Source organism: Triticum urartu, chromosome 2A (assembly GCF_056163025.1).
Source record: "Triticum urartu cultivar PI428250 chromosome 2A, HENAU_Tu73, whole genome shotgun sequence".
Lineage (NCBI taxonomy): Eukaryota > Viridiplantae > Streptophyta > Magnoliopsida > Poales > Poaceae > Triticum > Triticum urartu.
In genome coordinates this window covers 500,920,128-500,991,276 of record NC_141874.1, presented here as the reverse complement: position 1 = coordinate 500,991,276, position 71,149 = coordinate 500,920,128, and the positions used below count along the sequence as shown (strand labels likewise).

The following is a 71,149-nucleotide window of genomic DNA, read 5'->3' as shown; positions in this document are numbered from 1 at the left end:
TGAAAGATCCAAGAACCAAGATTTATCCCTCAACTACGAGGGGAGGTAAGGAACTGCCATCTAGCTCTGCACTTGATTCACCTTCTGTTTTGAGTAAGCTTGCGACACCTACACCCGCTTCTGCTATTTGTTCTGATATGTCGCATGTTATTGATGATGTCGCTTCTGCTATGCATGATACTTATGATGAAACTACTTCTATGCTTGATACTACTGTGCCACTTGGTAAATTTCTTGATGAACAACTTGCTAGAGCTAGAGAAATTGAAAATATTGAATCTAATGATACTGATGAAAGTGATGATGAAGAATCACTTGTTATTCCCAAGGGTTATGTTTTTGATCAAGAAGCTTCTTTAGCTATTTAGCTTGCAAAAATAGGAATGAACTCAAAAGGTTATTAGCTAAATGGAGTAAGCAATCTCTAAATGCTAGAATGAAACCTGACCCTGCTTTTGCTACTTCACCTATCTTTGTTACTGATAAGGATTATGAATTCTCTGTTGATCCTGATATAATTACTTTGGTTGAATCTGATCCTTTTCATGGTTATGAATCTGAAACTGTTGTGGCACATCTTACTAAATTGAATGATATAGCCACCCTGTTCACTAAAGATGAGAGAACTCGTTACTTTTACATCCTTAAAATATTTCCGTTCTCATTAAAAGGTGATGCTAAGATATGGTTTAATTCTCTTGATCCTGGTTGTGTGTGTAGTCCCCAGGATATGATTTATTACTTCTCTTCTAAATATTTCCCTGCTCATAAGAAACAAGCTGCTTTAAGGGATATATATATAATTTTGTGCAAATTGAAGAAGAGAGTCTCCCACAAGGTTGGGGGAGGCTTCTCCAATTACTTAATTCTTTGCCTGATCATCCTCTTAAGAAAAATGAAATACTTGATATCTTTTATAATGGACTAACCGATGCCTCCAGAGATTACCTGGATAGTTGTGCTGGTTCTGTTTTCAGGGAAAGAACACCGGATGAAGCTGAAATTCTATTGAATATTATGTTGACAAATGAAAATAATTGGACACCTCCGGAGCCAATTCCTGAGCCTATTCCTAAACCAACTCCGAAGAAGAGGGGTATTCTATTTCTCAGTCCTGAAGATATGCAAGAGGCAAAGAAATCTATGAAAGAAAAAGGTATTAAAGCTGAAGATGTTAAGAATTTACCTCCTATTGAAGAAATACATGGTCTTAATTTACCGCCTCTTGAAGAAACATATAATCTTAATCCATTACATATTGAAGAAACTCATGGTCTTGATAACCCGACACATGTAGTCAAGGTAAATTCTCTCTACATATATGATAAAGCTGAAATCCCATTTACTAAATTTGCTAGCCCATGCTTAGATGAGTTTGATAAATTTATGGCTAAGTAAGAAGATTTTAATGCTTATTTTGGTAGACAATTGAAATACAATTCAAATATGCTTGAACACTTGGGTGATTATATGGCTAATGTTAAAGGTGAACTTAAACTTATTAGTAAACATGCTTCTATGGTTACCACTCAAGTAGAATAAGTACTTAAAGCTCAAAATGATTTGCTCAATGAATTGAATAGTTAGGATAGTGATAATGTTGTAAGAGTTATGACTAGAGGTGCTAGAATGACTCAGGAACCTTTGTATCCTGAAGGCCATCCTAAGAGAATTGAGCAAGATTCTCAGAGAAATAATATAGATGCACCTAGTCCTTCTAAAAGGAAGAAAAAGAAAAATGATAGGACTTTGCATGCTTCTAGTGATCCTATTACTGAAACACCTGAGAATCCAAATGATATTTCTATTTCTGATGCTGAAACTCAATCTGGTAATGAACCTGAAACTAGTGATAATGTTAATGATAATGTTCATAATGATGCTCAACCTAGTAATGATAATGACATAGAAATTGAACCTGCTGTTGATCTTGATAACCCACAATCAAAGAATCAACGTTATGATAAAAAAGACTTTGTTGCTAGGAAACATGGTAAAGAAAGAGAGCCTTGGGTTCAGAAACCCATGCCTTTTCCTCCTAAACCATCCAAGAAAAAGGATGATGAGGATTTTGAGCGCTTTGCTAAAATGATTAGACCTATCTTTTTGCGTATGCGATTAACTGATATGCTCAAAACCAATCCTTATGCTAAGTACATGAAAGACATAATTACAAATAAAAGAAAGATACCGGAAGCTGAAATTTACACCATGCTTGCTAATTATACTTTTAAGGATGGAATACCAAAGAAACTTGGAGATCCCGATGTACCAACTATACCATGCTCCATTAAAAGAAATTATGTTAAAACTGCTTTATGTGATCTTGGAGCCGGTGTTAGTGTTATGACTCTCTCTTTATATCGTAGACTTGATTTGAATAAGTTGATACCTACTGAAATATCTTTGCAAATGGCTGATGAATCAACTGCTATACCTGTCGGTATTTGTGAGGATGTGCCTGTTGTAGTTGCAAATGTTTCTATTTTAACTGACTTTGTTATTCTTGATATTCCCGAGGACGATAGTATGTCTATTATTTTTGGAAGACCCTTTTTGAATACTGCAGGGGCTGTTATTGATTGCACTAAAGGCAATATCACTTTTCATGTTAATGGTAATGAGCATACGGTACACTTTCCGAGGAAACAACCTCAAGTTCATAGTATCAACTCTATTGGAAAAATTCCATCGATTATATTTGGAGGTTTTGAATTTCCTCTTCCTACTATCAAGAAGAAATACGATATTCTTATTATTGGGGATGTGCATATCCCCGTTGAGGTAACATAGTGTTATTCAAAATTTCTCCGGTTCCATGTTATTCGGAATGAGTTCGTTAACAAGACTTGATCAACCTTGTTAGTGGATTCCTTTTGATAATCATGAGATGGATGAAACTAGAAGGCACAACCTTCTGTACCCCACTTTTACTTTCTGATATTTATATTAAATTAAATAAAAATAAATATTTTTCTGTCTGTTATCTGATTATCCGTGCAATATAAAAATACCTCAAAAATAAAAGTTCTCCAAATGCCCTGAAATTTAAATATGATTTTTTTCTAGAATATTTGAGAATATTTGGCACTAAGAACACAACAGGGTGGCCAACCACCTGCCCACGAGGGTGGAGGGCGTGCCCTACCCCTTGGGTGCGCTCCCCTGCCTCGTGGGCCCACGGTGGCCCTCCTCCACTTATCCTTTCACCCACACACTCCTTCTTCCTCCCACAAACATGAATAACCAGCTCAAATATGAGTTCTAGCTCACTTTGCTGCCATTTTTGATCTCCTAGCTCAAAGCACCTCTCACAAAACTGCTTGGGGAGATTGTTCCTTGGTATGTGACTCCTCCATTGGTCCAATTAGTTTTTGTTCTAGTGCTTTATTCATTGCAAATTTTTTCTGCTTAGGTGACCCTGTTCTTGAGCTTGCATGTCAAATTTATATGGTCAAAAGTAGTTTTGATGCATGATATAGGCTCTAGGCACTTGTAGGAGTAGTTGCTATCAATATTATTGAGTTTGGTTTACTTTTATTTTGAAGTTACTAAAAATTTCAGAATTTTTCAGAAAATGATGAGGAGACTTTTGAGGGGCTCATCGAGCCAAAGCTCTAAGGAAAAGGCACCGAAGCCTAAGTATAATTTGCCGCGCACCGCGAAGGTTCGGGCGTGTGAATGGCCTTCCGAGGATTTCTTGAGAGCAGCCGGGATTTATGAAGATTTACATGAATTGGCTAAGAATGCAGGCCTCACCGCTTTCCTCCACGACCAATGTGATCAGTATCCCTTACTCAAAAATATCTTTGTGCAAAACTTTCATTTCCATTCTAGGAGCTCACCACCTACGATGGAGTTTTATTTATATGATGAGCATAAGGAGATGTCACTTTATGATTTTTGTCGGGTTTGTTTAGTCCCTTTTGAGGGCAAGACAGAAGAACCACATCGCGATGATGTGGAGGGGTTTATTGATACTATCACTGTAGGGGAAACAAGGAAGGTTTTCGATGCACGAATCACTAGCATACATTTTCCTGTTTTACGTTATTTTGCATTATTTGCTTGTCGTTGCTTAATTGGTCACGAAAACTGTGGAAACCTTAGTATCCTTGATATTATTGTTTTGTTCCACGGTTTATATGGTGATATCTCTGTTAGTATGAGCGGCATTATTGCCAAACGGTTAAGTCTGAACCGTACAAAGGGCCCCATCTTTGGAGGCATCTATGCTTCACGCCTAGCTGCACATTTTAACATACCTATTAGGCATTATGAGAAGGAAGAAAAAGTGTTGCATCGTGTTTATCTAGATTATAAAAGTATGGTGGCACATGATTTTATTGTTAAGAATAGGGAAGGAGAGCTTAAATATCAATTGTTCTTTAATAAACATCATCCTGAGACTATTACCCTGCCTGCTCCTTCTTTGTTTGATTTATCTGTAGGCCAGTACCTTGTCCCGTTGAAGGCTATTCACACCTACCGGAACCCTGCACCAGCCATGGAGCCAGATCCGGAACCACATGTTGATCCTTCACGACAGTCTAATTACCAGTGGGATCCGGAGATGATTGTCAGCCAGTGGCAATCGGAGTCTTCCTCTTCTTCTTCTCAGTACGACCCCAACTATTATTATGGATATCTGCCAGGCCAGCCGTGGCCATAGACCAACTTAGGCCAAAAGCCTAAGCTTGGGGGAGTACGTATTTCCCACCGACATTACATTTATGCTCACACACTCATTGCTAGATGTCAGTGCTCATACTTTTTCATTGTATCATACATGCTAGTTTATTTCCTTTTTATGCTTTCTTCTTGTGTGTTTAATAAACCTTAAGAAAAACCAAAAAAATTAGTTGTAGCTTTTAATTAGTTTACTTTCCATGCTTGTAGTAGTAATTAAAAAGAAAACCCAAAAAGATTTCTTGTTCTTCTTTTGCTTGTTGGGAGCTTTCCCGTGTAAATAGTTTTATCTCTTTTCTTTTCTTTGGGGGTCGATAGGAGAAGACCATGATTAAATTGTTGAAGTGGCTCTTATATGCATAAATGTTGATCTGACGAAAGAGCCCATATTGCCTTGTCTTCTCCTGTTTATTGAATGCTTGCAGATTCCAACTTAGTCCAATGCACGTGCACTATTATTATTATTCACATCGTTCGGTCGTGCAAGTGAAAGGCAATTATGATGATATATGACGGACTAGCTGAGATGAGAAAAGCTGGTATGAACTCGACCTCTTTTGTTTTCGTAAATATGATTAGTTCATTGTTCCTAATTCAGCCTATTATGAATAAACATGTTTGCAATGACAATTAGAGATCATAGTTTCTTGTGCCATGCTTGATTAGCTATGAGTTATAATGGTTTACCTTGCGTGCCAACATGCTATTGAGATAGTTATGATGTGGTATGATAGGGTGGTATCCTCCTATGAATGATTTACGTGACTTGACTTGGCACATGTTCACGCATGTAGTTGAAACAAATGTTGGGGAACGTAGCAGAAATTCAAAATTTTCCTACGTGTCACCAAGATCTATCTATGGAGAGACCAGCAATGAGGGGAAGGAGAGTGCATCTACATACCCTTGTAGATCGCTAAGCGGAAGCGTTCAAGAGAATGGGGTTGAAGGATTCGTACTCGTCGTGATCCAAATCACCGGAGATCCTAGTGCCGAACGGACGGCACCTCCGCGTTCAACACACGTACAACCCGGTGACGTCTCCCATGCCTTAATCCAGCAAGGAGAGAGGGAGAGGTTGAGGAAGACTCCATCCAACAGCAGCACAACGGCGTGGTGGTGGTGGAGGAGCCTGGTGATCCAGCAGGGCTTCGCCAAGCACCGCGAGATATGAGGAGAAAGAGAGGTAGGGCTGCGCCAGGGAGAGGTCAAAAACTCATCTGTTGGCAGCCCCAAGTCCTCAAGTATATATAGGGGAGAGGGAGGGGTGCGCCACACCTAGGGTTCCACCCTAGGGGCGGCGGCCAGCCCCAATCCCATCTAGGGTGGCGGCCAAGTGGAGGGGGAGAGGGAGGCGCACCAGGCATGGGCCCTAAGGCCCATCTGCCCCTAGGGTTTGCCCCCCTCCTCCCCTTAGGCGCCTTGGGCCCTTGTGGGGGGGGGGGGCGCACCAGCCCACCTGGGGCTGGTCCCCTCCCACACTTGGCCCATGCAGCCCTCCGGGGCTTGTGAGCCCACTTGGTGGACCCCCGGGACCCTCCCGGTGGTCTCGGTACGTTACCGATAAAACCCGAAACTTTTCCGGTGACCAAAACAGGACTTCCCATATATAAATCTTTACCTCCGGACCATTCCGGAACTCCTCGTGACGTCCGGGATCTCATCCGGGACTCCGAACAACATTTGGTAACCACGTATATCTATTCCCTATAACCCTAGCGTCATCGAACCTTAAGTGTGTAGACCCTACGGGTTCGGGAACCATGCAGACATGACCGAGATAACTCTCCGGTCAATAACCAACAGCGGGATCTGGATACCCATGTTGGCTCCCACATGTTCCACAATGATCTCATCGGATGAACCATGATGTCAAGGACTTAATCAATCCCGTATACAATTCCCTTTGTCTAGCGGTACGATACTTGCCTGAGATTCGATCGTCGGTATCCCGATACCTTGTTCAATCTCGTTATCGGCAAGTCTCTTTACTCGTTCCGTAACACATCATCCCGTGATCAACTCCTTGATCACATTGTGCACATTATGATGATGTCCTACCGAGTGGGCCCAGAGATACCTCTCCGTCACACAGAGTGACAAATCCCAGTCTCGATTCGTGCCAACCCAACAGACACTTTCAGAGATACCCGTAGTGCACCTTTATAGCCACCCAGTTATGTTGTGACGTTTGGCACACCCAAAGTATTCCTACGGTATCTGGGAGTTGCACAATCTCATGGTCTAAGGAAATGATACTTCACATTAGAAAAGCTTTAGCATGCGAACTACACGATCTTGTGCTATGCTTAGGATTGGGTCTTGTCCATCACATCATTCTTCTAATGATGTGATCCCGTTATCAATGACATCCAATGTCCATGGTCAGGAAACCGTAACCATCTATTGATCAACGAGCTAGTCAACTAGAGGCTTACTAGGGACATGGTGTTGTCTATGTATCCACACATGTATCTGAGTTTCCTATCAATACAATTCTAGCATGGATAATGAACGATTATCATGAACAAGGAAATATAATAATAACTAATTTATTATTGCCTCTAGGGCATATTTCCAACAGTCTCCCACTTGCACTAGAGTCAATAATCCAGTTCACATCGCTATGTGATTAACACTCAAGGTCACATCCCCATGTGACTAACACCCAAAGAGTTTACTAGAGTCAATAATCTAGTTCACATTACCATGTGATTAACACTCGATGAGTTCTGGATTTGATCATGTTATGCTTGTGAGAGATGTTATAGTCAACGGGTCTGAATCTTTCAGATCCGTGTGTGCTTTAGAAATCTCTATGTCATCTCCCACATGCAGCTACCACGTTCTATTTGGAGCTATTCCAAATAACTGTTCCACTATACGAATCCAGTTTACTACTCAGAATAATCTAGATTAGTGTCAAAGTTTGCATCGGTGTAACCCTTTACGACGAACTCTTTTACCACCTCCATAATCGAGAAAATTCCTTAGTCCACTAGTTACTAAGGATAACTTTGACCGCTGTCCTGTGATCCATTCTTGGATCACTCTTGTACCCCTTGACTGACTCATGGCAAGGCACACTTCAGGTGCGGTACACAGCATAGCATACTGTAGAGCCTACGTCTAAAGCATAGGGGACGACCTTCGTCCTTTCTCTCTATTCTGCCGCGGTCAGGTTTCGAGTCTTACTCAATGTTCACACCTTATAACACAGCCAAGAGCTCCTTCTTTGCCGATCCATTTTGAACTCCTTCAAAATCTTGTCACGGTATGTATTCATTTGAAAGTACTATTAAGCGTTTTGATCTATCCTTATAGATCTTAATGCTCAATACTCAAGTAGCCTAATCCAGGTTTTCCATTGAAAAACACTTTTCAAATAACTCTGCATGCTTTCCAGAAATTCTACATCATTTCCGATCAATAATATGTTAACAACATATACTCATCAGAAATTCTATAGTGCTCCCACTCACTTCTTTGGAAATACAAGTTTCTCATAAACTTTGTATAAACCCAAAATCTTTGATCATCATCAAAGCGTATATTCCAACTCCGAAATGCTTACTCCGGTCCTTAGAAGGATTGCTAGAGCTTTGCATACTTGTTAGCATCTTTCAGGATTGTTAAAACCTTCTGGTTGTATCACATACAACCTTTCCTTAAGAAAATCGTGAGGAAACAATGGTTTTTGACATCCTATCTACAAGATTTCATAAATAATGCAGTGACTGCTAATATAATTCCAACAGACTCTTAGCATCGCTACGAGTGAGAAAGTCTCACCGTAGTCAACTCCTTGAACTTGTCAGAAAACATCTTAACGACAAGTCGAGCTTTCTTAATGGTGATACATACCATCATTGTCCGTCTTCCTTTTAAAGATCCATATGTACATAACAGCCTTATGACCATCAAGTAGTTCTTCCAAAGTCTACACTTTGTTTTCATATATGGATCCTCTCTCGGATTATATGGCCTCGAGCCATTTTGGAATCCAGGCCCACCATCGCTTCTCCATAGCTCGTAGGTTCATTGTTGTCTAGCAACATGACTGCCAAGACAGGATTACGTACCACTCTGAAGTAGTACGCATCCTTGTCATCCTACGAGGTTTGGGAGTGACTTGATCTGAAGTCTCATGATCAATATCATAAGCTTCCACTTCAATTGGTGTAGGTGCCACATGAACAACTCTTTGTGCCCTGCTATACACTAGTTGAAGTGACGGTTCAATAACCTCATCAAGTCTCCACCATCCTCCCACTCAATTCTTTCGAGAGAAACTTTTCCTCGAGAAAGGACCCGATTCTAGAAACAATCCCTATTGCTTTCGGATCTGAATTAGGAGGTATACCCAACTGTTTTGGGTGTCCTATGAAGATGCATTTATTCGCTTTGGGTTCGAGCTTATCAGCCTGAAACTTTTCACATAAGCGTCGCAGCCCCAAACTTTTAAGAAACAACAGCTTAGGTTTCTCTAAACCATAGTTCATACGGTGTCGTCTCATCAGAATTATGTGGTGCCCTATTAAAGTGAGTGCGGTTGTCTCTAATGCCTAACCCATGAACGATAGTGGTAATTCGATAAGAGACATCATGGTACGCACCATATCCAATACGGTGCAACTATGATGTTCGGACACATCATCACACTATGGTGTTCCAGGCGGTATTAGTTGTGAAACAATTTCCACAATGTCTAAATTCTGTGCCAAACTCGTAATTCAGATATGAATCTCTATGATCATATCATAGACATTTTATCCTCTTGTCACGACGATCTTCAACTTCACTCTGAAATTACTTGAACCTTTCAATAATTTCAGACTCATGATCCATCAAGTAAATATACTTTAGCATCTACTCAAATCATCTGTGAAGTAAGAACATAACGATATCCACTACATGCCTCAGCACTCATTGGACTGCACACATCAAAATGTATTACTTCCAACGAGTTGCTTTCTTGCTCCATCTTACTGAAAACGAGGCTTTTCAGTCATCTTGCCCATGTGGTATGATTTGCATGTCTCAAGTGATTCAAAATCAAGTGAGTCCAAACGATCCATCTGTATAGAGTTTCTTCATGCATATCTACCAACAAACATGGTTCGCATGTCTCAATCCTTTCAAAAATGAGTGAGTCCAAAGATCCATCAACATGGAGCTTCTTCATGCGTTTTATACCAATATGACTCAAATTGCAGTGCCACATTTGTGTGGTACTATCATTACTATCTTATACCTTTGGCATGAAAATGTGTATCACTACGATCGGGATGGTATTATTCAAATAAACAGAGTAACCATTATTATCCTTAAATGAATAACCGTATCGCGATAGACATAATCCAATCATGTCTATGCTCAACGCAAACACCAAATAACAATTATTTAGGTTTTAATACCAATCTCGATGGTAGAGGGAGCGTACGATATTTGATCATCCTTGGAAATACTTCCAACACATATCGTCATCTCACCTTTTAGCTACTCTCCGTTTATTCTGTAGCCTTTTGTTTCGAGTTACTAACACTTAGAAACCGAACCGGTATCTAATACTCTGGTGCTACTAGGAGTACTAGTAAAGTACACATTATAATGCATATCCAATATACTTCTGTCGACCTGGCCAGCCTTCTCATCTACCAAGTATCTAGGGTGGTTCTGCTTCAGTGACTATTCCCCTTATTACAGAAGCACTTAGTCTCGGGCTTGGGTTCAACTTTGGGTTTCTTCACTAGAACAGCAATTGATTTGTTGTTCCATGAAGTATCCATTTCTTGCCCTTACCCTTCTTGAAACTAGTGGTTTTACTAACCATCAACGATTGATGCTCCCTTTTGATTTCTACTTTCGCGGTGTCGCGAATAGCTCAAGGATCATATCTATCCCTGATATGTTATATTTCATCACGAAGCTCTAGTAGCTTGGTGGCAGTGACTTTGGAGAACCATCACTATCTCATATGGAAGATCAACTCCCACTCGATTCAAGCGATTGTTGTACTCAGACAATCTGAGCACAAGCTCAAGATTGAGCTTTTCTCCCTTATTATGCAGGCTAAGAAAATCGTCGGAGGTCTTATACCTCTTGACGTGGGCACGAGCCTGAAATCCCAATTTCAGTCCTTGGAACATCTCATATGTTCTGCGATGTTTCGAAAACGTCTTTGGTGCCTCAATTCTAAACCATTTAGCATTACGCACTGAACTATCATGTAGTCATCAAAACGTGTATGTCAGATGTTCGCAACATCCACAGACGACGTTCGAGGTTCAGCACACTGAGCGGTGCATTAAGGACATAAGCCATCTACCGTCTGCATAATTGCTACTATCAACTTTCAACTAATTTTACTCTAGGAACATATCTAAACAGTAGAACTGAAGCGCGAGCTACGACATAATTTGCGAAGACCTTTTGACTATGTTCAGGATAATTAAGTTCATCTTATGAACTCCCACTCAGATAGACATCCCTCTAGTCATCTAAGTGATACATGATCCGAATCAACTAGGCCGTGTCTGATCATCACGTGAGACGGACTAGTCATCATCGGTGAACATCTCATGTTGATCGCATCTTCTATACGACTCATGTTCGACCTTTCGGTCCTCCGTGTTCCGAGGCCATGTCTGTACATGCTAGGCTCGTCAAGTTAACCTAAGTGTTTCGCATGTGTTCCGAGGCCATGTCTGTACATGCTAGGCTCGTCAACACCCGTTCCATTCGAACGTAAGAATCTATCACACCCGATCATCACGTGGTGCTTCGAAACGACGAACTTTCGCAACGGTGCACAGTTAGGGGGAACACTTTCTTGAAATTTTAATGAGGGATCATCTTATTTACTACCGTCATTCTAAGAAAATAAGATGTATAAACATGATAAACATCACATGCAATCAAATAGTGACATGATATGGCCAATATCATATTGCTCCTTTTGATCTCCATCTTCGGGGCTCCATGATCATCATCGTCACCGGCATGACACCATGATCTCCGTCATCATGATCTCCATCATTGTGTCTCCAGGAAGTTGTCTCGCCAACTTATTACTTCTACTACTATGGCTATCGGTTAGCAATAAAGTAAAGTAATTACATGGCGTTGTTCAATGACACGCAGGTCATACAATAAATAAAGACAACTCCTATGGCTCCTACCGGTTGTCATACTCATCGACATGCAAGTCGTGATTCCTATTACAAGAACATGATCAATCTCATACATCACATATCATTCATCACATTCTTATTGGCCATATCACATCACATAGCATACCCTGCAAAAACAAGTTAGACGTCCTCTAATTGTTGTTTGCATGTTTTACGTGGCTGCTATGGGTTTCTAGCAAGAACGTTTCTTACCTACGCAAAACCACAACGTGATATGCCAATTGCTATTTACCCTTCATAAGGACCCTTTTCATCGAATCCGATCCGACTAAAGTGGGAGAGACAGACACCCGCTAGCCACCTTATGCAACTAGTGCATGTCAGTCGGTGGAACCAGTCTCACGTAAGAGTACGTGTAAGGTCGGTCTGGGCCGCTTCATCCCACGATGCCGCCGAATCAAGATAAGACTAGTAACGGCAAGTAAATTGACAAAATCAATGCCCACAACTGCTTTGTGTTCTACTCGTGCATAGAATCTACGCAATAGACCTAGCTCATGATGCCACTGTTGGGGAACGTAGCAGAAATTCAAAATTTTCCTACGTGTCACCAAGATCTATCTATGGAGAGACCAACAACGAGGGGAAGGAGAGTGCATCTACATACCCTTGTAGATCGCTAAGCGGAAGCGTTCAAGAGAACGGGGTTGAAGGATTCGTACTCGTCGTGATCCAAATCACCGGAGATCCTAGTGCCAAACGGACGGCACCTCCGCGTTCAACACACGTACAACCCGGTGACGTCTCCCATGCCTTAATCCAGCAAGGAGAGAGGGAGAGGTTGAGGAAGACTCCATCCAACAGCAGCACAACGGCGTGGTGGTGGTGGAGGAGCCTGGTGATCCAGCAGGGCTTCGCCAAGCACCGCGAGATATGAGGAGAAAGAGAGGTAGGGCTGCGCCAGGGAAAGGTCAAAAACTCATCTGTTGGCAGCCCCAAGTCCTCAAGTATATATAGGGGAGAGGGAGGGGTGCGCCCCACCTAGGGTTCCACCCTAGGGGCGGCGGCCAACCCCAATCCCATCTAGGGTGGCGGCCAAGTGGAGGGGGAGAGGGAGGCGCACCAGGCATGGGCCCTAAGGCCCATCTGCCCTTAGGGTTTGCCCCCTCCTCCCCTTAGGCGCCTTGGGCCCTTGTGGGGGGGGGCGCACCAGCCCACCTGGGGCTGGTCCCCTCCCACACTTGGCCCATGCAGCCCTCCGGGGCTTGTGGCCCCACTTGGTGGACCCCCGGGACCCTCCCGGTGGTCTCGGTACGTTACCGATAAAACCCGAAACTTTTCCGGTGACCAAAACAGGACTTCCCATATATAAATCTTTACCTCCGGACCATTCTGAAACTCCTCGTGACGTCCGGGATCTCATCCGGGACTCCGAACAACATTCGGTAACCACGTATATCTATTCCCTATAACCCTAGCGTCATCGAACCTTAAGTGTGTAGACCCTACGGGTTCGGGAACCATGCAGACATGACCGAGATAACTCTCCGGTCAATAACCAACAGCGGGATCTGGATACCCATGTTGGCTCCCACATGTTCCACAATGATCTCATCGGATGAACCATGATGTCAAGGACTTAATCAATCCCGTATACAATTCCCTTTGTCTAGCGGTACGATACTTGCCTGAGATTCGATCGTCGGTATCCCGATACCTTGTTCAATCTCGTTATCGGCAAGTCTCTTTACTCGTTCCGTAACACATCATCCCGTGATCAACTCCTTGATCACATTGTGCACATTATGATGATGTCCTACCGAGTGGGCCCAGAGATACCTCTCCGTCACACAGAGTGACAAATCCCAGTCTCGATTCGTGCCAACCCAACAGACACTTTCAGAGATACCCGTAGTGCACCTTTATAGCCACCCAGTTACGTTGTGACGTTTGGCACACCCAAAGTATTCCTACGGTATCCGGGAGTTGCACAATCTCATGGTCTAAGGAAATGATACTTGACATTAGAAAAGCTTTAGCATGCGAACTACACGATCTTGTGCTATGCTTAGGATTGGGTCTTGTCCATCACATCATTCTTCTAATGATGTGATCCCATTATCAATGACATCCAATGTCCATGGTCAGGAAACCGTAACCATTTATTGATCAACGAGCTAGTCAACTAGAGGCTTACTAGGGACATGGTGTTGTCTATGTATCCACACATGTATCTGAGTTTCCTATCAATACAATTCTAGCATGGATAATAAACGATTATCATGAACAAGGAAATATAATAGTAATTAATTTATTATTGCCTCTAGGGCATATTTCCAACAACAAAATCAACATAGCCTTCACGATATTTATGTTCATGGTGGATTATATCCTACTCATGCTTGCATTCGGTGTTGATTAATTTTAATGCATGTTCATGACTGTTGTCGCTCTCTAGCTGGTCACTTCCCAGTCTTTTGCTAGCCTTCACATGTACTAAGAGGAATACTGCTTGTGCATCCAATCCCTTAAACCCCAAAGTTATTCCACATGAGTCCACTATACCTACCTATTTACGGTATCTACCTGCCGTTCCAAGTAAATTTGTATGTGTCAAACTCTAAACCTTCAAATAAATATCCTGTTTTGTATGGTCGAATAGCTCATGTATCAACTAGGGTTGTTTGTATCTTCCATGTTAGGCGGGTTATTCTCAAGAGGAGTGGACTCCGCTTCTCACTCACGAGATAAATGGCTGGTCACCGGGATGCCCAGTCCCATGCTTTATGCAAACTAAATCAAAATAATTGCAAACAAAACTCCCCTGGGACTCTTGTTAGTTGGAGGCACTCGTTGTTTCGAGCAAGCCATGGATTGATGCTTGTTGGTGGAAGGGGGAGTATAAACTTTACCATTCTGTTTGGGAACCACCTATAATGTGTGTAGCATGGAATATATTGCCATCTCTTGGTTGTTATGTTGACAATGAAAGTATACCGCTCAAAATATTATTCACCTCTGTTTCAAAACCAAGCTCTGGCACCTCTACAAATCCCTACTTCCCTCTGCGAAGAGCCTATCTATTTACTTTTATGCTGAGTCATCATCCTCTTATTAAAAAGCACCAATTGGAGAGCACCATTGTCATTTGCATTCATTATTGTTAATTTACATTGAGTATGACTTGACTGGATCTCTTTTATCATGAATTACAATGTCTAGTCAGTCCTTGGTCTTTAAAGGTGCTCTGCATTTATGTTTTGCGGTCTCAGAAAGGGATAGCGAGATACCACATTGTTATATCATATTATGATTGTTTTGAGAAAGTGTTGTCATCCGAGATTTATTATTATGGCTCGCTAGTTGATTATGCTATTGATATGAGTAAACTTGAGACCTATGCGTTATTACAAATGTGGTTAGTTATAATCTTTGCTGAAAACTTGAATGCTGGCTTTACATATTTACAACAACAAGAGTTTGTAAAAGTTTTTCTTTATCACTTTTAGTTTGTCAACTGAATTGCTTGAAGACAAGCAAAGATTTAAGCTTGGGGGAGTTGATACGTCTCCGTCGTATCTACTTTTCCAAACACTTTTGCCCTTGTTTTGGACTCTAACTTGCATGATTTGAATGGAACTAACCCGGACTGACGCTATTTTCAGCAGAATTACCATGGTGTTATTTATGTGCAGAAACAAGCGTTCTCGGAATGACCTGAAACTTCACGGAGCGACTTTTCAGAAAATATGAAAAATACCTGCAAAAGATGAAGGCCAGGGGGCCCACCACTTGTCCACGAGGGTGGGGGGCGCGCCCCCTACCTCGTGGGCCCCTTGTTGCCTCTCCGACTCCAACTCCAACTCCATATATTGTGTTTCGGGGAGAGAAAAATCAGAGAGAAGAAATCATCGTGTTTTACGATATGGAGCCGCCGCCAAGCCCTAAAACCTCTCGGGAGGGCTGATCTGGAGCCCGTTCGGGGCTCCGGAGTGGGGAATCCATCGCCATCGTCATCATAAACCATCCTCCATCACTAATTTCATGATGCTCACCGCCGTGCGTGAGTAATTCCATCGTAGGCTTGCTGGACGGTGATGGGTTGGATGAGATCTATCATGTAATCGAGTTAGTTTTGTTAGGGTTTGATCCCTAGTATCCACTATGTTCTGAGATTGATGTTGCTATGACTTTGCTATGCTTAATGCTTGTCACTAGGACCCGAGTGCCATGATTTTATATCTGAACCTATTATGTTTTCATCAATATATGAGTGTTCTTGATCCTATCTTGCAAGTCTATAGTCACCTATTATGTGTTATGATCCGTTAACCCCGAAGGGACAATAATCGGGATACTTACCGGTGATGACCGTAGTTTGAGGAGTCCATGTATTCACTATGTGTTAATGCTTTGTTCCGGTTCTCTATTAAAAGGAGGCCTTAATATCCCTTAGTTTCCGTAAGGACCCCGCTGCCACGGGAGGGTAGAACAAAAGATGTCATGCAAGTTCTTTTTCACAAGCATGTATGACTATATTCGGAATACATGCCTACATTACATTGACGAACTGGAGATAGTTCTGTGTCACCCTAGGTTATGACTGTTACATGATGAACCGCATCCGGCATAATTCTCCATCATCGATCCATTGCCTACGAGCTTTCCATATATTGTTCTTCGCTTATTTACTTTCCCGTTGCTATTGCTATCATCACTACAAAATACCAAAAACATTGCTTTTACTACCGTTACCTTTTGTTACCGTTACCACTATTATCATATTACTTTGCTACCAAAAACTTTGCTGCAGATATTAAGTTTCTAGGTGTGGTTGAATTGACAACTCAGCTGCTAAACTTGAGAATATTCTTTGGCTCCCCTTATGTCGAATCAATAAATTTGGGTTGAATACTCTATCCTCGAAAACTGTTGCGATCCCCTATACTTGTGGGTTATCATGAAGACGTACGACTACATCAACCGCGTTGTGTTAAAGCTTCCGCATTCGGTCTACGAGGGTACGTGGACGCACTCTCCCCTCTCGTTGCTATGCATCACCATGATCTTGTGTGTGCGTAGGATTTTTTTTGAAATTACTACGTTCCCCAACAGTTCTTATCTTTGTTTCTCCGGTAGAAATCTTGGGGCACTTTTTGAAGTTATTTGTGTTGGATTGAATATTATGAATCTGAATTTTCTTTGGTGTTATTTTAGTACGAACTCTTGGTTAGATCGATCGGAAATAATAGTTTCGTGTTATTTTAGTACGAACTTTAGGATAGATTGATCGGAAAGAATAGCTTTGAGGTGGTTCCGTACCCTACAAACAATTATGTCTTATGTTCTCCGCTATATAGGAACTTTGGAGTGATTCTTCGTTGCACGTTTTGTTTATTTATCTTCGGTGGTGGCGGGGGTGGGAACCTTAGCAGGGGAGGGAGCGGCCCCGATTTTGTTTATTTATCTTCGATGTCGGTTCTACTCTGTTTATTCCGCTGATGTGATTGGTTTCGTTTCAAAGTCTAGAACGAAATTTTGAATTTTCCATTCACCCCCTGTGATCGATATACTCTCGGTCCTATCAGATACTACCCCTCATCTCAACAATTGGCAAGCAGAAATAACCATCAAATCCACACGTAAGCTTCCATAACCAAATCCGATGATAAATCAGATAACTTAGTCTCTTGGAGACACATGGTAGTCGTGCCCGTCGTAGCCGCAACTCCGAACACCCGTGCGACGGGGTCGATAGTTTAGCCCCCACACGTTCCGCACTAGCATCTTAAGGTCGTTGACTTGCGCCTTCTCGGTGCCTTTTTTCTAAAATGAAGCACATTCTGATGCACACCGAGAAAAAAACAAGTTTCGCCCAACAAAAAATCACCGTTTTTGTCATAAGAAATAATGCTTCTTTTGTTAAAACTGGAATGAAGTTTTCTTTCGTATTGATATAACCAAGGAAAAAAACAATAAAGCTTTTAACCATAAGGACAGAAAGCCTGTCGAGGCACGGTTAATGCGAAGAAAACTATTAGCCATTATCACACACCAATAATTCAAGGAGACCCTTTACCCATTATTGTCATCAATAACATGAACTCCACGCAGCACTACGAATCCTGTGAGTGGGGCCTTTAGAAGAATAGTACAACTTTCCTCAGAAAAGAAGAATGGTGCAGGAAACAATCACTACATTCTTCATAGCACTGTTGCAACATTCTCATAATCATTGTGACATTGAAGTGCCCGGTCCAACGGAGCCGCACAAGCTGCAGAAAGATCTCAGCTTTTCCATCGAGTGGGCATCCAGGCGGTTTTCGTTTTCAGTGAGCACAACCCAATGTTCCTCTAAACCACAGCTAGTGAGTTAGAGTAGAAGAAAGAATAGTTAAGCAGTAGCAATGCGACACATGAAATTGGCCCATCACCTCGTGAACCCATGTAGACGAGCAGCAGATGACACATGTAGCCGGGTGTGGACCCAGCCGTCAATTATGTGGGCATAAACTGATCACTAAGGCTTAGCCACGAAGTAGTAGACTACAGGACCCTGATCTCTTGGTGATGGCTCGAGAATATGCTGCCTCCACTGAAGCTTGAACCTCAGCAACCGCTCGAGAGGTTGACCTCCAAATCCAATCACAGTCATAATGCTGGACCGGTGGTGCGGCACTGCCATATGATTAGACCTGCAATCTTATTCTCCTCTTTTATTTCCTTTTCAACAAAGTGGCATTCAAATGTGATTCGCAGAAACTCATCGCAATAATTGACATCAACACATGAGCTGCTGAAACACGGAGGAAATGTACAGTTCCTTCCACTATACTAGCTAGGGACTACACAATGTACCGGAGCAACAGGACTAGAAGAAACTAGAAGCCAGTTTTTGGCAGCAACAACGAGTGAACACAACCTTCTGCTGTTTTACACCCCACTCCGTCATCTTTCATGCAACAACTGGAAGCAACTCATGATGGCTCTAAAAGTCATACGTGGTGATCAAACCCTCAGGCCTGAGCGGCACGAGCACGGAGTGGACACGCGCTACGTCGGGCTGGCTGGCCTCGGAGCACCCACACGCCTTGTGCGGCTCGGCGAACAAGGACTGGCGGCACGTCGGGCAGGTGGAGCGCGCGAGGAGCCACCGGTCAATGCATCTGACGTGGAAGCCATGGTTGCACTTGGGCAGGACCTTGACGTGCTCCCCGGCCTCGAAGTCCGAGAGGCAGATGGTGCACATCGGGCAGGCGGTGTTGAGCTTCAGCCCGGCCGAGTAGACCATGATCGGCATGGCGCGCACGGCCTTCCTCCTCAGCCCGCCCTTGGCCAGCCGCGCGACCCGGCTGGGCTCCGCGTCCGCCGCCGCCGCCCGGCTGGAACACCGCAGCGCGCACCGCACGATCGAGTTGAGCCCCAGCGCGCAGATGAGCGCGCAGAGGAGGACGGCGAGGATCATCACCACGTTCGCGTCGAAGTTGCTCCCCGGGGCGCCGCCGTCGGTCACCGGCTGGCTTGGTCCGGAGGGCTGCCCCCCAGAGAACGAAGGAGTGTGAAGCAGCGTCCTTCTTGAGTACATGTTCACTCTTGGTAATCTTTCTTCAGAATCCTGCAAGTAACCGCAAAGAACGTGGGTCGTAGGTCTTTCTGTATTGCTGCTGTGTGATTTGGCCCAGGTAGAATCATAAGCCGGGGTTATGCTGAAGTATTTATAGGCTCATTATAAGGTTTAAGGCTGCAACAAAATGGCGTGAATTGTTTTATTTGGTAGGGCAGACTGACCTTTTTGTCCTTGCCAGCCAATACTAGAGACAAATGCTTTCAGGGAATGGCTCAAGGTGCAGAGTTGGAAATTCATTTGGTTGTGGCAAGTGGGCTGCATCTGATCTCGGTGCGTTTTCTGGGAATCAGAGGGCCATACGGCGCACCATGTCTTGTCTGCCTGATAATAAAAGTACATATGCAGGCAAGGAGATCGGAACTGTATATAATGGAATGAGACCTCGTCTGGTTCGACTTGAAAATACAGTGCCGAAGCATTTGCTCTAAGCTCATCTTTCCTGGGTGGTTTTGAACATTCTCAGTCTGATCGTAGTGAGGTCTATGTATTTCACCTTTACCAGTGGGTTCATGAGACACGGTAGAGTAGATGCAAAATACACGCTAGGGACCTACTCACTCACTTCCTGCAGAGCTACTGAGTAATCAAGTTCCCAGTGACTTGAGAAGTCCCTCTGGCTTATTGCCGAAGTTCATTAACTATGCCACCGAGAGAGAACAACAATTTTTTACTGCCATGCCATTCCTGCAAGTTTACGGAAACAGAGTATTTAGCCAAAAACTACCACAATTAACGGAAACGTGACGAAAAACTATCACTCTACGATTTTGTGCCAAAAATTACCAAATTTGGACTAAACCGTGACAAAAACTACCAACTCACGAAATCGCTCGCTTCGGCTGCGCTAACCCCGAATCTGACCGGTTGGGCCCGCGAATCAGTAGCCACGCTGGCCAATGGACGGCCGCCGCGCGCTGACGGCCGTTAACGCCCCGTCCGCTGTCGGAACGGCGGCTGTCGGTGGGCTGCGGGTCAAGATCTGATCTGTTCCCCTCTCGCTTCACTCTCTCCCTCCTCTCCCTCTCTCTGAACTAGGTGGCGGCCGCCATGTCCTCGTTGATTCCGGAGGGTGGCGGCGCTGGCGGCGGCGACGCTGGCGGCGGTGACACAAGTTTGGACGCTGCTGCCTCGCCCGCGCCTCCACCGATGGCCAGCGGCTCAGTCGATAATTGGTTGGGGAGCACCAGTTTCTCGACGCAGGCCGGCTCGCAGCAGCAGGAGGCACCGCTCTCGCAGTCATCGCCAATGGGTTGCAGGTATGCAAGTATCATCTGCTGGGCCTTTCGTTAGCTCCTTCAATCTGGCAAATTAGTAAGATGTTTGTTTCTGTTAGTTGGACATGTGTAGTAACCTGGAGTCAGTAAACTATATTGCACTTGTAGCTCAGTTAATTTCAATTCAATTCATGAGCACTTATTTGTGCAGTTTGGCTGACCAGAAGTGGGAGATATGGTTTCATTTAGAAGGAAGAAACCCTGTGAAAAGGGGTGTATTTGAGTCAAATATTTCTTCGCTTACTCTACAATCACTCATTGCTAGTGAAGGGTATGGAGACAGTGATTACATGTACTATGTGAAGGAGGAGGAAATTGGATCTGAAAGAGTAAAGTATTTAGGTAATGAAGCTAGTGTTCATGAAATGTTGGAGTTTTTTCATCATGTCAAGCTAGTGAACATAAAGGTTATGAGAAATGTTCAAACTGGAATTAGTACCCAGGCTAATGAGAATTACATGAACACTCCAGAGAGCTGTTGTGTGAAAAATGTTGTGAAGCAATCTGAGCTTCGGAATCAGGTAGATGATAGAAAGGCTCAGCTTGAGAGGAGTAGGATTCAAAGAGAGGCAGATTTGAACCACTTTGAAGGAGACACTGAAGTGTCTGAATTTTGTTCTGAGGATTCAGTTCATTCAGATGGGAGTGCTGAAGCTGTTCAACTAATGGAAATAGAGTGTGCCTCTGAAGAGGATACATCATTGCAAACTACTGCTATTGTGAAACATGTGAAGAATCCTGTCCAACTAGCATATGTCACAATGAGGTAGAGAAAAAACGTTTTGAAGATTGGTTTCCTGAAGCAGATGAGTTTTGTTTTGCTGGTGATGCAGGCATAAGTGATGAGGAAGAAGAAGATGAAGTTGAACTACCATACCTCATGAAGAAGCCAAAGACAAAGAGTAGTAAGAAAAAAAATGAAGGAGAGGCTATATTTTGACCCCTCAATTCTCAAGTCACATTTACTCTTGTGCAAGAGCTTGTGTTTTGATAGTGTTTACCAGTTCAGAGAAGCATAGAGATTTTCATATAAGGACTTTGAGGTCTTTTCACTACCACAGGAACACTCCAACAAGAATTATTGTTTGGTGTTCACAGAGAGAGCATGGATATGAATTTTACATGTGTGCCGCCATGATTGCTCATGAAAGAACAATTTTGCATTAAGAAGTGTAACATGGAGCACACTTGTCCAGCATCAGCAGAGAACACAAAGGTTACTACTAAGTGGCTTTCCAAAGCAGTTGAGCCTTCTCTTAGAGCAGATCCTAGAGCACTTGCGGATTCACTTATTAAAAACAGCGAAGTCAAGTTTTCAGTTGATGTATCAAAGAGTGTGGCCTATAGGGCAAGGAGAAAGGCTATTAAGGTTGTACAAGGTGACCGGAACGAGCAATACTATAGACTGAGGTGAAGGAAATATGCCCTAGAGGCAATAATAAAGTTATTATTTATTTCCTTATATTATGATAAATTTTTATTATTCATGCTAGAATTGTATTAACCGGAAACATAATACATGTGTGAATACATAGACAAACAGTATGTCACTAGTATGCCTCTACTTGACTAGCTCGTTGAATCAAAGATGGTTAAGTTTCCTAGCCATAGACATAAGTTGTCATTTGATTAACGGGGTCACATCATTAGAGAATGATGTGATTAACTTGACCCATTCTGTTAGCATAGCACTTGATCGTTTAGTTTGTTGCTATTGCTTCCTTCATGACTTATACATGTTCCTATGACTATGAGATTATGCAACTCCCATTTACCGGAGGAACACTTTGTGTGCTACCAAACGTCACAACGTAACTGGGTGATTATAATGGTGCTCTACAGGTGTCTCCGAAGGTACTTGTTGGGTTGGCGTATTTCGAGATTAGGATTTGTCACTCCGATTGTCGGAGAGGTATCTCTTGGCCCACTCGGTAATGCACATCACTATAAGCCTTGCAAGCATTGCAACTAATGAGTTAGTTGCGGGATGATGTGTTACGGAACAAGTAAAGAGACTTGCCGGTAACGAGATTGAGCTAGGTATTGAGATACCGACGATCGAATCTCGGGCAAGTAACATACCGATGACAAAGGGAACAACGTATGTTGGTATGCGGTTTGACCGATAAAGATCTTCGTAGAATATGTAGGAGCCAATATGAGCATCCAGGTTCCGCTATTGGTTGTCTCGGTCATGTATACATAGTTCTCAAACCCGTAGGGTCCGCACACTTAAAGTTCGATGACGGTTATATTATGAGTTTATGTGTTTTGATGTACCGAAGGAGTTCGGAGTCCCAGATGAGATCGGGGACATGATGAGGAGTCTCGAAATGGTCGAGACGTAAAGATCGATATATTGGACGACTATATTCGGACATCGGAAAGGTTCCGAGTGATTCGGGTATTTTCGAAAGTACGAGGGAGTTACGGGAATTCGTATTGGGCCTTAATGGGCAATACGGGAAAGGAGAGAAAGGCCTCAAAGGGTGGCCGCACCCCTCCCCATGGACTGGTCCGAATTGGACTAGGGAGGGGGGCGTCCCCTTCCTTCCTTCTCCTTTTTCCTTCCATTTCCTTCCCTCCTACTCCTACTACTTGAAAGGGCTCCTAGTTCTACTAGGAAAGGGGGAATCCTACTCTCGGTGGGAGTAGGACTCCCCTAGGTCGCGCCATAGAGAGGGCCGGCCCTCCCCCTCCTTCACTCCTTTATATACAGGGGTAGGGGGCACCCCAAAGACACAACAATTGATCTCTTGATCTCTGAGCCGTGTGCGGTGCCCCCTCCACCATAATCCACCTCGATCATATCGTAACGGTGCTTAGGCGAAGCCCTGCGTCGGTAGAACATCATCATCGTCATCACGCCGTCATGCTGATGAAACTCTCCCTCAACACTCGGTTGGATCGGAATTCAAGGGACGTCATCGAGTTGAACGTGTGCAGAACTCGGAGGTGTCGTGCGTTCGGTACCCCATAGCCTTTGGTGTGGTTGATAAGGAAGATTCAGAGAGTTGGACATGGTTCCTAACCCAGCTAAGATGTTCATTGGAAGTGGTAGCAAATTTGGAACCTACACCATTATTTCTGACAGGCAAAAGGTATGCACCCTATCTTAGCCAGTAGTTCAGATATATATTGTTATTAGTAGCTTTATTTCTTTTTGTTCATGACCATGTTTATTAATTTACAATCAAGGTCTTCTTAAGGCTATAAATGAGGTGTTCCCTGATTCCCCTCAGAGATACTGCCTCAGGCACATATATGCAAATTTTCAGTCAGCTGGTTTCAGAGGAGCAGAACTAAAGAAGCTAGTAGATCGGGCTAGCTACTCATTCACCAAACATGGCCATGAATTAGCAATGGTAGAGCTAAAAGCAGAGTGTGAGGATGCCTGGAAGTGGCTTCAAAAAAATCCAAAGGAGACTTGGTGTAGGTCTGCAATGGATTACAATTGCAAAACTGATCTTGTTGTGAACAACCTTAGTGAGGTTTTCAACAAAATGATCCTTGATATTAGGGCCAAACCAATTAGGACTATATTTGAAGGAATTAGGACTAAGGAGATGATCAAAAGGCAGAAGACTAGGGAAAAAACAGAGAACAACAGGTGGATGATCACACCCAACTATTCAGAGAAACTAGAGGAGAATAAGAAGTATGCCAAATTTTGTGATGCATATAAGACAGGTCCTGACATTTGGCAACTGTCTAGTAAGGAAAATCAGTATTGTGTGAACCTAGCTAGTAAATCATGTGACTGCAGGAAGTGGGACATGACAGGTGTGACATGCAGTCATGCAATAGCAGCAATGAGCAAGATTCACATGCACCTAGAGGACTATGTGCATGATTTTTTCAAAAAACAACTATATATTGAAGCATACAAAGACATAGTGTACCCTGTCCCTGGTCCTGAATTCTGGCCTGACACCCATACTCAGGATATTGAGCCCCCAGTGTTCAAAGAAAAAGCAGGCAAGAAACAGATAGCTAGGAGAAAGGGCCAGTTTGAGGTGCCTGCACCAAAGGACACAAGCAGGATGGGAACAATTACATGCAACAATTGTGGTCTACAAGGCCACAGATATACAAACTATGAGAAAGCTCTAAAACCTAGTCTTGAGATGAGAAAGAACTTACATCAGGTCATTCAAATATGTTGCATTCTTTGTTTAATTATTTTATGTCTGGTCTATTTACTAACCGAGTTAATTTTGTCATGCAGGAGAATAGAGAAATTTTTAGGGGTTCCTCTAGTGCTACACATCCACCTCCACAACCACCACCTCAACACCAAACTTCACAGATGCCAGCATCATCTGCTCCACCTCCTAAAGCAATGAGGAACAGAAAAACAGCAGCAAGTAAGAGAGGTTCAACATCAACAGTTTCAGCAGGAGCAGTCAGGTCTTCACCAGCACCTGCAACAGGATCAGCGTCAACAAGAGCTCCAAGAGGATCAACATCAACAAGAACATTCAATGCACCAAGAACATCCACTGGAGAACCAGGGATATTGGCAGGCAAGAGGAAGAGGAAACCTCCTAGCAAGTTTGCATCCTATTTCAATGCTAGTGGAAACTATTGAAACTCTGTATCTAAGTTTGTGTGTATGGTACTAAGTTCGTGTTCTGCTACTAAATGTGTGTATGGTAGTAAGTTTGTGTTCTGCTACTTAGTTCGAGTGTATGGTACTAAGTTTGTGTTCTGCTACTAAATGTGTGTTGTGGTACTAGCCTGCTAAAATTCAGACATGTGAACTTGTGGACATGTTAATTTGTTTTATTTGTTGTACATTGCCATTTCTACAGTTCAGAAGTTACTGCCAAATTCATTTTAGAAAAAGAAATCTGCACAAAAAAAAGTCTGGCCTGGGGCTTGAACCCAGGACCTGTTGGTTGTAGCCATGCAATCAATACCAATGGGCTAGTGCTGGTGATTTGTTTGACTAGCATCGGCCGAACTTATTATATGTTGTTAGCCACGTCCTCTGTTCAGCGTGCGTTGCGGCCGGCTGCGTGGTGAGCGTGTGTTGAGTAAAACCAGCCGTTTTGGATTCTACGCCTTTAATACGTGTCCACCCACCACGCTCTCTTCTCACTCGCCCACTCGCCGCTCGCACCACCCACTCCACTTTCCCTTCTCTCTTGTCAAAATCGCCGCCGACAACCACCGCCACCGCCGTCGCCATGGACTGGCAGCTGGCCAGCGAAGCTCTCGCCGGGAACAACCAGGAGATGCGCGCGTAGTATAGGGAGATCGCGCGCTGGTTCCCCGGTATGGCGATGATGAGTAACCACGCCCGCGGCCTCGTGAAGGTGATGACAGCTGCTGAAAAGCATCGCGCATTCCCTGCCGGTGCACCATCCCGCCGCCGTCCCTTCTGCTATGGGCGATGCGCGAGGTGCAGCGCTCCCCCGACCCCAGGCAGCGCGCCCGATGGTGGATGTACCGCTCATCCACCACGCCGTCGGCCGCCGCGGACCACGTCACCCACGCCGTCCTCGCTCTCCCAACCCCAATCAATAACGCCTACTAGGAGAGGCGCAATCCATGGGTCCTTGGGCCCTATGACGACTCTGACGCTTCTGACGACGAGTCCTCTGATGACGAGTCCAGTGACGATGATGAGGACCAGTCCTCTGACGACTCTGACGACGAGGTGGATGAGGTCGTCATCCTCTCCGACGACGAGCCTGAAGTGCAGCTGCTGGCTCCAGTCCTCGACACCGTGGAGGGAGACAGGAACCTCCCAATCCAAGTGGATGCGCTGCCGGAGGTCGTCGATCTCCCACACGGCGTCGTCGTGAAGCAAGAACAAGATGGCGGCGAGGAAGATGTGGAGGAGCCGGCGCCGGGTAAGAAGAAAAGGGCGGCCGTGACTGCGGTGCGCCACTCCCAGCGCCTGAAGATGCTGAAGAAGGAGGAGTGAAGTGCTGCCTTCAGTTAGTTCAGTGCAAAAAAATCAGTTTCGTCAGTCCTGAACTTTCGTAAGTTCAGTAAGTTCCTAGGTTCAGTTTCGTCAGCACTATCTACTACTAGTTGCTATCTATGTCAGACTATGAATGGCAGTACTATCTATCTATGTCAGACTATGTATATATGTTACTTGCTACTTGCTACTTGCTACATATGTTAGTTACTTGTCAGACTATCTAAGCTACTTGCTATATATGTTACTTGCTGCTTTATACTTCCAACTATGTCACTACTGTCAATTATCCACACATGATATATGCAGAGTAAAACAGACTCATCATAGATAAAACATTCTTACTTAATTAACTTAGCATGAGTACTCACTTAGCATAGTAGGTCTTAACATAAAAGTCATTACATCATAGAAAACCAACTAGTTCTTAAACCATAAGAGTACCTCCCTCCCTCATACCATTCTGAAAGCACATGAAACTTTCCCAAAATATACACCTAACATGCATGACATTCCAAGGCCAGCTATATATATAGACCTACTAATTACTTAACCCACACACCAAGCACTTCACTCATTCATAATTGCATTGATCCTCTCCAGCTTATCTTTGCTGGCATGCCCAGCATTGACCAGATCAGCAATCAGATACTCCAGCTTCTTCTTCTCTTGCTTAAGTAGGTCCTTGTCCCCCTCCACTTCCTTCATGGCCTTCCTCATGTTCTGAATGATATCTGCTTGACTTCGAAGAATGCACCTTTGCTCCTTGGCAAGCTTCATCTTTTCCACACTTATCTCAATCTTTGCTTGATCCTCAAGTTGTTTCTTCTTTGCATTTAGATCATTGATTGCCTGACTGGTATAGTCCATGTCATTAGACATCTTGCCATCTTGATAGTCAAAAAGCTTGGATACATCTTCCACCAACTGGCTGTAGTTGTTTGACAGGAAATCAATTTCCTTCTGTAGCTTGGCCACCTCTTTCTCATGGGCTTGTTTGTCCTTCACCCTCCCCAAGTTCTGCTCATGGTACATGTCCCAAATCCTTGTTAGGCACCTTTGTAGAATCTCTGGCCAAGGACCATCCACCCACTCCACAACCCCACAGTTCACACCTACATCCTACAGAAACAATTATTTATAATTAAGCACAAAGCACTTAGTAACAAACTTACTACAGATAACTAAAGTCATAAAGTCATTTCATTTAACTGAAACCCTTTGTTTAAATCAATATGCTCTCTGAATTATGCAAACATAATTCTTTCATAGTAAGCACACAACACCTGACTATATTCAATTAACAGCTATATTTAGCAATACATATAAATTCATTTAACTCTGTTCTTTTTCAGTTAACAGCTATATTCAGTTAACACCTACCAAATACATTCAGTTCACAGTACACTAAAGATCTCTGCATGTAGGTGTTCTCAGGTTCAGTCATGTATTGAATTCAGTTAACTAAAGATCTACTTTCACATATAGCTTCCATATGTATGGCACTTTCAAGTTTCAGTTCTAAACTACAACACACATCTCTGCACATCACACATCTCTGCACCACATGCTGCACCACACATCTCCAGCAGCAAAACACATCGCACATCTCCACCAACAAAACAAGTTAGCGTGCAAGATTTAATACCTGCTGCACAGGACAACCCAGGAATCGCCTCCCAGTCAAAGCACCTTCAAAAGCCACCATCTTCTTCGGCCTCTGATGATGCATCATGCACGTCGGCTCAGATTCAGTGTAAGAACCACAGAAAGATGGTTCCACCACACTGTCAGGGGTTTCCTGCAAAAGAAAGTTCGAATCAAACCAAAACCAACTTGGAATCTCCAATTTGGATGAACTAACCCTAACCCTAACTCTGTTCCACCATTATGCACTTACAAAGAGCTGAGGATCCATTGAAACCATGTTGATGTCCTCGTCCGAGCTCTCCTCGTCATTCCAGGATGGCATCCTCAACTTCTACCGGCAGCAATGGCCGCGGCGGCGACGGTGATAGGCTGACCTAGCTCAGAGCACCATGGAGAGGGAGAGGATGAGGACGAGTGAGAGCGAGCGAGGAGGAAGAGACTGAGCGAGTGGCTGAGCTCGCTCTCACTTATTGGCCCACTGACAACCGCCATTCGGACAGCGGACGGGGCGTTAACGGCCGTCAGCGCGCGGCGGCCGTCCGTTGGCCAGCGTGGCTACTGATTTGCGGGCCCAGCCGGTCAGATTCGGGGTTAGCGCGGGCGAAGCGAGCGCTTTCGTGACTTGGTAGTTTTTTGCCACGGTTTAGTGCAAATTTGATAATTTTTGGCACAAAATCGTAGAGTGGTAGTTTTTCGTCACGTTTCCGTCAATTGTGGTAGTTTTTGGTTAAATACTCACGGAAACACCACTCGTAACTGTAGGAAAGTGCACTCTGGATATGTTATTGAATGTTATTAGCCCGACGGATCGTGAAACTGCGCCGCAAATATTTTGGCATGGACAGATCCAAGGACAATCAACTGCAACTTGGTATAGATTTATTTATATAGCTGTTGCAAGTTGTTTTTTTTAACAAATTGCGAATGTGTTGCAACTTGAAATTAATTATATGGCAACATAAACGATAAGGACTGCAGCGAATACTAGGAGAGGAAGGGAAAAGGAGGGTCATTATTCCCCATCGTTCCACTTTGAGTGCATCAGAATCAGCCATACAGCACAGCAAACCGGAGGGTGATTTGTCAAATGAGAGCTACCTGGGTCATCAGCAGCAGTCCTAGTGGGTAAAGCACCTGTTAGATGACTGATTAGTCGACAACAAAGCAATTCTGGCATAAAAGTTTAAGTTAAGTTATGGTGTGCAATGAAGCATCATCATTCATATAAACGATGATGAGTGCTGCTTCCTCCATGAAAATGTACGTTTCTTTCGCACGTTGCTGACAGTTACAAGCATAATGGCTTACTGTTTTCTGTTGTATCAAAGGCAGTTACATCTGAGATCTTGTGTGTATCTACTTTAGTAAAGCTACTAGACATAATTCAGAGTACCCTAACAATGAGGCACGAGGAGGGGTGTTTCATGAGTATTGGATCTGTTAGCAAATATCCGTGTCAAATACATAATAGCTTCAGTTGCTTCAGATGAGCCTAGACGTAGGATGACGAAGGATCAAATGTTTGGACCCGCGGCAGCTGGACTAGGGAATGTAGATGAGGCAATGCCCAAGATCATAAAACAGTGACAAGATTTTGGAGATAAAATTCAGGCAACAGCATTGACAGGCACCATGCGGCTCAGCAGGGTCAGCTCACTAGGATAATCAACGGCCTGTTAGTGCCCATGGGCGGTGTTTTTAATTTCTACTCGTGCTTATCTGCAAAGACCAAAGCTATCCTATGAGCTCCTCTTATGATGTCAAGAAAGTACGCACCAATGGCTCCGACTTCTCGTTTCTAATATACACATAAATTGTTTGCCACAAGGTCTGACCATTGTACCAGGCCTTCTTCAGTGATGAACTTGTAGACATCTACGTGTAAATCATGCGTTCCTTCCAAGCTGCCCCTAATTTAACCTTATCTTAAGTCACTTTGTGCTTTTCAGACCTGGTATATTTAACCATTCAAGTTACAAGAAGAGCACAATGCCTCAAACCTATAGGTTACCCATCAGGAGAAATGGCCTCCGTCCAGGTACGGCAAAAAGAACAAAAGGCAACCCATGACAAGAAAGGGAAATCGATGTAAAAAAGTATGGATGCTGATGAATGCTGCTCCAGATAACTTGCTGCGGAAAACGGAAAGAAAGCATGTGTCCCAACTTCCTGAATGCAGTTAGCCCTTGCCAACACATTCTTGCACCGCATCAGGTCAGCAGATATATACTAGATACAAGGAATAGGGTCAAGTCAACCGTGTTATACTAGGCATAGCATGCATAAAGCCACAAAGTTTGAATAACTACTCCGCAGTTTACTTTAAATGCGTATTGGCATGTAACAGAGGTTTCTGAAAATATATAACTCGTCATCTTTGCTGCTGCAGCAAGGAGAGGCAGCCACACTAGGACAGCAATGAGAGAGGATATACCCAGATGGTGGGGGTTTTACAGTTCGGTGGCAGCGATTAGCAAAATCGATATGGTGAGTGTGGGATGACCGGAAGGGTGTGAGACAGAAGGGCATGTTGTTAGGATAAGGATACATTTGTTAGAAGTCTACTGAGACTGGAGAGTGTACTGCTAGAGGTATTTTAGGAAAATGGAGAGCGGGAAGATGAGGAAGCACACGGTACCCACCGAATATGTACCATGAAGTGGGTCTTTATACTTGTATGTAGATGAAGGTGAAACATACCACCTCCTGATGTGTCTTCAGCCAGCAATTTTTTGAAGCTGAATCTATGCATCTACGATTAAACTGCCTCAGTCATAAATCTGGAAACCCAGCCATACCTAGAGCACAGCCCCCGCCACCGCCGTAAGCATATATACAGCAGATCCTATTCAGCTAGTGTCCAGGAATAGTAAGAAAAATGTCAGGTGACAATGCTCTTTATGTGTCGCCTTCATTTGGTAAATTAATTAAATATAAGGCAAACATTCATCATAGATCTAATATAAGCTTTCACCATAGTAACATATATACAAATATTTTCCTATTATCCTTGCTTTGCTCCAGCAGACTTTGAATTCCGAAAACAAGACTTGAAACAGGAAATAAAAAAAGATAAAGAAACAGAAGAATTAAGACCATTGTTATCTAATCCACACCAACTATCGTAACAATAAAAGCTTAAATAGCCATAGAACATCAAAAGCGCATCATTTAAATAATCAGGTGTGACTAACAGTCAAAAGGAGAACAAAGCACGATAGGCTCAGAGCACTCTGTGGTGAAAGCTGGTCCACAGGTTATTTAAATATCACGTAGGCTAAGATGAGCATGAACCGATACAAACAGCAAAAAAACAAGCAATAGACTCCATCAGCAAATGGGATATGGATCACCTGAATTGAAGAGGCACTGACATATTAATATCCCTACTTTATGAGGCAGCATCTTATCACTTGCATGGTGAAAGAGCTTAGTTACCGTGAAAATTCAACTATTTTCATGCTGCCTCCAATCTTTTACTAGTTAGCTTATATTTCATAAATCTAAGGCCCATATCAGCTGTAAACTGAAAAACACCCGTGAAGGTAGTCTATTTAATGATATTTTGTGGACTCCCTGTCAGGGAAATCAGAAGCAGATGTTGCAGTTAGATGGTCCATCAGTCCAGGCGGTCGGTAGTATATCAGGAAAGCTTAGGGTTAGGATAAGAGTCCATACGTCAGAAGTCGAGTCAGTTTCCATGTCAGAGTCCAAGTCTTAGGGGTCAACTTAAGTAGCTCTATGCAAGAGCAGGCATTGGTTTTTTCTTTCACATGAAATAAGAAACACATCTTTCTTGCCTCTAGATGCACTCCAGCAACTGACAGAAATAGGTTGAATCCAGATATAAAGATAGATGCGGCATTTAGACGGCCAAGAGGTTCTGACCTTATCTAAGTATCTGACAGATAGAGATTACCCTTTTGCTGCTAGTGGTAGGCCATTTATGCATAAAAGTAGCATTCCTACTTATCACCTGTATCCACACCACAATCTGCCAGAACACGAATGTAAGAATAAACAAGTCTCAAGTTAGTGCTAGGATAAGTGCACTTTAGATAGTTAAGTGTTAATATAATATGTGCAAAGGATGTTTCTGGGTTAAGACTCTTCTGGATTATTATGAGTCATTGACCCATTCTTATGAGTCATTAACACCACAATCTGCCAGAACACGAATGTAGGATAAGTGCAAAGGATGTTTCTGTGTTAAGACTCTTCTGGATTCTTATGAGTCATGGACCCATTATTTCTCAAGAAAAACAAAAAATTGACAATATTGTCCTCAGTTAATCGACTCCAATTTTAACCATATGTTCGTCAGCACATGCTGAAAAAGGGTAAAATAACGATAAGCATTCTGTCTAATTCAAAATTATGGCTAGCTAATGAGTTGCTATACTTTGTAAAACAACACAAGCTATGTTACGAATATGGCATGCCGATACAGGACAAGATACCAGTAACTTCATTTGGATACATCATTTGCACAGAACTTTATTGGAAGAACAGATGAAGACAGACGATGAATACAACACATAAAGCTCAGCATGCTACCGTGCTAAGATCTGTCTCATAAAGACATAGAGCGAGGACTAAATTTAAATGAACAATAAAGGATGCACGATTGGAAGGTGGTAAATACGACACCAACCAATGTAAATACTCAAGTATCACTCACAGAGAGTGTCTCCTGACAAACTTATGACTTGTGCAGAGTACAAAGACAGTTCTCCTGGCCTACATCAGCTGCAATGCAAGGAGATTGGCATTTTCCTTCCTGGTACCAGGTTACCCGCTTCTCCACCAACTCATTTAAGAAAGTATCCAGCTTATCAACATTGACGCTGGGCATTACCACAACATGTGATATACCTCCCTCACAAGCAAGCTGCCACCGTCGCACAAACTCCTCGTCCTTTGGCCTCTCAAAAACTACTGTACTACTGAGCTCGTTAAGCATCGCACTAATTCCAGCATCCTTGAGCCGATCTTTCAGGTAATGTGCATTTCTCAAGCACTTCTGAACTTCCTTCTGAAAACCTCTATAACCTTTCCTGTTCAGGGTGTACCATAGGAAGATGGGAGCATGACCATTCCTGCTTCCCATGATTGTAGCATCTCGTGAAGCTAGATACTCAACATTGCTAGAAAGGGCATTTATGTGATTCAACCTTGTTATCTGGACACCACAGGGCATGGGACATCCAACAAACTTGTGACCAGACACACTCACACTCCCAATGGGCTTCTTAAAGGATACCCTAGGTGCCTGATGATCAGCAACAAAGAAAATAAATCAAGGATAATGAAACAATGTGTCAAAAGAAGCAACCAATATGGCGTTAGGGGGCAAAGTAGAGGTACCTGCTTAACAAATGGCATCATCAGACCAAACAGAGCACCGTCACAGTGTATATAAAACCGATCCTTGAACCCACTTTTTTCAAGTGTTTCGATAACCAAGTCAAGATCATCAACTGCTCCCTTGACAGTTGTCCCTACATCAAGGAAGAGTTAGGTTTACAGCCCGATCATGAAGGTGCAGATTTGCAAGTGTAATAAAGAGTGTATGCAGCTCACCAATGTTGACATTAATAATAGCAGGTTTATCTTTGTTTTCAAGTAGCTTTCTTCCAAAATCTGCACAATCTATTTCTCCAGAGACAAGAGTATCCACTTTAACGCAATCCATCCTGTACATTCTCGCTGCTTTGAACACCGAGTAGTGTGAATCACGAGAGGCATACAAGATCCCATCAGGGAAAACTTCCCTTCTGTAAAACAGTTTGTAGATGTAAATAAGATTTCAGAAAGAAGGGCTATATCTCTGTATATAATATTGCGAGTACTGACCCGACAAGGATCCCATGCAGATTTCCTTCGGTGCCACAGTTCGTAATGTATCCCCAATATTCATCCTTTTCGAGGTCCCAAAGGCGAGCAAACCAATCCAACACACCCACTTCAAACTGCCTGGAGTGCACGCCATAGTTGCTCTCGATGAATGGGTCGCCCAGGTTGTTAATGGAGAAGTGCTGCAGCTGGGAGAGAGCACCGTACTCAAAGTCCAGATTGTATGGGTAGCCTACAAGCAAACGGATGAGAGTGTTCGTGAGAGTGGAAGCAGATCAGTTGCGTTGCACTCAACCAGATTCATCGATGAATTTGCACCTACAGGAACTCAATACACGTTTCACCTCCTCACCCAAAAAAGGTTAACAGGGAATATACTATTAGTAGTAATAAAATATCGGGGCTAGGATCACCGTGTCTCTACGCTACACAAACCGGAGCGGATCATTCTGCACTGCGTCGAAGGAACGAGCAGAGGAGGAAGGAAGGGGGGATTTACCGAGGTGGTGCTTGGTGCGCTCGACGAGGGAGCGGCGGTAGCGCGCGAGGACGCCGGCCATGGTGGCCTCGCGCTCGCCGGTGAACTCGTCGTCGGCGTCGGGCTCCTTGACCGCGAAGCAGGAGGCGTGCATGTTCCTCCCCAGCACGATCTCCCTCTCTCCCTCCACCACCTCCGGGGCCAGCTCCTCGGGCAGCGGCGCCGCGGCGGCCTTCTCGCGGAGCCCCGGGGCAGTTGGCGCCGCCACGCCATTCGCGATGGTGCCCGTCATGGCCGGCGTCGGGGGTGGTTGGAATGGGGGAGTGGGAGTGTGGATTGGAGAAGGCGGAGGAGGAGGGGCCGAGATCCTGCGGAAATGCTGCGTCGGTTTTGATTTGGGATCTGGATGGAAATGGTTGGGTTGATTGAGTAGGCTGCCGCGTGCCTCGCGTCGCGGAAAAGAAAAGGCTTTGGTTGATTGGCCTGTCGCGATCGTGTGGCCCATGGCTCCTCCAAAGCCCAATCTCGTCTCTTCTTCCTCCATTCGGGCCTCGGAAGGGCCAACCGACGATACTCTACCCCACCACCCGATTCTCTGCGCCCAACAGGGCCCCATGCCGGCTCCCATCGCATTCCATTTTAGTCGAAGCTGCGCGAAACAGACTGCCGACTGGCCCCTAATTCTTGTGATGGCGAAGGTTTGCGGATGGTTTGGTCCTCGACTCCCTGTGATTATCTCTGGGCATTAGGGATTCGTTTGGAGAGATCGGGGGATACCATATTTTTAGGGTTTCTGGTCTGCAGTTTGGGCGCCGAATCACGCTAATCTTCTGTCTTATGCTTTTGTTTAGCGATTCATGCCCAGTTGGTACACAATAAGCCGACAGACTACTCATCAAATTCAGAAAGATACACCTTGTTGCATGCAGAGTTGACAGTGCTTGGGCAACAGATTCAGTTTATCCATCGCGTTTTCGAGTTTGTGCTTTCACCGGCAAAGTATCAGAATTTTGTTGTGAGTGCTTGTGGTTTGTGAACATGCTTTGGGTGAAATTTAGTAAAACACTTCTACGTCAGGTTACTATTTTGGGTGTGAGGGCAGTGGAAAGGGGAGGCTGAGGGACTCATCAAATTGACAGTGCTTATCACAATGTGTTAGGATAATAGCGCTATGCAAGAAGATGATGCAAATTCGTGACTTCTTTCAAGTTTTAACTTGATTCCTTCTGTGTCAAGCCTTTGTATCTACGTTTTTATGAGTAAAGTAATACTTGCCACAACCTATTGTGATGGTCTGAATTATTAGGGATGATAGACTACTCATATAAATAAAGAATTCCTTCTTTTTCGGGAGACCATTCGGACAGAACTTCAAAGTTAAGCGTGCTTAGCTTGGAGTAGTGTCAGGATGGGTGACCGACCGGAAAGTTTCTCCCGGGTGCGCACGAGTGAGGACAAAGTGTGCAGAAAAGACTAGTATTGATCTGTGGGGCCAGTCTAGATCCCGCCAGGAGTAACGATCACCGGCAGGTGTGTCCGGGGTGTTACACCTATGTACTCAGGTTAGTTATGGACGCGGACGAAGAGCTCTCGGCGACGCACCTTCCTGAAATCCACACGTACGTTTTAGTCTTTGGATGGATGCTATTTAATGCAATTCAACTTTGCTTTGAACCTATACGGATAGATACTCACTGGTATACAGCAGATGAACATTGAATCACATTTATTAGGCACCCACGACTCCGCTGTGGATATGGGAGCTTGCTCGGCTGGAGCAGAGTAGAGCACGTTCATGGCAGTCCAGCGGGACCTGGTCAAGGACACTGGCAACGAGCATGAAGCCCATGACCACGCCCTGGGTGAGCATGGCGTGTACTGTTGCCGAGGCGAAGCATGACCAGGCCAAGCTTGACGACGACGAGAAAGATTAGATGCAGACACGCAGGTGGAGAAAAGCAGCCTCGGTCTAGGAAGTTGTGCCGGCTGCGATGGCACCACTGGCCACGGGAACACGGACCATGGAGTTGCCGTCCAACGGTCCAAGGCAGACGCGGTGGACAAAACGCGGCAAGCACAGATGACGGCTGCCTATATTTTGGCTTTCTTCTCACACGACGTTGTTGGCCGCCAGCCACCAGAATTCATAACTTGGTTGCGGCAGCCATGACGGTCGTGGGTGTCGCAGGACACGGCAAGCTCGGACGATGACCAGGGCAAACATAGTTTTTCTAGTTCATCCTAGCTTTGCTCCACTTAGCAAGCAGAAGACTGGGAAACAAGGTGCATGGGCTTTAGAAGAGGATCGTGGGGAAGGATTGATGGGGAAGAATGAGTGTCCAGAGAAAGAAGGGTCATATGTGGAGAAGAGAGAGGTGGGGCTCGTGCGCATTGAATAGACTGTTGGCCCTTGGTGGTTGGGCGCTGGTTGTTGAGGTCAGACGTGGGTGTACTATCTGACAATGTCAGTGCAGAAAAAAGCCTAGATACAAAGCATTCATGTGAGAGATACATGTCAAATAAACTCCTAATACGTACGGCCTAATATAGGAGATGTGAATCCCGAGGCTAGTGAATGGGTCAGATTCCGGTGGGTGTAGTCGCTCGGTGCTCCTAGGCACTTTTGGGTTAGTTATATGTTATTATCATCAACTATTTTCTGCATAATGTAGTATCTCATTATTTAAGCTCATAAGGCTCGAGTACCGTTTTAAGGGCCTTATCTGTCTTTTGACTGATTATTTTCTGTTAAAGACATATATTTTTTGTGCAGAGTTAGCCTTCACCTTGGGAATTATCTGTTGGTGCAATCGGCCAACAGGTGAGCTCAGACACGTTGCATTTTTCCTGGCTATTCTGATGTATTCTCTTATGTGATCACCAATGAGTGGTTGTCCAGATTTTGTAGTCGCAATATGGATGATCCGTTTTTACCAGAGATAGTCCTTTTAACAAGGCCGAACTTTTTGAACTCTAGTTGTATACAGTATTGTTGCTATTTAAGCTGGGGTTGTAACAGTTTTTTTATGGGGTGGGGGTGGGGGGTACGAACGTGGTAGCTAGGCCCACCTGTTGCGGAACGTAGCAGAAATTCAAAATTTTCCTACGTGTCACCAAGATCTATCTATGAAGAGACCAGCAACGAGGGGAAGGAGAGTGCATCTACATACCCTTGTAGATCGCTAAGCGGAAGCGTTCAAGTGAACGGGGTTGATGGAGTCGTTCTCGTCGTGATTCAAATCACCGATGACCAAGTGCCGAACGCACGGCACCTCCGCGTTCAACACACGTACAGCCCGATGACGTCTCCCATGCCTTGATCCAGCAAGGAGAGAGGGAGAGGTTGAGGAAGACTCCATCCAGCAGCAGCACAACGGCGTGGTGGTGATGGAGGAGCGTGGCAATCCTGCAGGGCTTCGCCAAGCACCACAGAAGAGGAGGGAGAGAGAGATGCAGGGCTGCACCAACGAGAGATCGAATCGCGTGTCTTCTGGGCAGCCCAATGCCTCAATATATATAGGGAAGGGGAGGGGCTGCGCCCCCTCTAGGGTTCCCACCCCTAGGGGGGGCGGCAGCCCTAGATGGCCAAGAGGTGGCGGCCAAGAGGGGGTGGGAGAGGGAGGCGCACCAATATGGGCCCTAAGGCCCATATCCCATTAGGGTTTGCCCCCTCTCCATCTCTTAGGCGCATGGGCCTTAGTGGGGCTGGTGCCCTTGGCCCATGTAGGCCAAGGAACACTCCCTACAGCCCATGTGGCCCCCCGGGGCTGGTGGCCCCACTTGGTGGACCCCCGGGACCCTCCCGGTGGTCCCGGTACGTTACCGATAAACCTCGAAACTCTTTCAGTGACCAAAACAGGACTTCCCATATATAAATCTTTACCTCCGGACCATTCCGGAACTCCTCGTGACGTCCGGGATCTCATCCGGGACTCCGAACAACATTCGGTAACCGCATACAAACTTCCTTTACAACCCTAGCGTCATCGAACCTTAAGTGTGTAGACCCTACGGGTTCGGGAGACATGCAGACATGACCGAGACGTTCTCCGGTCAATAACCAACAGCGGGATCTGGATACCCATGTTGGCTCCCACATGTTCCACGATGATCTCATCGGATGAACCACGATGTCAAGGACTTAATCAATCCCGTATTCAATTCCCTTTGTCTAGCGGTACGATACTTGCCCGAGATTCGATCGTCGGTATCCTGATACCTTGTTCAATCTCGTTACCGGCAAGTCTTTTTACTCGTTCCGTAACACATCATCCCGTGATCAACTCCTTGATCACATTGTGCACATTATGATGATGTCCTACCGAGTGGGCCCAGAGATACCTCTCCGTTTACACGGAGTGACAAATCCCAGTCTCGATTCGTGCCAACCCAACAGACACTTTCGGAGATACCCGTAGTGCACCTTTATAGTCACCCAGTTACGTTGTGACGTTTGGCACACCCAAAGCACTCCTACGGTATCCGGGAGTTGCACAATCTCATGGTCTAAGGAAATGATACTTGACATTAGAAAAGCTTTAGCATACGAACTATACGATGTAGTGCTATCCTTAGGATTGGGTCTTGTCCATCACATCATTCTCCTAATGATGTGATCCCGTTGTCAACGACATCCAATGTCCATGGTCAGGAAACCGTAACCATCTATTGATCAACGAGCTAGTCAACTAGAGGCTTACTAGGGACATGGTGTTGTCTATGTATCCACACATGTATCTGAGTTTCCTATCAATACAATTATAGCATGGATAATAAACGATTATCATGAACAAGGAAATATAATAATAATCAATTTATTATTGCCTCTAGGGCATATTTCCAACAGTCTCCCACTTGCACTAGAGTCAATAATCTAGTTCACATCGCCATGTGATTAACACTCACAGGTCACATTGCCATGTGACTAACACCCAAAGAGTTCTGGGTTTGATCATGTTGTTTGTGTGAGAGGTTTTAGTCAACGGGTCTGAACCTTTCAGATCCGTGTGTGCTTCACAAATCTCTATGTCATCTCCTAGATGCAGCTACCACGTTCTATTTGGAGCTATTCCAAATAACTGTTCTACTATACGAATCCAGTTTACTACTCAGAATAATCTGGATTAGTGTCAAAGTTTGCATCGGCGTAACCCTTTACGACGAACTCTTTTACCACCTCCATAATCGAGAAAATTCCTTAGTCCACTAGTTACTAAGGATAACTTTGACCGCTGTCTTGTGATCCATTCTTAGATCACTCTTGTACCCCTTGACTGACTCATGGCAAGGCACATTTCAGGTGCGGTACACAACATAGCATACTGTAGAGCCTATGTCTTAAGCATAGGGGACGACCTTCGTCCTTTCTCTCTATTCCGCCGTGGTCGAGCTTTAAGTCTTAACTTCATACCTTACAACTCAGGCAAGAACTCCTTCTTTGACTGATCCATCTTGAACAACTTCAAGATCATGTCAAGGTATGTGCTCATTTGAAAGTACCATTAAGCGTTTTGATCTATCCTTGATGCTCAATGCTCAAGTAGCTTAATCCAGGTTTTCAATTGAAAAACACTTTCCAAATAACCCTATATGCTTTCCAGAAATCCTACGTCATTTCTGATCCATAATATGTCAACAACATATTCATCAGAAATTCTATAGTGCTCCCACTCACTTCTTTGGAAATACAAGTTTCTCATAAACTTTGTATACACCCAAAATCTTTGATCATCTCATCAAAGTATACATTCCAACTCCGAGATTCTCACTCCAGTCCTCAGAAGGATAGCTGGAGCTTTGCATCCTTATTAGCATCTTTTCAGGATTGACAAAACCTTTCGGTTGTATCACATACAACCTTTCCTCAAGAAAATCGTCGAGGAAACAATGTTTTGACATCCTATCTGCAAGATTTCATAAATAATGCAGTGACTACTAATATAATTCCAACAGACTCTTAGCATCGCTACGAGTGAGAAAATCTCACCGTAGTCAACTCCTTGAACTTGTCAGAAAACATCTTAACGACAAGTCGAGCTTTCTTAATGGTGACATTTACCATCATTGTCCGTCTTCCTTTTAAAATCCATCTACACTCAACAGCCTTACGACCATCAAGTAGTTCTTCCAAAGTCTACACTTTGTTTTCATACATGGATCCTCTCTCGGATTATATGGCCTCAAGCCATTTATCGGAATCCAGGCCCACCATCGCTTCTCCATAGCTCGTAGGTTCATTGTTGTCTAGCAACATGACTTCCAAGACAGGATTACGTACCACTCTGAAGTAGTACGCATCCTTGTCATCCCACGAGGTTTGGGAGTGACTTGATCCGAAGTCTCATGATCAATATCATAAGCTTCCACTTCAATTGGTGTAGATGCCACAGGAACAACTCTTTGTGCCCTGCTATACACTAGTTGAAGTGACGGTTCAATAACCTCATCAAGTCTCCACCATCCTCCCACTCAATTCTTTTGAGAGAAACTTTTCCTCGAGAAAGGACCCGATTCTAGAAACAATCCTTTATTGCTTTCGGATCTGAGCCAGGAGGTATACCCAACTGTTTTTGGGTTGTCCTATGAAGATGCATTTATCCGCTTTGGGTTCGAGCTTATCGGCCTGAAACTTTTCCACATAAGCGTCGCAGCCCCAAACTTTTAAGAAATGACAGCTTAGGTTTCTCTAAACCATAGTTCATACGGTGTCATCTCATCGGAATTACGTGGTGCCCTATTTAAAGTGAATGTGGTTGTCTCTAATGCTTAACCCATAAACTATCGTGGTAATTCGATAAGAGACATCATGGTATGCATCATATCCAATAGGGTGCAGTTATGATGTTCGGACACACCATCACACTATGGTGTTCCAGGCTGTATTAGTTGTGAAACAATTTCCACAATGTCTTAATTTTGTGCCAAACTCGTAATTCAGATATTCATCTCTATGATCATATCATAGATCTTTTTATCCTTTTGTCACGACGATCTTTCAACTTCACACTGAAATTACTTGAACCTTTTAATAATTCAGACTCGTGATTCATCAAGTAAATCTACTCAAATCATCTGTGAAGAAAGAACATAACGATATCCACTACATGCCTCAACACTCATTGGACTGCACACATCAAAATGTATTACTTCCAACAATTTGCTTTCTAGTTCCATTTTACTGAAACCGAGGCTTTCAGTCATCTTGCCCATGTGGTATGATTTGCATGCCTCAAGTGATTTAAAATCAAGTGAGTCCAAACGGTCCATTTGCATGGAGTTTCTTCATGCATACACACCAATAGACATGGTTCGCATGTCTCAAACTTTTCAAAAATGAGTGAGTCCAAAGATCCATCAACATGGAGCTTCTTCATGCGTTTTACACCGATATGACTTACGTGGCAGTGCCACAAGTAGGTGGCACTATCATTACTATCTTTTGGCATGAACATGTGTATCACTACGATCGAGATTCAATGAACCATTCATCTTAGGTGCAAGACCATTGAAGGTATTATTCAAATAAACAGAGTAACCATTATTCTCCTTAAATGAATAACCGTATTGCGATAGACATAATCCAATCATGTCTATGCTCAACACAAACACCAATCTCGATGGTAGAAGGAGCGTACGATATTTGATTATATCAACATTGGAAACACTTCCAACACATATCATCAGCTCACCTTTAGCTAGTCTCCGTTTATACCGTAGCTTTTATTTCGAGTTACTAACACTTAGCAACCGAACCGGTATCTAATACCCTGGTGCTACTAGGAGTACTAGTAAAGTACACATCAACACAATGTATATCCAATATACTTCTATCGACCTTGCCAGCCTTCTTATCTACCAAGTATCTAGGGTAATTCTGCTCCAGTGGCTATTCCCCTTATTACAGAAGCACTTAGTCTCGGGTTTGGGTTCAACCTTGGGTTTCTTCACTAGAGCAGCAACTGATTTGCTGTTTCATGAAGTATCCCTTCTTGCCCTTGCCCTTCTTGAAACTAGTGGTTTCACCAACCATCAACAATTGATGCTCCTTCTTGATTTCTACTTTCGTGGTGTCAAACATCGCGAATATCTCAAGGATCATCATATATGTCCCTGATATATTATAGTTCATCACGAAGCTCTAGCAGCTTGGTGGTAATGACTTCGGAGAAACATCACTGTCTCATCTGGAAGATCAACTCCCACTTGATTCAAATGATTGTTGTACTCAGACAATCTGAGTACAAGCTCAACAATTGAGCTTTTCTCCCTTAGTTTGCAGGCTAAGAAAATCGTCGGAGGTCTTATACCTCTTGACGTGGGCTCGAGCCTGAAATCCCAATTTCAGCCCTCAAAACATCTCATATGTTTCGCGACGTTTCAAAAACGTCTTCGGTGCCTCAACTCTAAACCGTTTAACTGAACTATCACGTAGTTATCAAAATGTGTATGTCAGATGTTCACAACATCCACAGACAACGTTCGAGGTTCAGCACACTGAGCGGTGCATTAAGGACATAAGCCTTCTAAGAAGCAATGAGGACAATCCTCAGTCTACGGACCTAGTCCGCATAATTGCTACTATCAACTTTCAACTAATTTTTCTCTAGGAACATATCTAAACAGTAGAACTAAAGCGTGAGATACGACATAATTTGCAAAATCCTTTTGACTATGTTCAGGATAATTAAGTTCATCTTATGAACTCCCACTTAGATAGACATCCCTCTAGTCATCTAAGTGATTACATGATCCGAGTCAACTAGGCCGTGTCCGATCATCACGTGAGACGGACTAGCCAACGTTGGTGAACATCTTCATGTTGATCGTATCTACCATACGACTCATGCTCGACCTTTCGGTCTCTTGTGTTCCGAGGCCATGTCTGTACATGCTAGGCTCGTCAAGTTAACCCTAAGTGTTTTGCATGTGTTCCGAGGCCATGTCTGTACATGCTAGGCTCGTCAACACCCGTTGTATGTGAACGTAAGGATCTATCACACCCGATCATCACGGCGTGCTTCGAAACGACGAACTGTAGCAACGGTGCACAGTTAGGGGAGAACACTTCTTGAAATTTTAATGAGGGATCATCTTATTTACTACCGTCGTTCTAAGTAAACAAGATGTATAAACATAATAAACATCACATGCAATTATATAGTAGTGACATGATATGGCCAATATCATATAGCTCCTTTGATCTCCATCTTGGGGCTCCATGATCATCTTGTCACCGGCATGACACCATGATCTCCATCATCATGATCTCCATCATCGTGTCTCCATGAAGTTGTCACGTCATCTATTACTTCTACTACTACAGCTAATGGTTAGCAATAAAGTAAAGTAATTACATGACGTTTAAGTTGACACGTAGGTCATAAATAAATAAAGACAACTCCTATGGCTCCTGCCGGTTGTCATACTCATCGACATGCAAGTCGTGATTCCTATTACAAGAACATGATCAATCTCATACATCACATATATCATTCATCACATCCTTTGGCCATATCACATCACATAGCATACCCTGCAAAAACAAGTTAGACGTCCTCTAATTGTTGTTTGCATGTTTTACGTGGCTGCTATGGGTTTCTAGCAAGAACGTTTCTTACCTACGCAAAGACCACAACGTGATATGCCAATTGCTATTTACCCTTTATAAGGACCCTGTTCATCGAATCCGATCCGACTAAAGTGGGAGAGACAGACACCCGCCAGCCACCTAATGCAACTAGTGCATGTCAGTCGGTGGAACCGGTCTCACGTAAGCGTACGTGTAAGGTTGGTCCGGGCCGCTTCATCCCACGATGCCGCCGAATCAAGATTGGACTAGTAACGGTAAGCATATTGAACAAAATCAACGCCCACAACTACTTTGTGTTCTACTCGTGCATAGAATCTACGCAATAGACCTAGCTCATGATGCCACTGTTGGGGAACGTAGCAGAAATTCAAAATTTTCCTACGTGTCACCAAGATCTATCTATGGAGAGACCAGCAACGAGGGTAAGGAGAGTGCATCTACATACCCTTGTAGATCGCTAAGCGGAAGCGTTCAAGTGAACGGGGTTGATGGAGTCGTTCTCGTCGTGATTCAAATCACCGATGACCAAGTGCCGAACGCACGGCACCTCCGCGTTCAACACACGTACAGCCCGATGACGTCTCCCATGCCTTGATCCAGCAAGGAGAGAGGGAGAGGTTGAGGAAGACTCCATCCAGCAGCAGCACAACGGCGTGGTGGTGATGGAGGAGCATGGCAATCCTGCAGGGCTTCGCCAAGCACCACAGAAGAGGAGGGAGAGAGAGATGCAGGGCTGCACCAACGAGAGATCGAATCGCGTGTCTTCTGGGCAGCCCAATGCCTCAATATATATAGGGAAGGGGAGGGGTTGCGCCCCCTCTAGGGTTCCCACCCCTAGGGGGGGGCGGAAGCCCTAGATGGCCAAGAGGTGGCGGCCAAGAGGGGGTGGGAGAGGGAGGCGCACCAATATGGGCCCTAAGGCCCATATCCCATTAGGGTTTGCCCCCTCTCCATCTCTTAGGCGCATGGGCCTTAGTGGGGCTGGTGCCCTTGGCCCATGTAGGCCAAGGAACACTCCCTACAGCCCATGTGGCCCCCCGGGGCTGGTGGCCCCACTTGGTGGACCCCCGGGACCCTCCCGGTGGTCCCGGTACGTTATCGATAAACCCCGAAACTCTTTCGGTGACCAAAATAGGACTTCCCATATATAAATCTTTACCTCCAGACCATTCCGGAACTCCTCGTGACGTCCGGGATCTCATCCGGGACTCCGAACAACATTCGGTAACCGCATACAAACTTCCTTTACAACCCTAGCGTCATCGAACCTTAAGTGTGTAGACCCTACGGGTTCGGGAGACATGCAGACATGACCGAGACGTTCTCCGGTCAATAACCAACAGCGGGATCTGGATACCCATGTTGGATCCCACATGTTCCACGATGATCTCATCGGATGAACCACGATGTCAAGGACTTAATCAATCCCGTATTCAATTCCCTTTGTCTAGCGGTACGATACTTGCCCGAGATTCGATCGTCGGTATCCTGATACCTTGTTCAATCTCGTTACCGGCAAGTCTCTTTACTCGTTCCGTAACACATCATCCCGTGATCAACTCCTTGATCACATTGTGCACATTATGATGATGTCCTACCGAGTGGGTCCAGAGATACCTCTCCATTTACACGGAGTGACAAATCCCAGTCTCGATTCGTGCCAACCCAACAGACACTTTCGGAGATACCCGTAGTGCACCTTTATAGTCATCCAGTTACGTTGTGACGTTTGGCACACCCAAAGCACTCCTACGGTATCCGGGAGTTGCACAATCTCATGGTCTAAGGAAATGATACTTGACACTAGAAAAGCTTTAGCATACGAACTATACGATCTAGTGCTATGCTTAGGATTGGGTCTTGTCCATCACATCATTCTCCTAATGATGTGATCCCGTTGTCAACGACATCCAATGTCCATGGTCAGAAAACCGTAACCATCTATTGATCAACGAGCTAGTCAACTAGAGGCTTACTAGGGACATGGTGTTGTCTATGTATCCACACATGTATCTGAGTTTCCTATCAATACAATTATAGCATGGATAATAAACGATTATCATGAACAAGGAAATATAATAATAATCAATTTATTATTGCCTCTAGGGCATATTTTCAACACCACCTAACCCCTAGACATTCATGAGGCTGTGGCTTACATAGCCCGACCTCAAAATGCAAACCCCGGGCCCCCTGAAGGAAGGGCCATTTCCAAATGTAAAACTAATAAATAAACTATATTTGGAATTAAATAATGCTACATTGTATCTACATTTTATATAAGATCCCAAAAAGGCAAAAACAACATCTTCTGATCTTTCCTCGGGCTGAAAAGTGAGGCCCGAGCCTGGTCCGGACGCCGGGCTTCTGGCTGGTCTAATCATGCTTGGGTTTGCCCCCCACCCCATGTACAAGTTCAATATGTAAACCTCAATAATCATTAATAAGCTAAGAGGTATATAAGCGTATGTTCTGAGACAAAATAAGGAAATTGGTATGGGGCATGTCAAGGCTTATAGTATAGCACACTCATCTGCTGACAAACAAACAATTATTTTCCAGACATAAAAAATAAGGAAAGCATTAGAACAATTACATGACTTCATAGGAAATACACACTTTATTCAATAACTTTCTCTTTGGAACCTGGAAAACGAAGTATTACAAAAGGCAAGCACCCTCCAAACGATCCGGTAACTTGCACAAAAGTTGATGACCTCAAACTTACTTATTAGGAAATTAAGAGTTTATCTTGTCTCCACCACTACATGGTGGAGATCTCCTGTTTGGATGTAGCTTAATTAGGAGCGCGTGGAGGAACACCTTGATATCAAGGCTTGGGAGCTCGCTTATTCACATGGTGTGCCCGCTTCATAGTAAGATGGCGATGATGCTACTATCGAATACCGTGATTATGTCGACAACGGGGATTTTCTAGGGGGCTTTGGCTGTGGAGGTGTGTTAACATGACGAGTCAGGGGAGATGGATACTTATATGCTTGAGGTGCCAGAATATGCGGCGGATAACGGGATGGAGGAGATGGTGGCAAGTGGTTGGCTGGGGGCGGTAAGTGTGGCAGTGGTGCATAGTGAGATAGAGCAGGTGGTAGCCTGTGATGAGTAGGGGATGGAAAGTGAGGTGATGGTGTGTAGTGAGTTGGGGGTGGTGGTGAGTGGTGAGTAGGGGATGGCAAGTGAGGAGGTAGTGCTTGGTGACATGGTGGTGGTGCGAGATGAGCAGGGGACGGTAAGTGAGGTGGTGGTGTGTGTTTTGCCGGAGGTGGTGGCGTGGATGAAAAGTGAGGCGGTGGTGCATAGTAAGTTGGGGGTGGTGGTGAGTGGTGAGGAGGGAATGGAAAGTGAGGGTGTGGCGCATAGTGAGATGGAGGCGGTGGTGGTTGTTGAGACATAGGTGGCGGTGGGGGCGTTGAATGATGCGGTGGTGTGCGCCGAGCCGGAGGTGGCGGTGGGGACGTTGAGTGATGCGGTGGTACGTGTTGAGCCGGAGGTGGCGGTGGGAGCGGTAAGTGAGGCGGTGGTGCGTGTTGAGCCAAAGGTGGCGGCGGGGACGGTAAGTGAGGCGGTGGTGTGTGTTGAGCCGTAGGTGGCGGTGGAGACTGTAAGTTAGGCGGTGGTGTATGTTGAGCCGAAGGTGGCGGTGGGGATGGTAAGTTAGGCGGTGGTGTGTGTTGAGATGTAGGTGGCGATGGAGACCGTATGTGAGGCGGTGGTGTGTGTTGAGCCGTAGGTGGCGGTGGGGACGATAAGTGAGGCGGTGGTGTGTGTTGAGCCGTAGGTGGCGGTGGGGACGGTAAGTGAGACGGTGGTTGGTGTTGAGCCGTAGGCGGTGGTGGAGACTGTAAGTGAGGCGGTGGTGCGTGTCGAGCCGGAGGTGGCGGTGGGGACTGTAAGTGAGGTGGTGGTATGTGTTGCGCCGAAGGTGGCGGTGGAGATGATAAGTGAGATGGTGGTGCGTGTTGAGCCGGAGGTGGCGATGGGGATGGCAGGTGATGAGGCGGTGTGTAGTGAGTTGGGGGCGGTGCTGAGTTGTGCGCAGGGGGTGGCAAGTAAGGAGGTAGTGCCGGGTGACATGGAGGTGGTGGCGCGTGATGAGCAGGAGATGGTAAGTGAGGTGATGGTGTATGTTGTGTCGGAGGTGGTGGTGTGTGCTGAGATAGGGGTGGTGGTAAGTAGTGAGTAGGGGATGGCAAGTGAGCATGAGGTGGTGGCGTGTGATTATCAGGGTGCGATAAGTGAGGTGGCGGCGGGTGATGAGCTGGTAGAGCTTCCTGTTGCTGCTGATGGCCGCGGTGACCATGGCGCTGTTGTCCCAACGCGTTGTGGTACGTCGGTGGCTTGGCCGGCGATAACTCATCGTGGCGGTGCTTCCCATGCTCAGTTGCGTTGTGCGCCGTCGTTGGTGCCTCGGCATATGCAACCGTGCTCTGAGCTAGTGCGGCAACCGGTAGCGAGGTGTTGTGGGAAGCACCATCAGCATAGGGAGCAGGAACGGCAACGAGTGAGGAGACGTGGTGCGGTAAGGAGGCACCGCAGTAGGACAGCAGCATCGCTGCAAGAGTAAGGAGAAGGGCCATGCCCTTCATGTTCTTGTTGGTGGCCATCTTGATCTACTTCTATCTTGGTTTGCTTCTGGTGCTCCCCCATTTGGCGCCTTATATAGTGGAAGGCATTTGAACCGGAGGTCTGGCTTGTTGGCTCGTTGTCACCACTTACAAATCCATTATCTTGGTGCTTGACTTGGACCTTCTGTAGAAAGAATGTGGGAACGCCGGCTGGGCCGTATTGCACGGGCTCCGATATCCATGTTGCTGGACCTCAAAGTTGGAAGGCACTTCAGAAATTTCTAACTCAATTGCATATAGCAAATTAGCAATGGCTTGATTATATTTTTGGCATGTACTAGTAGCAATTAGTAAGGGTGTTGTAGTGAGAATTAGTTTGTGATATGAGAATATGTCTACTCTGTGACGCATGTTTAACCGTCACCTGAAATCAGACCTCTGAACCTTAACTGGTACTGGCAATATTTCTCTTTCAGCTGTGCATTTGTACCCAAATATGTATGCCCTCCTCCTAACGTCAAGTAGTGATGTCGACTCAACCTTTCTCTGCTCCATTTGGCTCGTGGTGGAAGTCACGGATCGGAGCTATCGGAGCAGACCGTCGTAGAAAATCCAGTGGAGTAGCTAGTAGCTGTTTCAGTGTTTAGCAATCGCTTTGTGTTGCACTTATCTTAGGATTGCTCTTAGCAAGTGCTCATACAGATATTATTTAAACTCTATATTCTTTTAACGAGTGGACATCATTCCTGCAATCGATACTGGCATTCTAATGGGCTTGGACCTTAAGGACTGCTTAGTTTTTGTGGCTGTGTTCTGCAGAGTAAGGTTCCACTTGGCAGGTCTTTGGACTGAAGAATTTTCCGGATGCGGAACAGCATGAGGCCATTGCCAGTAGTTCGGACATAAATCTGAATTTGAGTGCTGAAATTCTGCCAATATTTTTGGAAACGTGGCGCATGCACGCACGCACTCACACTTGGAACATGATCATCAAAACAGTTTATGTAGTAATACCTCAGGTATTGGTTATATCTCCGACTTGTTTCGTGGCAGACTAATGAAGTTGCAGACAATCGTTTTCAAAAAAAAAGTTGCAGACAATATTTACATTTTCGCAGTTGTAACTATTTGTTTGTTCATTGTCTTGAGTGGCACTCTGGTCGTGTGAACTTGCTGAATATTGTAGGTTGGCTGGAAAATCTTGCTAGCCTTTTTTTCCACGGAGGAAGCACACAACCGATGCTGTTTTGGTCCAAGGTAAGGGGAATAAATAGAACTTTGCAACCTTCGAAATCCACCGAGGTTAAAAAGTATAATTCTGCATTTTTAGTGGCTGTGCTTTTTTTTTTGATCTGATTTAGTGGCTGTGCTTCTAGTCATGTGAGCTGTCGTACATGCCGGGTTAAGGTTAGGCCCAACCGGACAAACCCTCATGAAACGCATTGTCTGATGGTTTGGTCAACCGAGAAAGGCGGTGACCTACTGACCTTAGTGGTGCTTTAGATAGATCCGGTCTTCACACGACAGTGAGATTTGTATCATTTTTCCAAGCCTGGCATGCATGAGGATGTGTGTGAGCTAGGCCATGTGTCCTTTTAGAGCATTTACAGCCGGACTTGATAAATTCGACATCTTAAACACCTGTGGACGCGCGCTGCGTCCGGGGGCACCGACAGGGCATGCCTCAAATTTCTACGGTTGCAGCCGGACATCTCATACTAGATTCTCAAATCCATATAAGGCCAACTCCACCGCGCGACTTCAAACGGACGTTTGCTTTGTCCGGATTCGGTCCGTTTGGGTAGGGCAATGGGTCGTGTGCGGGCTTGTCCTGGGATGCGGTGGTCGTGCGCCCAGCGCGCGGCTACATCCTTTGGCCCCATTCGGTCCGCCACGGCAAAAAATACCCATATATTCATATCAAAACAAGTTTGCACGTCCATATATTAATTGTCTGAAAATAAAAATAATTTTACAACCCAATCAAAATTGTCTCTAATAAAATAGTTTTACAACCAAATCGAAATTGTTTTAAATGAACATAATGAACCAATACATCTATTGGTTGCCAATGTGACTTCACACGTGCTCAATCAAGTCATTTTGAAGATCCAAATGAATGTGCCAATCACGCAGTTCACGATGGAATTGGACAAACTGTTCAAACGTGGCCGGTTCTTGGTGCAGGGGCTCAACATTTTCGCCTTGATAATTAAATCCTTGGTCGAGGATCCTGTCACCACACAAGCAATCATCACCTCCCGAAGCTTCCCTTCATCCCATGACAGTGCAGGGTTTCGGACGATGCCCCGTCGGGATTGAAGCACACCAAAAGCACGTTTCACATCCTTTCTAGCACTCTCTTGCATTTGAGCAAATCTCTTTCTCTTCTCACCTTGGGGGTTCGAGATTGTCTTCACAAAAGTTGACCACTGAGGATATATACCATCAGCTAGGTAGTATCCGTTGTTGTACTGGTGGTTGTTGATCTCAAAGTTGACAGGTGGGGAGTGGCCTTCTGCAAGCCTTGCGAAGACTGGAGAACGCTGCAGCACGTTGATATCATTGTGAGAACCTGCCATGCCGAAGAAAGAATGCCATATCCAAAGATCCTGCGAAGCTACCGCTTCTAATATGACAGTGCACGCTTTGACATGCCCCTTGTACTGGCCCTGACAAGCAAATGGACAGTTCTTCCACTTCCAGTGCATACAATCTATGCTGCCAAGCATGCCTGGAAAGCCTCTAGCTGCGTTGGTCGCTAACAATCTCTCTGTATCAGCGGCAGTTGGCTCCCTCAAGTACTCAGTGCCAAACGCTGCCACCACGGCCTGGCAGAACTTGTACAGTGACATCAGACATGTGGTCTCACTCATACGCACATACTCATCCACCAGATCGCCTGGAATTCCATATGCAAGCATGCGGATGGCCGCGGTGCATTTCTGGTAAGAGGAGAATCCAAGCTTGCCAAGGCATCCGTCTTGCACTCGAAGTATGGGTCATGAGCAACCACTCCCTCTCGGATACGATTGAAAAGATGCCTTGCCATATGAAAACGGCGACGAAATTTATCCGGCTTGAAGAGCAGGGTGTTCGCAAAGTAATTGGCATAGAGGAGGGCGTGACCTCTCTCCCTGTTATGGTTCAGGTTGGGAGCACGGCTAGGGAGTGACCCCCTGTATTGAGGAAACTGCCGTTCAATGTGGTCGGGAATGACCAGTGTAGCCACCACAAGATCTTCATCATCCGACGGCGAATCGTCCGATGAATAAATGAAGTGGTGGAAGAAAAATTCATCTCCACGGTCCATACCTTTGTGGGCAAAGTATTGAACACCTTGCGGTCGTGGTGGCAAAGAGGCCGCGGTGATCACCTCGATGCAGCAGGGGTGGTTGGCGGCCGACTACTGGCCGCTCTGGAGCACTCGTCGGAAGCTGCCGTGGCCGCCGTGGTACGTCGCCGACGGTCGTATCCCCTCTGTCACCGGCTACGACGGCGACGACCAAATCTCCTCCAATCGACGACCAAAACTACGGCGAAAGCGTGGGCCTGGTGGCGGCCATGTCGAGATGTGGTTTGGTATGGACGGCCAGGGGGTGTGCAGTGAGGAGGCGGCTGGAGAATAGTGGTGGCGCCGGCGGCGGGGTGGGGCGGGGAGAGGGGGTGGAGGCGTTGGAAGCGAAGGGACTGCTAGTGTCTCCGACAGGCGGGTCACGAGGGGACAAGGGCGTGCGTCGACCCCGTCTACGCGATGTCTGTTTCACCCCAAACTCGGCGCAAGTTTGGGTCAAGGATGGGTCGAAAATGGACGGGATCCAGACATTTGTTCGTTTGGGGTCACCCGTTGGGCCGCGCTATTCGTCCGTTCTACCCAAAACAGACGCATCCGGACATGATGGGGTCGCAGTGGAGTTGGCCTAAAGACATGCAAACTAAAAGAAATCTACATACTATGTCGATCATCTAGCTACTCGTCGTCGAAGATGTCTATGATCTCCGTGCCCGGCTCCGGCAGCATGGGCGGCAGCTGTAGCTCCGGCTGCTCCGCTCCAGCCTCCTCCGTCTCTATCTCTGCGTCGAATTCGGCGAATAGCGCTTCAGACTCCGCCTGCTCGTGCCCGATTAGTTTCAGTTAGTGTTAGTTAAATAGAACGGAAACCTTGTAACTATACCAAGCCCGATCTTGGTTCCAATAGAAAGGTTATGAATAAAAAAAAGATCTTTATCATGTTTCAGATGCCCGGTTATAGATGCTCTTAGCCAGTAGTTTTGTACAAATGCATAATACAGAAAAAACATGTCATTCGCACTTATAGGCAACCTACGCTGGAATCATCTCACTGATGGATGTAGGTGTGATGATCTCCGTCAGGAGGTGCAGCACTGCAAAGGAGTCATCTTTCCAGGGAACAATGTTGGGTGCCAATGTGTAAGTGCAATGGATCGTGCAATATAGACTCCAACATGTGGTCATTAGTTCATCTCTCGGTAGCGTACTAGCTTGCCACCAGCACGGTCCACACGACCTGGTTTCTGGCCGTGGCCTGTGGGTTAGAAAAAGCTCCCCGTTCGGTAATCACGCAACGCATGCTGCTGGTGTGCTTCCTGCCCATGAGGAAAGAAGACTGACGTTCGTCGGCCTCACTGCACGTTTTTTTTCTTGGCAACAAAGAACACTTTTTTAAACTCACAATGAAGCAGTGAGGGATCCACCATAGGGATGAGCTGGGGCAGCCGCCATGGGTCGCCGGCGGGGTGGTGTAGGGTGCCCCCAACCTCGGATCAACAATTCGCCGGGGGAGGGGGGGACCAAGTTTGATACAATTTTGGTCATGGCATTGGTCAAATCAAACGTGGCGTTCTGACCCAGCGAACAATTAAGAAAGAGGAAGAAAGGGTTGAATGGGCTTAAGTGAGCCTATATAAATGTTGTAGCCCAGCCCAATAGCCAATAGGAGAGCTCCTTCACCGGAGCCGGGAGAAATGGCGGATCCTAATTAATGCATAGGTCGAGGCATAGTCAGGTAACGCGTACCCTCCCCCGACCGCACGCACCATATTGGCCCGGCCCAGTTTGATAGTTTCATGTGTTTTTCCACCGGTTCTGGAAAGGATGTAGAACAATTTTTTTCCGCTTTTCTGTTGTTTTCTTCAGGTTTTTCTTTTCATATTTTCTTCTTCTTTTCTCCTCCTATTTATTTTTATTTTTCTTCTATTTTTAAATTTTTTCAACATTTTTTCAGAATCATGAACTTTTTTTGAATCCGCGAATATATTTTTCAAAATCATGAACATTTTCTGAATTCAAGAATATTTTCTGAACCTATGAATTTTTTGAGTTTGCGAATTCGCCAACATCTTTTGAATACGTGGACATTTTTTTTGAATGCACAAACATTTTATGATTTAATAAACATTTTATGAATTCGCGGACATTTTTTAAATTCACGAACATCTTCTGAATACGCGGGATTTTTTTTAAATCACAAACATTTTATGCTTTCCCTAATTTTTTTAAGGAAGCAAAAAGAGAAAAGAAAAGGAAAAAAGAAAAAAAACATGGGCACCTGTGTCTGCAATGGGCCGGACCACAATGCATGACAGGGGGGTGACCGTTTGCACGATATCCCTCGACCTAAGCGATGATTAGGAGCTCCCGGGAGACATACCAGGGGGGTGGCCATGTCGTTAGACACTGCATGTGGCATCTCCTAGTCTCTACGCATGCAGGGGGTAGCGTAGAAACGCACACCCCAGGCCTACCCAAACCTTTGTAGCATAACATAATGGCCGACCCACATACACTTTTTTGTGTGCCTTCCTCCCACGGTTTTGGGAAGGTTCCTTCCCTGAACTGGGTCTTTCCTCTCTGTGTGTGTTTTTTTTCTGGGAATTTGCACGGCAGCGATGAAGGTAGTTTGCAGCAATTTAGGATCGTGGGCGGGGATATGGAAGACTGGGGGGTGGATCTCAGGGGCAATTGCAGCGCAAAACCGGTTGTTCAAGCGTCTGGTTATTTTAGAGATTTGGGTGTGGTGGGTAGACTATCGAAGGCGAAGTTGGTCGAAAGAACGTTACATTCTTTTTAAGTAAGGGAGGAGATGATTTGATATTATACGTCATTTCACGAGGGTTTTGTTCCATATATTTTCCATGTTCTTTAACAGTTGAGTTCCATTACTTTTCGTTGACTAGACTGGCATTTGCAAAAAAAAAAGGACCTCAAATGTTTAACCTGACTAAGTTCAATTTTTGGATCCGCCACTGCAATGAAGTATCATGGAAATACAAACACAAGTACATAGTCGACCTCTGCATGACTAACATGCACATCCAATATTGACGCATACAAAGGTTCATGCCGGCAATAGCAAAGTCATATAAGATCAAAGTTATGCCTAGACGGATGGAGAAAACAAAGTGATCGAAACAACGGTCGACGAAAACAATGATCGAGTAACATACATGCTCAATGAGCCGAGCTTTGTTTGTGCTTGTCCCAAAATCACTAAGATCGTAAAACAGATGTGGTTTGAAACAAACATATGTTAACCCCAATATTCATCAATAAGGTAAGAGCAACAAAAACGTTTGTTTTGACCTGACATGAATCCTGCCAGGCTGACATAACAAACATTTATTTTTGTGACGGTGGAAAGAAACAATATTACAAGTTTACATCAAACGATACGACTTTAGATTAAATACCCGCTTTATTCAGTAGCTTCCTCTGTTGAACTTATAAAGCAAAATATTACTAGAAGCAAGTGACGCCCTCCAAAACTCGTGAATGGGCTTTTGATCACTTGCGCGTGTATAACGGTCTCGAGCTTACTTCAGTTACATGCTTATCTTGGCCCTTCCACCATAGATCGGGTTATAAAATAAAAGACGTATCATACTTTTGTGTGTATGCTTCACACATGAGAAATGGATTTTAGCTATGTCATGACACGATATTTGTGTCCTGACAGAAATTTAGCACCTGCTATCTTCAGGACAAAGTGAGCACAAGAGTTATCGACGACAAGGGTAGGCGGCTAGTGAGGCTGGACTGAAACTTCTTTCTCCATTAGAGCTTCATGAATCTGATTCATAGAAAACAGGGTAATTATTTGAAAGTACTGTACTAAACCATGCATGCTATATGACAGAAATGACACATTTGCGGGACTGAACGGTACAAAACTAATATTGACAACATTGTGCTAGCGAGAACTGGCTGCAACAGCACGGCGTCGAGGAAATGCATAATACTCCTGATCCCTGCGTGGTGGCATGTTGCAGAGTCGCTGCTCTCCTAACCATTGGTGTTGGGAGGCGGCACAACGTGTTGCCCCCTTGAGTTGACGCCAACGACGCGTGATCACGTGATGGGCTGGCCCTGCCCCAAGTGGACGGAGTGGGACGATTGCACATGGTGGCGCCGAGGTGAGGCGGTGAAGGTGGAGCACGATGGGAGGATCTGACACGTCAGTGGTTAAGTGAATGTCGCACGCGGTGGGAGGATTTTGCACGACAACAACGAAGGCAGCCTGCAGCGGTTTAGGATCATGGCAGGGATATGGAAGACTGAGGGGTGGATCTCAGGGCCAATCGTGCGCTTGGGCAATTGTGCACTGGCTGACCATGGTTTTCTTAGATTGTTCTGCGATTGTTCAAGCGTCCGGTTCTTTTAGAGATTTGAGTGTGGTGGGTAGACGATTGAAGAGGAAATTGGACGGCAGAATGTTACGTTTAAGTAAGAGAAGAGATGATTTGATATTGTAGGTCATTCCAAGAGGGTTTTGTTTCATATATTTTCTATGTTCTTAGTAATTGAGTTCCATTAGTTGTGGTTGACTAGACTTGCATTTGTGGGGAAAAAGACCACATCCTGGCTAAGTTTAATTCCTGGATCCACCTCTGCAATGAGGTATCATGGAAATACAAACACAACAAGTACATAGTCGATCTCCGCATGACTAAGATGCACATATCAATCTTGACACATGCAAAGGTTCATGCCGGTAAAAGCAAAGTCATGTAGGATCAACATGATATGCCTAGACCGAGGGAGAAGGCAAAGAGATCGAAGCAACGGTCGACTAAAACAATGATCGAGTAGCATACATGCTCAAGGAGCCGAGCTTTGTTTGTGCTTATCCCAAAATCACTAAGATATGGTTTGAAACAAACATATGTTAACCACAATGTCATCAATAAGGTAAGAGCAACAGAAACGTTTGTTTTGACACAAGACCCTGCCAGGCTTGTTAGATATAATCTTGATGTCTCGTGTATCTGCATGTTTTTGGTTTTTCGTTCTGCATAGGGAGTCGTCCGGCAAGGTCTCGGCTGAGTGCGCACAGCTGTGAGATGCAGCATGGCCGTGAGAAGCGGTAAGGCGTGGCTGGGGTCAGACCGGCTGGAAAAATATCAACTAGAGGAGATCGTCTAGTTTGTTAGTTTGTTAGCGCATGGATAGGTTAGTTAGCCACATGAGCTTGCACGTCCTAGAGAGATTCTAGGGGAAGAGTTATGCGTGCGTGGGCACTGCTAGTGGCCGGGTAGTGTGCCTGTGTGGCTGCTACTTATACAGATGCAAAGCATGTTTACCTTTGACAAGAAATAGACAGAAGAAAACGCTGGCTGTGTGAGGCAGCGGCACCAAACTTTTTGTGTTCTTGTGTTCTTGCGTGTGTTGTGTGAAACAACCAAGAGAGAAGAGGTGAGCTGAGAGAGTCGGCTCCAACATTTGGTATCAGAGCCAGGTGATGACGAAGACGATGCCGCGTGATTCTTCAGCGAGTGGAGCATTGGTGCCGAGCGACTCGTCAGCGACCGCGGCTGCGGCGGCGACGGCGGCGGCGGGGAAGCTCCCGTTCCCGCTGCTCACGAGGACGAACTACGCGGCATGGGCGATGAGGATGAAGTACCTCTTGCGCGCCAATGGCGCGTGGGGGGCCGTTGATCGCGAGGCGTCGGCCTCGGAGGTCGACAAGGGCAAGGAGGAGATGGCCATGACGATCATCTCCCGGTCGATCGACGACACGACGTTGCTGCGCGTTGCTGAGAAGGAGACCGCCACCGATGTGTGGGTGGCGCTACGCTCCATGCACGTTGGCGTCGAGCGCGTCCGAGAGGCGAGGATTCAGTCCTTGCGCTCGGAGTTTGATGGCCTCAAGATGGGCGATGCGGAGTCCGTGGATGATTTCGCGGCGAGGTTCACGACGCTCGTGGGGCGCATCCGTGAGCTTGGTGATGCGATGGAGGAGAAGTACGTCGTGAAGAAGCTGCTCCGAGCCGTCTCCAACAAGTTCATCCACGTTGCGTCATCGATTGCATTGTTCGGCGACACGAACAAGATGGCCATGGAGGAGGCCATTGGTTCACTCAAGGCACACGAGGAACTCGTCAAGGAGCGGGAGACAGGACGTGAAGAAGAGCAGCTCCTCATGGCGAGAGGGCAAGACTCGTCGCGAGGACGGGGTCGTGGCCGTGGACGCAGTGGAGGACGCAAAGACAAAAGTGAGGTACAATGTTACAATTGTCGTCAACTTGGTCACTTTGCTTGGGAGTGTCCGGAGAAGAAGAAGGAGAATGAGGAGAAGGCGCTGCTGGCCGGCTACGGCAGCGACGGACCGGCTCTCCTTTGAAGTTTCTGCGTGAAGATTGGCCATCAAGATTAGGGGGTTGAATGTTAGATATAATCTTGATGTCTCGTGTATCTGCATGTTTTTGGTTTTTCGTTCTGCATTTAGCGTAGGGAGTCGTCCGGCAAGGTCTCGGCTGAGTGCTCACAGCTGTGAGATGCAGCATGGCCGTGAGAAGCGGTAAGGCGTGGCTGGGGTCAGACCGGCTGGTAAAATATCAACTAGAGGAGATCGTCTAGTTTGTTAGTTTGTTAGCGCATGGATAGATTAGTTAGCCGCATGAGCTTGCACGTCCTAGAGAGATTCTAGGGGAAGAGTTATGCGTGCGTGGGCACTGCTAGTGGCCGGGTAGTGCGCCTGTGCTGGCTGTGTGAGGCAGCGGTACCAAACTTTTTGTGTTCTTGTGTTCTTGCGTGTGTTGTGTGAAATAACCAAGAGAGAAGAGGTGAGCTGAGAGAGTCGGCTCCAACAAGGCTGACATAACAAACATTTATTTTTATGACGGTGAAAGGAAACAATATTACAAATTTAGATCAAACGATACGACTGCACATAAAATACCCACTTTATTCAGTAGCTTCCTCTGGGGAACTTAGAAAGCAAAATATTACTAGAAGCAAGTGACGCCCTCCGAAAGTCGTGAATGGGCTTTTGATCACTTGCGGTCTTGAGCTTACTTCAGTTACATGCTTATCTTGGCCCTTCCACCATAGATACCACGGAGGCGACACTCTGTTTGGAACGTGACGAACACCCTGATACCGAGGCTTACCAAGCTTGGCTTAGTTGGTATATGGTGCATCCGCACCGTAGTAAGATGGCGATGGTGCCGCCGCCGAGTACCCGGATCGTGCTGGTGGCGGGAATTTCCCATGGCGGCGTGGCGGTGGCGGCGGTGCTTTACCATGATGAGCCAGGGGTGGCGTTGGGTGCTTATGCCCCGGAGGTGTCGGAACATGCGGCGGATAATGGGATGGAGGCGGAGGTGGCAAGTGGTGTGCCGGGGGCGACGGCGAATGGTGAGCAGGTGGTGGCGGCGAGTCTTGAGCCGGAGGCGGCGGCGAATGGTTCGCAGGGGGTGGCAAGTGGTGAGCCGGGGGAGGTGGTGAATGGTGAGCAGGGGGTGGCGAGTGGTGTGCCGGGGGCGGCGGCGAAAGGTGAGCAGGGGGTGGCAAGTGGTGTGCCGGGGGCGGCGGTGAAGGGTGAGCAGGGGGTGGCGAGTGGTGTGCCGGGGGCGGCGGCGAAGTGTGGGCAGGCGGCGACAAATGGTGAGCAGGCGGCGGTGGTGACTGATAAGCAGGAGGCGGCAAATGAGGCGGCGGTGCATTGTGAGCGGGAGGTGGAGCTTCGTGGTGCTGTTGGTGGTGCCCGAGGTGACCATGGTGCTTGTGCTCAGTTGCATTGCCGTGGCCGAGGTGGCCATGGTGCTTGTGCTCGGATGCATTGTTGTGGTATGGCGCCGGTGCCACCACGGGCGAGCTATCATGGTGGTGATGCTTCCCGTGCTCAGATGCGTTGCGGAATGCCGGTGGCTCGGCCGGCGGCTTGGCATGGTGGTGATCCTTCCCAAGTCCAGGTGCATGGTGCGCCGTCGTTGGTGCCTCGGCATAGGCAGCCGGGGCCAGCAGGAAGGCGCCGTAAGGCGGGGATGCACCATCAGCGTAGGGAGCCGGAGCCGGAGCTGCGACCGGCGAGGAGGCAGTGGCGCTGCAGTAGGGCAGGAGCGTCGCTGCAAGAGCGAGGAGAAGGGCGACGCCCTTCATGTTCGTGCTGGTGGCCATCTTGATCTACGTACTCGTCGCTGCTTGGTTTGCCTCCGTTGCTCCTCCATTTGGCGCCTTATATAGCGGAGATTTGAAACGGAAGTCTGCCTTGTTTGCTCGTTGTCCACCTCTGACCAAACCCACTATGTTGGTGCTTGGACTTCGGACAAACTAGAAAGGACCATCCGTAGAATTGGGAGCGGCGGAGCGCCGACTGGGCCGTGTTGCATGGGGCTCCAATTTCCATGCTGTAGAATACTTCAGAATTTCCCGCTTAATTGCGTATAGGAGAGGCTAAAAAAAATTGCGTATAAGAAATTGCTCAAAAATTGCAAATGCTCCGTAGCAAGCTTTTAAGGGCATCTCTAGCAGATCCCCAAAAGCTATGTATGAGGAAAAAATTCCGGTTTGGCGACTGAAACCTTGAACTTCGCTCGGTTTGAGATTGCTCGAATTTTAATATAAGTTGAGCTGAGTCTAATCCAACTTGACTCGTTTGCAGCCTTTAACTACATCGAAGGAAGAAAAAAAGGAGGAAGAAGGGACAATAAAATGAAGAGAGGCTTCCATGTGGAATCAAGTGTGTTTGGGGATTAAGCTTTGGGGGTCTGCTAGATGAAAACAGGTTTAACCCCACTAAAATATAGTTGTTTTGTGGAAGATATGATTTGAGATTACAAGATGAGGGATCTGCTAGAGATGCCCTTGATGGCTTAGTGAGACCAAATTTGGCCATGATACTTCAGATGGTACTCTATTCAAATATGTGCCGAACTAATTAGAATATCATCCCTATAACTATTACCGGAAGATATCCCACACGTTGACATGGAACATGTAAGTGCATCTAGTGTCATCCCTTGTTGGTTTTGGAGTATTGACGACAAAATTGGTTGAGGGACTAATGTGTTTTTGAGATTCACAGAAGAACACAAGTAGAAGTCCCTATAGATTTGGTTTACCCATCAAAGATGACCCTAAAAATGTATGAAGACACCGAAGATAATGGTGGTTCGTGGAGACATTCATGTTGATGACAAATGGAACACGAAGACTTCCGCTTGAAGAGAATGGAGCGCAAAGACATAGTCTTTTGGTAGTTTCATTTTCTTTTTTCTTGAGTCATAGGAACCGCCACATTGCTAAGTAGGGTCGAGGTAAACAAAGTCAGAAAACTGACGTGATGCTCAGCCTAAAATCACGTGTCTTCCAATGAAGACAATGAGAGGAAATCTCTTTCTGAGTTAGGTGAGTTAGCTTTACTTCAAGCTCAAGTAAAGTTGTCTTGTGTGATTGAAATCCAACCGTTGGACACATGTCGATTGCCAAATGACCCAAGGCCATTTCGAACATATCATGTCGGGTTGCCTCCTGGCTATAAATAGCCCACCTCCTCCACCATAAGTTGGTGGCTGCTTCGAGTTACTGCACGACTGTTATCCTTTGGGAGCAACCCACCTTTGAAGCCTTTGAGAGAGAATCTTTGTGAGGACAAACCCAAAACACACATAACTCAAAAGTGAGTGAGCATCACTGAAGCCTTTCTGTTCCGTGTGAATCAAAGACTTGTTACACTTGAAGACTGTGATCTTGCAACAGGCCAGGCGTCACGTTCTGAGCATCCAAAAGTCATTGTGGATTGCCGGTGAACGAAGTCTGTGAAGGTTTGAAAGTCTACCTTGAAGACTTACCCGAGTAATTGGGCGAGATTTGCGGGTCCTATCTCAAGGGGAATACGGTGAATACTAGGTCTTCTGAGTTCAATCTCAGCCTCCCTAACCAGACGTACAACCATCACAGCAGCTGGAACTGGTCAAACAAATCACGTGTCTTCTTCAAGCAACTGGTTTCTATCACTTCACTCCTTTACTTACTGTTTAGTTTCGTGAAGCCTTTGCTTGCTCGTTCTATTCGAAGACATTGCGTGAAGACATTCCCTCTGTTTACATCTTTGTCTTCACACTATCTTCATTAACTTCTCTATTCTACCTAATTGCTGTTTGTCTTCGCATTTCACCTCAATTGTTGTAGACATGTCAGCATGTCTAGTGTAGTTTATCTTCCACTGTATCATGTTTAGTTGCTATTTTAGTTTCACGTCTTCAAAGACATTGCTTGTTTCGAAGACTTTCATAAAAATCCCCTATTCACCTCCCCTCTAGTCAATAACTAGCACTTTCAAAACATATAAAGAATAGTATACTAATGATGTGGATAATTACAAGGATTAATTATAATGAGATAGCCTCCAATGACATAGTAGATATCCATGATTTATTGATGTAGAAGGCTTGCATGCATTAAAAATTAGGCTCTGGATTGCAACCACTTAAGAATAGACGATAAGTGAACTGTCATGCCTACTTGCAACACATGTTTACCTCAAATAAGAGCTCCCAACCTCGCATTGGAATCTCGATTAGTTCCTATAAATCTTTCTTTTTGATACAACACTCAAATGTGTGTTTTCTTTTCTTTTCTTTCTTTTTAAAAGTGGCAAAAGGTTTGCCAGATTCATTAATTAAGAAGAGTGTGTTACAGAACGATTGTGTGAGTGCGAAAAAAGAAGGAAAGTGCCTACTCTTCTGGCATGACAATACCCAAATGCTTAGCCCCGACCGCAACCCACAAGGCGGCCTCATGACAGATGCATCGGATGAAGATCGGTGGAGGGGTCTGCTTGTGGTTACAAACACGCGAGTTACGCTTGTTCCAAATCTCTCCACGTGACCAACATGGCAACGGGAGCCATCGCCTTGTGCCTAGAAATGTCATGGTGTATGATAGAGTCCCACAAGGACTTGACGTCGACGAATGCATTCCAGGAGGCGATGTCAAGCATATGAATGCCAGACCAATCCTTCACCATGTTCCAAATGTGTATGGATAAGCATCATTGAAAGATCATGTGTGTCCCCGTCTCTGGGACGCAGTTGCAAAGAGGGCGTTGGTCGCAGTTGGGCCACCCGCATTTGGCTGGGTGATGCACCATCAAAACTCTATTTTGATTACTGAGGCAAGCAAAGATATTGCATTTGGGGCGGAGGGGGAGGGTCAATTTCTAAATGTTGTGCTTCATGTTGGATGGAATTATCGTGAGGAATGGGGCATTGTATGCTGAGGTCACGGAGTAGTTCCGAGAGGGGGCACCTTCCAAGAGATGGAGTCAAACTACTTATTAGAAAGGTGAACATTAGACGTGTAGCTCGACAAGAAGGCGAACTTCTATAATTGTTGCATGGAGAGGCCATTGAATGTGTCGACTTGATCCACCCACCTATTATTAGGTAGAGTCTCATGAACATTCGAAAACTTCCTTTTAAAGATGGCAAAAATGGTGGGAGCCATATCTTTTGGTCGTAGGCCATCCACCCAAGAAGAGTTCCAAAAAGAAAAATCATTTTGACCATTTTCAGCGGTAACGATTACCTCTGCCTAGAAGGGGGGCCATTTCAAGATGGAACATAGGTAGTGGGCAAGATTATCGGTAAAATAAAATCAGTGTTTCATTACTTTGATGTGGCTTTGGTGTTGAATATGTGTTTTGTCATCATTGCGTCAAGTACTAATGTCGTTTTTTTAAAAGCGTCGTCAATGCATTTTGGCGATATGTCCAAAACACCTCTTAGCTGGTGAATAAAATTCATTGTTAACTAATTCGTTTGGTGCGTTAGTTATTTCGGCTTGATCTTTGCAAGTGTCCACATAAATATTATTACTTCCCCGTTCACTATTATAATATGTTTTAACTTTTTGTGATTCGCATGTATAGACGCATTTTAGTTTATTTATTCACTCATTTCAGTCCATATATAGTCTATACTGAAATATCCAAAACATTTTATATTTTAGAACAGATGGAGTAATATGTAAAATGGTTTTTCTCTTAAGGAATGGGCACTCATTCTTTTCTTTTCTTTTCTTGCATTTTTTTAGATATTTTTTTCTTTTTTTGCATCCGCAAAAAAGAAGAAGAAAAAACATTCCTGCCTTTTTAGTGGGCTTGGACCTTAAAAGACTTGTTTGTCTTCGCGGCAGCTGTGGGTTGGTGTGCTTGGACCAAACTACGCAGTGTGGGCTTTGACATCGTAGCTCTCTTTTGGACGGAAGAATTCTCCGGTTGCAGGACAGCGGGAGGGCTTTTGTCGGTAGTCTGGGCGAAACCAATCCACGCAAAAGACGTCCGGTGGGCAGACAAGAATTTTCGTTTGACTCATGATATTATGCCCCTTTGGAAGATGGTGATCACAGAGGTTTGAGTAACAGTAGTTCATTTTGTTACTGGCTGTTGCTCAGCCTTGCTTCACTTACATAGGCTTATGAAAGCTACATTTGCTACTAAATTTTGGCATATGCGGAGATTTTGTGAATTTGTTGTTTTCCATGAGGTGGCTCATTCTTCTCAAGTTTACAATGGCATTTGGCGAATCTAATTACTGTGAAGTTGGCTGAAAAAAGCTGCTAGGTACCTCATTTGTTGGACGAAGCGCACTGTCAATTCTGATTTGATCCAAATTATTAGGAGGAAACATTAGAACCGTAATTTAAAGCCTCCCGAAGCCGCCAAGGTCAGTTTCCTTACGAGTCAATTTTTCTACTGTTGCTCCTGCAATGCTGTCCATGTCAAAAAAGCATATCGTCCGTTGTACTAAATGGCTATGCTTCAAGGCATGTGATGTGCAGTAGATGTCTGGTTAAGATTAGGCGGAACCGGACGAACCCAACCCCTCATGAAAACGGCATCGTCTGCTGGCACGGTCAACCGAAAAAGATAACCTCGGTGATGGTTAGGTAGATCTAGGCATTCCCACGACGGTGAGATCTGCACCTATTTTCTTTGTAAGCCTTGCATGAGGGCGTGTCTTAGCTAGACTGACACCGATCCACCCACCCTAGTGTCTTCTTAGCCAGTTGTGTGTACATACACGGTCACACGGCCGGGGTAAAGCGAAAGATGTTTCTTTCTTTCCGTGTGCACGATGGACGCATCACGCATTATTAAGCTTTCGGAACCGAACGATTAGGCAAATCGCACCGCCGGAATCAGTTGGCTCGTGGATGCATGTGTGCTTGCAGACTGATCTCTGTCAAAGTGCAGAATGGGAGCAGATGGGCGCCATCTTTCTTTCCAGGGAACAATGTTGCGTGCCCATCAGTGCATGTGCATCTGTGCAACAAGCAAGCAATAGATCGAGGCGAGAGAACCACGTTGGGCCGTTCGTCGGTACGGTACGGTACTCATCGGCGGCACCGCACACGCCCATCCAGTGCGCGAACATGGTCGTAGATTCGTAGCCATGTCGGCAGCCGGGACCATCCATGATCGGAGCCGCGCTCAAAGGATGGATCGTGGAAGGAACTAGACGCAGATGAGCAGGGAAACGAGCGATCGGTCTGGAATAGAAAACGTACGTTGCAAATAGTGTACTCCATGCTGTGGACTGTGGTCGCCGGAAGTCTCGTCGCAGCTTCGCCCATTTTGCGGCCCATTTGCAGCGTGGATCCAAGGGAGGGCACAGTCCCTCCGAACTCTCTGTACGTACTAATTGGTTGTCGCCATTCTCGCGCTCGCCTCGTCAACTTGTGTCACTCTTTTTCTTTCCTTTTCTTTTTCTTTTGGAGGAACTTGTTTCATTCTCCGCATCGCACTCCCAAAACCATAATCAATTGCTCCTGTCCTGCGTCCTCTGCATGTGCCCCTCTCGCCCTGGTTTTCGTTTTCTTCTTGTTGCTTTGCGCCTTGCTTGCAGTTGCCGGGTTCAATTCAACACACGCCGCCCGTGCTGTCGGCGTAAATGCGATGCATGGCCTTGCCTGACGGTCAAAGCCCGGGGCCCTACTGGCCTACTGCTGCTCGTCAGCGGCGGGCGCAGTGGCCGACGACGTGAATCCGGTGACTCAATTGATACTTCCGAGTTTCCCCTTGGCTCGGTTCATGCACAGCTTTTTGCTCATACTCCTACAGCAGGGAGTAGGCTCCTAGATGTAACTGCTCCCATGACTGGAATGAATGTTGCTGCTTCCGAGTTTCCCCGGACGAAGGATCGAGCTACTACTATACTTCATACTTGTACCGTACCAGTATTTTGTACGTATAATACTAAGATGCAGTAGCTCGATCTGCAGCAATCAGTGTGGCAAGCAAGTTCCACAGTCTCGCTTGGCAGAAGCTCGTATGGACCCGGTTCCGATCCCTACTTCTTGAGCCATCCAGCATTTGTTTTCTACGGTAGCTTTTCTGGATCCTTCTGGTTCCGTCATGCGGGTCAGCGGGTGAACAGCAATGTCCTCGGCCAGCTGCTCTTCACAGGAAACCGTGTCGCCTCAAAACCCTAATGGGGGTGGCTCTACTCTGGACCAGTTTCTTTCCCCTTTTACTTGCTACTCCTACACAGGTAAGGTAAGTAGGTACACTGCCCGCTGCTTGCAGCTGGAAGTTCAGGTTCGTAACAGTACATCAAATTTCCCAAAAGGCTCCGTCCTTTATATCTCACCTCTCAGGAAATCATACTATGCCTGATAACATTGCAAGCGCCATTCTTTCCTTTGTTTATCCTGCTCTCGTCTGTAGATACTAGATACTAGGGATTAGGGACTGTTTTTCTTATGCTAGAGTGCTAGTACATATATAGGCCTAAATCCTGATTATCAAACCATGCATTTGGTAATTGGTAGTATCAAGTCAATGCTTGAGCAAAACAACGTACTAACGTCCAGCAGGAACCTACCAAATCCATGCTAGTGCCCTCCTACGTCTTTTCTCATGTTCGCCCGCTCGCACATGCTCCTTAAATCTCCTTGATAGTTGAACAATGGTTACATTAGAGCCGTGCTAGTACTGATAATCACATCCTCTAGCCTTCTATCTTTGCCATCTCGTCAACTTCTTTCCTTGTTTCGGGAAGGTGAGGAATTTCTCGCGAGCGAAAAACGAACGACATTGCAAAACCGCTTTCCTTGTGAAGTTGTGAGCAGCATCGTTTCCGTGAAAATAATTTGCCTTTCTTGGTTCCCGCGCTTGCTTTTCTCCTCCAGCTTTTATCTTGCATGTTTTGTGCCTTTTCGTGTATGGTGGCCTCAAGTAAAATCCACGGATCTCTGACACCAATCGACATACCCATGTGGCCAAGAAAACCCATGAAGTACGTGTGAACAGGCAGACATGAAAAATGGAGCACTTCGTTTTGTCCATACTGTTCCTATTTGAAAAACTGTGACATTGATCCTAGGATTAGAATTTATACTTCAAACTCAATGAGAAGTCTCCAGTGCAAAATAATTAAATGGAACAAACTTCTACTCCGTATATTCTCACTTAGTAGTATGTACCACAATGACTACAAGCATTTTTTAGAAAAACAGTCTGCTTTCCATCAAAAGGAAAACAGTCTGCCATACCAAAAGATCAAGGTTTTCAAATCTGTGTGATAGATTACCATATTTAGCTCAACTGAAATTAAAATTGGTAGTATAAGCACAGCATGTCAAGTTAATTTATTGTGCCAACTGTTCTTCTTGTCTTCTTTCACCAGGCTCGGTCAGACCTGTTGGCACCATGCATGCTACCCCCAGCAGCGCAGGTTTCACACTGACCTACTCCATTGTACTTCAAAATAGATGACCCAACTGCCAATCATCTTGTGGTTGAGAGGGTTAAGTGGACAGTGGTATCCCTAACCCGGTTCAAATCCTGGTGCTCGCATTATTCCCGAATTTATTTTAGGATTTCCGGCGCTTTCAGTAGGAGGAGACGTTTCCGTTGACGACGAGGCGTCTACGGTGACTTCGTAAATCTCAAGATGATATGCCGGCTCAGTCTCTCGGAGGTGCTCATAGGGGTAGGGTGTGCGTGTGTGCGTTCATAGGAATGAGTGTATGCGCGTGTATATAAGTGCTTATGTCTGTATTGATGCTAAAAAAAATAGATGACCCAACTTTGTATAATACAAAGTTTACAAAGTTCCAACTTTATATAATATAAAATTAGATTATCTATTTTGAAACAAAGGAAGTACTAAGTTCGTAAAAATGAAGTTAAAAACAGATCACGCGCCCCGCATTCAGGTGGAGTACTAGGGTTCGGTTCTCTTCCGCTCATCACTTTTGTGACACCTTCCATTTATAACGTAAAATTGTTTCGGACGCTAAGATTTTTATGACCAGCCTTAGAGGGTGCTTGGATCCAAGGGACTACTTTTTAGAAGCTAAAATTTCAAGCACCCCTAACTAAAGAGAGGCTAGGACTAGTCTTGAGGCTAAAAAATTTTAGTCATAGAAAACCTACTAAAATATGTATTAGGCCTCTCTATCATCATTTAATGCCTCTCCTTTAACACATGCGAGTTCTGGATTGAAGGGTTTGGAGGATAATAAATGCTTAATAACTTGATTTTAGTCTCTTTAGTATTTGGATTCAAGTATGGATGAGGCTAGCAAGTTTTAGAGGGTGCTTGGATATGTTTTAGTCCCATAACTAAAAGTAGTGGGACTAAAACTTGCTAGCCTCACCCATGCTTGGATCCAAATACTAAAAGACTAAAATCGAGTTATTGAGCAATTATTATCCTCCAAACCCTCCAATGCAGAACTCGCATGTGTTGAGAGGAGGCATTAAATGATGAGAAAGAGGACTAATACATATTTTAGTAGGTTTACTATGACTAAAAATTTTTAGTCTCAAGACTAGTTGTAGCCTCTCTTTAGTGGATGCTTGAAACTTTAGCCTCTAAAAAACTATTTTTAGTCAGACTAAAAATAGTCCCTTAGATTCAAGCACCCTCTTAGTCCCACTACTTTTAGTCATGGGACTAAAATGTATCAAGCACCCTCTTAGTTAAATGAAACCACTAGAGTTAAACATGCATGCACCCGATAAATGTCATTCCTCGGGGCGTGTGCGCCTGTGCCTTTGCCAGTGCCTATGGTCGCGGGGATGCACCTAGACGGCAGAGACCTACTATACTGTTCTTTATTAAGCGTCGCATGGGCATATGCTGCAGAACACTAGTGTGAGATACTGTAGCTCACTGCGCCGCAGGACTTGCAGGCATGCATGCTGCGCCTGTGCGAGCAGAGCGTGATACTCAACGTCACATATTTTATGTGTAAACTCACTGGCATGCAAACATCGCATCTCGTCACCCATAGGCCAAGAAGATAGAAGAACAGCAAAACAGAGACGCGACCACGTTACATGCAACGGGAAACAACACCTTTTACTTCCATTTCCGTGGTGATTAATGGTTTTACAGTGACACTGGCAACATTGCGACACTAGCAACACAGACGCTAACACTGGACGAACACAAATGATAAGCTGGTAAGATAACTAATGGGAGCCATCTGCATTATTTCATCTCCTCAGAGATCGGCCCTAGTAACTCGGCAGCAACTCACACACCGCAGGAGGATCAACGACGCCGTACGTACGTGGCTCTTCTTGGCCTGCTCGCACAACTCTTCTCGACCGCATCCTGCAAACACAAATGTTTACTTGGTTAGTTGGTGCTCTTCGGACAAATGGTGTGTGCATGCAAGAATGTAGACTGGTGTGGTTTGCACGTACCTAGGCTCCCAGCTTGACAGTGGTGGATCTTCTTAGTGGTGGTACGGCGGAGGCGGGGGGCTCGGGGTGGGAGGCTTGTACGCCGGAGGAGTAGGCGTCGGGGGCTTGTAGGGCGGTGGAGTCGGCTTCGGCGCCGGCGGAGTTGGCGACGGCGGCGGTGAGGGCTTGGGGACAGGCTTGTACGCCGGAGGTGAGACCTTGGGGGCGGGCTTGTACGCCGGCGGTGAGACCTTGGGGGCGGGCTTGTACGCCGGCGGTGAGACCTTGGGGGCGGGCTTGTACGCCGGCGGTGAGACCTTGGGGGCGGGCTTGTACGCCGGCGGTGAGACCTTGGGGCCTGGCTTGTACGCCGGCGGTGAGACCTTGGGGGCGGGCTTGTACGCCGGTGGTGAGACCTTGGGGGCTGGCTTGTACGCCGGCGGTGAGACCTTGGGGGCTGGCTTGTACGCCGGCGGTGAGACCTTGGGGGCAGGCTTGTACGCCGGCGGCGAGGGCTTAGGCTGGGTTGGTGTTTTGTACATGGGAGGTGCAGGCTTGTGCGCCGGCGGTGAGGGCCTAGGCTGGGTTGGTGGTTTGTACGTGGGAGGTGCAGGCTTGGGCGTAGGGTGGTAGGCCGGAGGCGAGGGAGATGGCTTCGGCGGCTTCGGGATCGGGGCGTAGGTGGGTGGTGTGGGTTTAGGGGCGGGAGGGATAGGTTTAGGCGTCGGGGGGCCGTGGGTGGGTGGCGCCGGAGCGTGGGAAGCGGCCGGTGGCTTGGCGTGGTGGTGGTGGTGAGGGGGCTTGTGCCCCTTGGGTGGCTTCTCGTGCTTGGGGGGTGGGGCGACCGGCGTCGGGGAAGGGGGGTGCCCGCCGCCGTAGCCGCTGCCCGCCTGGGCCTCGAGGACCAGGCTCACGGCCAGGAGGGCCACCAGGAGAGCGGCTTTGCCACCCATTCTCGCTCACTCTACTCTCACTACACTCCCTGCTGCTGGCTCTCTTGGCTGAGTGTGGTTCTGAGAAGAATGGTGCTCCATACCGCTGCTTATATAGACGATGGGGTCTTGGACGCTTGTGGCCACATGTGATGGAGCGGCTCGGTGGCCAGAGGATAGGCATGCGCGGGAGGTTTCCCGGTTGGTCGCTCCGGGGTTCTACTGCTTCAGTGAGGGCGGGTTTGGTTGCGTGCATATGGCCTAGCCTGATTCGTGCGGGAAAGATTGAACCCGTTTGGTTACATACGTTTATTGTGCGGTTCGTATCGCATGAGACTTAAAGCACGTCCAGGCCAGGCCCAAGGAAAACGTCCGAATCGGCAGTAGCTCGCGAGCCTGGCTCGGGCAAGGCAGGGAAGGGCGGCGCGCTTCTTCCCTCGTGCGAGCAGGGAGATGGC

At 45.7% G+C, this 71,149-nt stretch overlaps 6 protein-coding genes and 1 pseudogene across 6 annotated transcripts; 2 read left to right on the top strand and 5 right to left on the bottom strand.

Annotated features, from left to right (window-relative positions):
* Window positions 1-18,511: 18,511 nt before the first annotated feature.
* On the bottom strand, window positions 18,512-19,528 carry LOC125537132 (RING-H2 finger protein ATL72). The gene has a single exon (XM_048700426.2). It carries the CDS (start codon window positions 19,405-19,407, stop codon window positions 18,811-18,813), a length of 597 nt encoding a protein of 198 aa, XP_048556383.2. The 5' UTR covers window positions 19,408-19,528; the 3' UTR covers window positions 18,512-18,810.
* Window positions 19,529-23,743: 4,215 nt separating this feature from the next.
* Window positions 23,744-24,959, top strand: LOC147985628 (uncharacterized). The gene is made up of 3 exons (XM_087541666.1): window positions 23,744-23,824; window positions 23,933-24,794; window positions 24,952-24,959. The coding sequence occupies exons 1-3, from the start codon at window positions 23,744-23,746 to the stop codon at window positions 24,957-24,959; spliced, it is 951 nt and encodes a 316-aa protein (XP_087397792.1).
* Window positions 24,960-27,028: 2,069 nt separating this feature from the next.
* On the bottom strand, window positions 27,029-32,615 carry LOC125538211 (uncharacterized). The gene is made up of 4 exons (XM_048701490.2): window positions 32,197-32,615; window positions 28,559-29,442; window positions 28,307-28,459; window positions 27,029-27,780 (listed from the first exon to the last, which is right to left on the bottom strand). Exons 2-4 carry the CDS (start codon window positions 28,628-28,630, stop codon window positions 27,229-27,231), a joined length of 777 nt encoding a protein of 258 aa, XP_048557447.2. The 5' UTR covers window positions 28,631-29,442; window positions 32,197-32,615; the 3' UTR covers window positions 27,029-27,228.
* Window positions 32,616-32,765: 150 nt separating this feature from the next.
* EMB1075 (Pyridoxal phosphate (PLP)-dependent transferases superfamily protein) lies at window positions 32,766-35,084 on the bottom strand. Its single transcript, XM_048701489.2, has 5 exons — window positions 34,664-35,084; window positions 34,165-34,396; window positions 33,892-34,085; window positions 33,676-33,809; window positions 32,766-33,580 (listed from the first exon to the last, which is right to left on the bottom strand). Exons 1-5 carry the CDS (start codon window positions 34,932-34,934, stop codon window positions 33,011-33,013), a joined length of 1,401 nt encoding a protein of 466 aa, XP_048557446.1. The 5' UTR covers window positions 34,935-35,084; the 3' UTR covers window positions 32,766-33,010.
* A 15,823-nt stretch (window positions 35,085-50,907) lies between these two features.
* On the bottom strand, window positions 50,908-51,738 carry LOC147985627 (uncharacterized). Its single transcript, XM_087541665.1, has one exon. The coding sequence runs from the start codon at window positions 51,736-51,738 to the stop codon at window positions 50,908-50,910; it is 831 nt and encodes a 276-aa protein (XP_087397791.1).
* A 5,476-nt stretch (window positions 51,739-57,214) lies between these two features.
* Window positions 57,215-58,924, top strand: LOC147985626 (uncharacterized; annotated as a pseudogene).
* Window positions 58,925-69,409: 10,485 nt separating this feature from the next.
* Window positions 69,410-70,791, bottom strand: LOC125538208 (uncharacterized). Its single transcript, XM_048701487.2, has 2 exons — window positions 69,781-70,791; window positions 69,410-69,688 (listed from the first exon to the last, which is right to left on the bottom strand). The coding sequence occupies exon 1, from the start codon at window positions 70,710-70,712 to the stop codon at window positions 69,813-69,815; it is 900 nt and encodes a 299-aa protein (XP_048557444.2). The 5' UTR covers window positions 70,713-70,791; the 3' UTR covers window positions 69,410-69,688; window positions 69,781-69,812.
* Between the last annotated feature and the right edge of the window lie 358 nt (window positions 70,792-71,149).

Bases quoted from the DNA above. Each gene is read 5' to 3' on its own strand.
- LOC147985627 (XM_087541665.1), bottom strand. From the start codon at position 51,738: ATGCTTGCATATGGAATTCCAGGCGATCTGGTGGATGAGTATGTGCGT.
- LOC125538208 (XM_048701487.2), bottom strand. From the start codon at position 70,712: ATGGGTGGCAAAGCCGCTCTCCTGGTGGCCCTCCTGGCCGTGAGCCTG.
- LOC125538211 (XM_048701490.2), bottom strand. From the start codon at position 28,630: ATGCCATCCTGGAATGACGAGGAGAGCTCGGACGAGGACATCAACATG. The intron at 28,460-28,558 runs GTAAGTGCATAA...TTTCTTTTGCAG, and splicing joins CAATGGATCCTCAGCTCTTT to GAAACCCCTGACAGTGTGGT. The intron at 27,781-28,306 runs GTATTAAATCTT...TTGTTTCTGTAG, and splicing joins TGGGTTGTCCTGTGCAGCAG to GATGTAGGTGTGAACTGTGG.
- LOC125537132 (XM_048700426.2), bottom strand. From the start codon at position 19,407: ATGTACTCAAGAAGGACGCTGCTTCACACTCCTTCGTTCTCTGGGGGG.
- LOC147985628 (XM_087541666.1), top strand. From the start codon at position 23,744: ATGGTTCCTAACCCAGCTAAGATGTTCATTGGAAGTGGTAGCAAATTT. The intron at 23,825-23,932 runs GTATGCACCCTA...GGTCTTCTTAAG, and splicing joins TTATTTCTGACAGGCAAAAG to GCTATAAATGAGGTGTTCCC.
- EMB1075 (XM_048701489.2), bottom strand. From the start codon at position 34,934: ATGACGGGCACCATCGCGAATGGCGTGGCGGCGCCAACTGCCCCGGGG. The intron at 34,397-34,663 runs GTAAATCCCCCC...GTTTGCTTGTAG, and splicing joins GCGCACCAAGCACCACCTCG to GCTACCCATACAATCTGGAC. The intron at 34,086-34,164 runs GTCAGTACTCGC...ACTGTTTTACAG, and splicing joins CTGCATGGGATCCTTGTCGG to AAGGGAAGTTTTCCCTGATG.